Source organism: Falco peregrinus, chromosome 19, assembly GCF_023634155.1.
Source record: "Falco peregrinus isolate bFalPer1 chromosome 19, bFalPer1.pri, whole genome shotgun sequence".
Taxonomy (NCBI): Eukaryota; Metazoa; Chordata; class Aves; order Falconiformes; family Falconidae; genus Falco; species Falco peregrinus.
Genome location: NC_073740.1, coordinates 4598327 through 4665964, shown reverse-complemented (window position 1 = coordinate 4665964; position 67638 = coordinate 4598327). Strand labels below are relative to the sequence as shown.

Sequence of the window (67638 nt, the reverse complement as noted above, 5' to 3'; positions counted from 1 at the left end):
TGTCATAGAGGTCCCTGTAGAAGGTCATCGTTCGTTGATGCAGGTAAACCTGAAACACACACCCAGAAGCAAGGTGAGTTTATGGGCTGCTGACAGCAGGAGGGAAGGCTCAGAGCTTGGGCAGAGCTGAGGAAATGTAGCTTGGTCCCTCCTGCAGGTCTCTTTCATCCTCTTAACCATCTTGTTTATTTTTCTAATCTTCTGAATCCCAAACAACTTTTCTGGTTTTTTTCCCCCTTAACTTTTGGAAATGGCTGACTATACATGAAAATATGCTTTTTACCAACGGAGAACTAGAACTTTCCAACCCAAGAAGTTCGAGAAATTGGAACAAATTAAAGAAAAATATACTAGTTCAGGTACTGATGCTTATTCAGATGAGACCAACAGCCCACCACATGCATCCCCTCGTCTCCCGTAGTACCGCATGCTACTCAGCATGGGATAAACTCAAAGAATGCGATGAAATGGAGGAATGTCCTTCCAGGTTGTCTACTTAAAGTAATAAATGTTTCATAAAGTTTTTATCTAGGGATCTGAATTCCCAACACCTAATGAAAATAATCTGGAACTGGAAATTACTTATGACTTCAAAATTGTGGCAGTAAATTTCAAATTTTCAGTGCTTTAAACCCTACTATTAAATTAGCTCAGGAAGAGTAAAAAGTTTCAGTGAAGGAATTCCATGATGTTGCAGAGAATTTTGTTTGGGATTAGCTCCAAAATGACAAGAAATTGCCTACAGAAAATCTTTACACATACATAGACACCTGTTATGTATGTCATATATATATGTACACACCTGTACCTTTCTTATAGATATGTCCATGTGCATAAACACACATATTTATACAAAAATATAGATATATACAGGAAAATATTTGTATATCGGAAAGAGAATAGAGCCAGTATTGACTTACGTGGTTCACCGAGGGGAGAAGCTCAAGCGAAGTGGATAAAACTTCGGAGGTGTAGGTCCGTATATATACCTTCTTAAACTTAGGTGTTAGTTATACAACGTATCTTGTTGTGTGCATTATTCCTTAAATTGATGTAATTGGAGCCAGTGATTTTCATATTTTCAAAGTTCGAAGTTATGACACATATGTAATACCTTTAGAATTTCTTTCATCTTAAAACAAGAAGAAAGGGGCTCAGCACATTTCTAGTAAAATTGCATGGAATTCTTTGTAGTTGGGTGGATAGGAATAATTTTGGGAGATGTTTAGACCATTACTGGTTGCGCAATCTCCTTGTAGGTATTCTGTTCACTTGGCTTTTGCATCTTATGGTGCAACACGCAGGGGAGAAAAGGAGTAGGCTTTTCTTTGGTGTGCCGAAATGTAGTAGAGCTTCTATTCAACATCATCATGACCTGTACATACTGCCCAGTGGTCCTGTGGGGATTTCTTGCCAGCAGTTTTGCTTGATTTTTCTCTCAGGTTCTACAACAGTGATTTTGAAGAAATGTTTCAACTGCCTTATGAATGTTCCCAAATATTTCTTCTGATTTTAGAAGATTTTTTTAATGTTTTTTTTACTGTCATAAAACATATAATGCATCAACTTATTAGGACCTAGAAGCAAGACACCTTGATGTGTCTTATAAGTGACCATATTATTAAATCTGGGGTGTTTTTCGGTAACAAACTATTAATATTTAAATACACAAACTATTAATATTTAAATACTGCAACACTTTGCAAATTGAAAACATTAATGAGTGTTTATGAAGTGCTTTGGTATTCAAAATTCTGAGGAAGCCTCAACATCCTGCTTGCTCATTGTTACCCTTATTTTATATTCAAATTAATGCCAGAAATTAGGTGAAGGTCATACAAGGAGCTTTGCAGTAAACTCCAGCATTCCTCACTATTGTACCATATTTGATATTTGTGGGTGATTCTTTGCAAAAAAAAATATTAACATGGTTCCTTGGAAAATAACATTTAGTACACCTCACAAAATCCTTATCATCTATTATTTTCCAGACCAGGTTCATACTTGTATTCTTCACTTTGTTCTACTGAACTCACGGTCAAGCCCTCTAGTGAGCTAAACTGTGAACAATGCTGTAGTCATATTTCTGTGGAAAACATTCTTTCTGCTCATGCAGCAGCATGAATTTTATGCACCATTAACATTTTAGAAGAATGCAATTAAGATTTATTCGGAAGTTACTATGTAGCTTAATATAAAATACCTAAATATGTGCTTGCATTTCCTTTAAACAGGAAGCCTGGTGCCGTGGCGCATCAGAGTTTCTAGTGAACAATGGATATTTTCTAACATGTGGGAAGGTTTTTCCTTTTTTACTGAAAATTTTACTTTTTTATTCTCTCTCCAATGGCATTGGGAACTTATAAATGCTTTTATATCATATAAAAATAAACTTCAGTTTTGACAGGGAAGACAATAAAATAGTATCAGGAATGTAGTTGGCCCAGAACATTTTAAGATGAAAGAAACCTGTAATACATGTGACATACAGGAGGCTGGGAACACACTAATAATCCCAAACAATGGAGAAAATTATATTAATTGAAGATATGACGTGTACAGGCAAATTTGGTTTCCAACCAATAAGGCTACAAATCTTTTGAATACACAGGGCGTCTTAGATAAGCCAGGCAGGCAAGGAAACAGTATAAAAAGGACTCGGAGCTCCAGACTCCTCACCAGCTCTCTTTCTTGCCTTTCTCCTCCCGGTGAACTCGGTAAGCCTTTTCTTCATCCAGTCTTTTCGTAAGGACTAGAAATTTCAGGTTAATAATTTATGTTAGGATTGGGGCTTCTCTGAAATTTAGGATTTCTCTGTTCCTTCTAGCTGTGCTTTCTGCAGAACAGGAGCTGGCAGGTTCAAGTTTTAGAGCTGGGGCTGAATCTTTCCTGGTCCTGCTGGTACCTGGGGTATGCGGCTCCCTGTGAAGGATTCCTGGCTGTGGGGTCTGCAGAGCTGCCTCCAGCAGATGGGGAGAAAGGTCTCCCCACCGTGGCCCTCAGAGGGTTCTTCCATAAATCGATTTTATTTTGAGGGAAGGCTTCAGGTCTGTTTGGCAGGACAGCAGATGTTCTTGTGTGTGCCAATGCTCCGTAGTTTCTTGCGTCTGCTGTCAGCCTTTCCAGACGCTCATCAGAATTAGTGTAAATTACTGAAATGAGACTTGGAGCAATGGACCGAAGAGCTGAAGTGTATTACCATGGCAAGCATGAGCTGCTTTAAGCTTTCTTGAAGGATCTGGCAATGTAGAGTTCTATGCAAAGCTGATATCCTAAAATAAATTTAGGATTGTTAACTCCTAACAATATTCTCTAAGAAAAATGCTGAAACAGCAGCAGGGAGGGTTTGATCTGTAGCAGGTATATTCCACTGTCAATGCTTTCACCAATCTCAGTAAGCAAGAAAAGAAATAGAATAGTTTACAATCGGTGGGTAAAAGAGAAAATGATATAAATCTGTCTAATAGAAATCTGCCTGATAGAAATTACATCCTATCTGAAATGGGATGTAGGAAGGAGCTGAGGAATTTGGTCATAATTTTACTTCTGTCCTTGGTGTCATGGGGCCAGTGGGGAAGTCTGTGGGCTCTAAGACTGTTACTGCCACTGGAAGTATTTATTACTTTTGCTTTCCTCCCCGATGTTGCATTTCAGGTTTGCCTCAGTCGCAGAAAGATGACTTTCCTCCAAGGCCAGTGTGACGATGACTGCTATTCTCCCTGCAATTACGGGAGCCTGTACAGCTACCGGAGCTACGACTGTGGGAGCCCTTGTGGCTACCGGGGCTACGGGGGCCTCTATGGCTCCCGGAGCCTCTACGGCTTTGGGGACCGGTATGGCTATGGCAGTCTCTACGGCTACCGGGGCATTTATGGCTCTGGGGACTGCTATGGCTCTGGGGGTCTGTATGGTGGCTATAGGGGCTTCTATGGCTCTGGGGACTGCTACAACTACCCAGGCTTTTATTCTGGCCGCTACGGCTCCCCCTTCGGTTATCGATATGGCCAAAGGTTCGGCTACGGGAGCTGCTACCCCTGCTAAACCCAGCGGGAACATCCCTGAAGTGAAGATCAACCCAGGCCTGGCAAGCACAGATGGACGGTGAATCTTGGCAGCAGTGGTCCCCGACACGCAGAGCCCTGGTGACAGCAGCCACCCTCCACCGCGGCTTTGAGGGCTCTGCGCTGCTGTTGAAGTGCTTGTGATGATTCATCTTTACACTGCTCAGTGTCTGCTTGATCTTTCTCCACTCAGACTCTGCTCTTGATCAAAAGCTTGCTTCTCTTCGATACCGCAGTTTTTTGTAAACTGTCTTTATGTTTGTTGCAGTAATGTACAAAACATTAACTCAGAATGAATGGTTATAGGCAGGGTGTAATGTGTCTTCGGGAATGTAGTCTCTCAGTTCTGTATGCCTTTAAAGGTGTATCTGCCTTTCACTCATATTAAAACTTCTGCTGCATCAATACTGCATTTCTGGTTTTATTTTTCACTTGCATTTCTTAAGTATCTTGAAAACAATAGCATCACACAGGTTGGGTGGCAAAGTTTTAAACTTTGTGTACTCAAGGGTTTGCATGTAGAGACTTGCCCTCCTCAAGGTGAGAAACACAGACTTTTACAGCTGCAAGAAACTTCAGCTGTATCTCTGGTTATGCATGTTTCTACAGCTCTGGGCTTTCGCTTGGTGTATTCTAAATAATTTATTCATTTAAAATACTTCAGTGCTGCTGTTGGGCTAATGTGATGTGATCAGGACACGATCCATCACTGGCTGTGATCTGATATTGAAGAGGTCCTAGGTAACTGAAAATGTGTGGACTCATCGGGTGTTTTAATTTTGAAATAAGTTTGTGTTTTACATATTAGCATAGAATCATTAAACAGCCCAGGTTGGAAGGGACCTGGAAAGATCAGGGTTGAAAGATTAGGGGTTCCCTGATGGAGAAGTGGGAGGAATTTGCTCTTTGCAGTGTAGATAGCTTGGTAGGAGAAATGGATATCCACTGGCTGGCACCTCTGAGGCATGGCTGTGGGGTGTTTTTGTCTGTCAGTTTAGGGAAGTGTACTCAGAGGCTGTATTTTGGAAGAAAGCCGTCATGACTGATCTTACTGACCTTTTTTTTCTCTCCCATTGAATGTTATGGCTCTCTACAACTACCTGAAAGGAGGCTGTAGTGAGGTGGGGATCAGTCTCCTCTCCCAGATAACAAGCAATAGGACAAGAGGAACCAGCCTCTAGTTGCACCAGGCGAGGTTTAGATTGAATGTAAGGAAAAATTTCTTCACAAAAAGGGTTGTCAGGCATTGGAACAGGCTGCCCAGGGAGGTGGTGGAGTCACCATTCATCCCTGGAGGTGTTTAAAAAATGTGTAAATGTGGTGCTCTAAGGCATGGTTTAGTGGTGGGCTTGGCAGTTTGGACCTGATTGTCTTAAAGGTCTTTCACAACCTAAATGATTCTGTGATTCCACAACTGAGAGACTGTGGCTGCATGAGGAGGAAGATGATGGCACTTTCTCATTGCTTCCCTGGCCAGGGGTGGCTAGCAGACAAGAGCTACCAAAATACCATGGGGAGACTGAGAACTGCTTCATATGGTTTTTTTTGTTTGTTTTTAAGGACTATTTGCCCCTCTTTTCCCCCCCCACTTTTCTTTCTGTTGTCTAGTTTTTAGTCCCTGGATTTAGCAAATTGCTGTAACTGCACCTGCAGAAATGGATTTTCTTCTACCCAGTGTCTGTGTGGAAGATCAAGGCAGTGTTTTGAGTTTTTAAGGTCAGCATCAAGACAGGAAAAGCCACCGCTTCCTCCTTGACTCTTTTCCCATTGCTTTTAGTATGGGGTTTTATTTTTCCCTACATTCCACTGGCTCATAATGGAATTTGTCTGTTAAATTGGAGTGCGATGGGAAGTTGTAACTCCAGAACAAGGACATTTGAATTTGGTTTCCAGGAAAAGGGCAATATTCTGCTCACTTGAACATTTTCATATACTCCTTACAGAGGCCTGAGACTAATTCTTTTCAATTTTGAAACATCATTATAAAGACTATTACAGCCCTATTATCATAGAATCATAAAGTCATTTAGATTGGAAAAGAGCTTTGAGACTGTCAAGTCCAACCGCTACCTCAACACTGCCAAGCCCACCACTAAACCATGTCCCCAAGTGCTACATCTACATTTTTTGGACACCCCCAGGGATGGTGACTGCACCACCTCCCTGGGCAGCCTGCTCCAATGCTTGATAACCCTTTCTGTGAAGAATTTTTTCCTAACATCCAATCTAAACCTCCCCCCGTGCAACTTGAGGCTGTTTCCTCTTGTCGCTTGGGAGAAGAGACCGACCCCACCTCGCTCCAGCCACCGTTCAGGTGGTTGTGGAGAGCCATCAGGTCCCGCCTGAGCCCCCTCCTCTCCAGGCTGACCCCCCCCAGCTCCCTCAGCCGCTGCTCATCAGTCTGGTGCTCCAGCCCCCTCCCCAGCCCCGTTCCCGTCTCCGGACACGCTCCAGCCCCTCAGCATCCCTCCTGCAGCGAGTGGTACAAAACTGAACACAGCATTCGAGGTGCAGCCCCACCAGTTATGCTGAAATATGTTAATCTTAAATCTGGTAATTAAGTAAGGAAAAGGGAGAAATTGTGGCATTTCTCAAATTTCTGAGGGGTAGAGGAGAAGAAAAGAGTATTTACTGGGGCCAGCTGCTCTGAACATAGAGGCATATGAAGCAGAAAGTCCCTCGAAAATGCCACCACTCAGCATATTCATGTAAACCAGGGACAGAGGAAAGACAACTGGGACTCCAATTATTTTTTTTCATGCAGAAAAAATTTAATGCAGTAAGAAAAGGAGTTGGCACAGATACAGAAAGATTACAGTTTTGGGATACTGGAAAGAGCTATAGAAGATGAGTCATTGCACGGTGCTGTACAGAACATTCCTCTTTGTTGAAGCTGGGTTGTTCATCCTTTAAGTACTTGTAAATCCAGATCAAAGGAGAGACAGCTGTAATACTTTTCCATTACACAGTACTGCGGCACCTTACTGGAAGTAGTTATTGAAAATGCAGATGACACGAAAGTTAGTTTTGCAGAAGTCCTTTAGCACCACTGCAGCAACTGTGAGAAGCGTCAGATGAACTGCAGATCATTGCTCCCATGGCTGAAGGGGTGTAAAAGGGTTTCAATGCAGGAGAGGATCAACAAACAAGTCATAGTTAAGAAAAAAAGGAAGCAGCAGAAAGAACAGCAAAAATATAAATGTCAAGAAATAGTAGAGATCAACCAAGCTCCCCGCTCTCAGGAACTTTGGTTGCTGTCACAGGGGCTCTGCACTTCTACAGACATTGCCTCTGAGTTTAGCCATTCGTCTTTGCTCGCCGGGTCAGGATTCTTGTTGCAGGGATATTGCCAGTGGGTTTAACAACAAGGGTAGCAGCACCTATAGATGTAATTGCAGCAGGAAGGGTAGCAGTATCGGGTTGTGCATGTGGTTCCGTAGCTACAGCAGTCTCTGCGGCTATACCTGCTCCGGTAGTTGCACAGGGTCCGGTAGATGCAGGGGTTGCAGCAGCTGTAGCTGCGGGGACAGCACACAGTCCTGTAGCAGGGTGAGCAGCACATGGTGTAGCATGGGTAGCTGCAGCAGTAAGACATCTTGGGGTGGTAGAGGGAGGCAGGCAAACCTGAAACAAAGCAGCAGGTCAATGGCAGGCTCAGCTTGCAGGGAGCGGCAGCAGTGGTGGCTTAGTGGCATGAGTATGGTGGATTTAGAAAGAAATATTAAACAAATCCCTCAGCCTTTGGATGTGATTCTATTTTATCCAGCCCCTTTCTGTGCTCCCTGCTTGTTAGATTTGATCATGAGACACAGTTTGTATTCTTTAGCTTCTCCTCTTAAAAGTGAACATAACACTCTATTTCTGGACTTTGGATCCAGAAGGTTCAGCTTGCAGACACACATCCCAAGGGATGTGTTCGTGTCATTTGGTGTCCAAGCACCCAGAACAGGCAGCTGAGATCAATCCTGGCAGCTTGTCTGCAGCTCAGGATATGCACGTGGAGGTGTCCTAATGCCTGACCTGAATCCTGCACAGCATTTTCCAATGTTCCCAGAAGCATTCATACACAACATGACGAGTTCATTAAAGTCAGTCTCCTTGTCTAGTTTTAATCTCATCCTGTAAACTATTCCCTTTCCCATGGAACATCAGTTTTCATACTTTGTTAGTGCCAGTTCTAGCAAGGACACTGAAAATGGTCTGCTAAGTAAAGAAAGGCAATTTCTGTTCCATTTAAAAAGCCAAAGAAGTAAAGATGTTGGCTTCTTATATGTGAAGACAAAACTTCTTACTAGGCTTCACATCTTAACCAGTGATATCCAAAGGTTCATTCATCAATATCCCACTTTTGTTTTTTACTATACAGATTAAAAGGATAAGATACTTCTACCATCGCTATGGATCAGAGAATGTTAGTAAAGGACTCATTCCCAAGTTAGATGAATATCTATAAGAGCAGGATCTGAACTTACCAAGTTCACAGAGGAGAGTAAACCAAGAGGAGCGGTGTGAGGAGTGTGGGGTTGTGAGCACTTTTATACAGTTCCTTAGACCTGTGGAAGCTAGTGCAATTCTCCGTGTGCTTCCATTGCCTGTTACTCACAGCACAAATTTCGGAAGTACATCCCTAGTCCAATTGCTGTAATTGTTTTCCTCCACATTTATGACAATTTTCAAATTCCTCTGGTACCACACTGTGATTACACGCTGTGAGATTCTGTCATCTTAAAACTTTCTAGGACAAATGGGTTTCTGGGAATTCATCTAAAGGACAACTGGGAATGGAACTGGAGGATACACAGAACAGTTGTTCCAGTGACACTGAGTGCCTTGCTGGGGAGTCCATAGGCTGTTTCTTTATGTTATGTCCTGGCCAGGCAGGTGGATACTGGCACATTGTGGGGTGATGTAAAATCCCTGAGGAGGAAAGAAGCAATACACTATGTGCTTAGGGCTTTTACCAACCATTTTGATTCATTTCCGTTGCAATTAATGACAGGCGTTCCATTGATTCCTTTAGGTTCTTCTACTGTCTTTAATTTGGCATGCGCTCTATGAGAAGTTCAGACCAAGGCACGGGATCAATTAAATGAGCATCTGAGCAATGTGTCTAAGACTTATGGTCTGTTTTTCAATTTTTTTCTCTCTTTTCCTAGTGCAATTATTAGAAAATTTTGCTTGAATCAATGTCTTGTGATATTGCACATGTATTTATGTGGGATCTATGCATATATGAGATACATATATTACACTGGGGCAAGTATTGCTGCAGGAGCTGGTAATGCCAAACAAATCTGGGTTTCCTGTTGGTCCACCACCACAGGGACTGTGGTGGAGGAAAGGGGGAGCGAGGTCTTTCAGGAAGGCTGTGGAAGCCAGCAGAATGGAGTCCACATCTTCCTGACTGGTGTGAAGCATTTGCTGGGGAGGATGGCTGGAGACTGCTGGCAGTGGGGGGTTCTTTGAAGCCCCTTGCTTTGCAATGGGTTTTAATGGCATTAAAAAGGTTGGCAAAGTGCTAAAAGTCACCCACTGCCAAAGGTATTTTTCTAAATTGGGAAATGAGAAATCACTTCTCTGATTTTTTGTGGTGGTGTTGCCCAGTGAGATATGATTGTCTCTCTGCCCGTCTACACCAGGTGAGGATGGCGACTGTAATGCCTTAGTTTCAATAAAGAGAAACATTGCTTAGCCCAGGGGTTCCCTTCCACATTTTCCTGCTTATTATACAACATTGAGCCACCTTTCAGTAACAAACCACTAATATTTAAATAATACAAACATTGCTGAAGTAAGTTTTAATGACTGTTTTGGAAAAGCATTGATACCATAAATTCTGATGAGGTTCAGCATTTCTAGAATGTCTGTTATTATCTTCATTTAATATGCAAATGAGGGATGACTTACTGCAGTGAAGGTCATATAAGGAGGTATTTGTTGAGGGGAAAAAAAAAAAGAAGTCTCCTGACTCTATATGTTGCGCTCTGCTTCCTTTGGGAAGCCAGTGTTAGATGAAGTTGAAACCCAGCGTCAATAAGATTTGCTGTAAAACAATATTTATAGTTTTAACTTCTAAATATGCTGCTAACATTGCTGTTATAGATCTTAATTGACATTTGCTTTTGTGGTATTCTGAAAGAGTTTTTTTGTGGTATGAGCAGGTGCAATGGTGAAGCATAGACTGATTCTTTTTTCTCCCTCCTTTGTGTATATGAATGTAGTATTAACCCAAATGAATGCTGAACTGCAATAAATTTCCTGGTTTTCGTTAGTGAACCAGACTGAAAGGAAATATTAAAGGTATAAAATAAAATTATTTTGGAAAAAGAGAAGAAAATACCTATTTTTTTCTCAAATACAAAACTCAGTTTTGCAGGCACAGATAGATGGCAAGGATAAGTGGCACAAAATATTTTTGCCTCCTCTGCTACTCCAACAGTAGGTATTCTGTGAGGAAGAGAGGTGCACTACGATTTATTTTTAAATGTATATTAGGTATATGTAAGTGTACAGAACTTTTTTTTTCCCTCTAGGAAATGCTGACACTATTCAGGCTACATAGACGTTTAGTATGTTAAAAATATCCCAAATATATTAATTTTGATTCTCAGTCATCTCGTCTGACTATCTGTCATTCTCTTATCCATTCTGGTACCCCAATTTGATAATTAAAACTGAGGATGACCTAAAAAGGTTTAAGATGAAAGAAGACCTTAACTTTTGCATTGTCAACTCAAGATGAGAATAGACTAATGATCCTTGACATTGAAGAAACCAATTATATTAATTGAAGTTGTGACGTATGCAAATAAATTTAGTTTTGCTGCTGTTAGTGCAGGTCAGAAGACTAATTTCTGAGTGACAAAGCAACCTGTTGCGTGGCATCAGATGCCAGGTCCCTCACAAATAGATGAGGAGCACTGAAATGGCCATTCATTGCCCCAGAAAGTTAGACATGTGTATGAGATTTTGCAAAGTTACCTAGCTGCTCAAAATTAATAGGATGTTTTGATGTCCCAAATATTGGCTATCAGAGATTGTGCTTGGGAAGTGTGAATTCACTGATGCCGACACTTCTGTACCTACAAACTAAAGTAATACAGGGCAGTGTCCTAAATGGACTTCGAGACACACAGCAGAGTTCAGTCAGTAACTGGAAATACAATTCATAAAAAAATTTATTAGTTATAGAAAGATGGAGTCAAATTCACAGAGGAAAATATATTAAGACATTAAGAGCCCTGACTCATGAGAACACTGCAGGTTTAAGCATGTTAATCCCTATAAAATGTCAATTGCTTTCTGTCATCTTCATTAGTCAAATGACTTTTCCTATGTTATTCCTTCATTTATTGTATTTTTCCAGCTGTACTGTGGTAGAGTTACTATCAGAGCTGAGATAAATATTTAAAAGTCTTTATTAAAAAGAACTTCTGAAAAAGTTATTGAAAAATGCTGCTATTTTCTCTTAAGGTAATGTTTTTATTTTCTCTTTAACTTTTATTTTATCAAGTGCATGATTATTTCATCATCAGTAATAAGATCATATAGAATTAATACATGTCATTCTAAATACATACGAATAGGGTGTATTTGTATGTGTTCGTGTGTGTACATAAAATCCCCCATCATTTCTTGAGGTGTGATCCACATTTCCCTATTTCTTTTGACAACACACAATGAGTGACAATACTTACTGAAAAAATACTAGTAATTTCATTTTTTTTAAATAATGTTATTTATATATAATGGAATTTAATATAAGTTCAAATATTTTTATTTTTTTCTGAATTATATACGAAATTTAAATCTGAACATTTTTGAACAAGTGACAATATAGACTGTGCTAATTGAAATACAAACCATTTCCAATTTGTGTTACTCTGAAATAGGAAAGTCTATGATATACTGCATCAACTAATAACTTAAAATAAATAAATTTGACTAAACCAGTGCTGCTTTTAAATGAAAAATTAATACCTTCAGATGCTGAATTTGCACTTCATGACCATTTGAGGGAAACATTGTTTGCATTTTTAGACTGCTATGCCAGAGGAGAACATTTTCAGCAAAAGGAAATTAATATAACAATTAAGCGCAGTGAGTGTGTAAAGCCTTTGTTAGTAGGTAATTTGTCCAAAATAGTTTTCCAGAAGTACCCAGTGTGTTACTGTAGACCAGAATGGTGAATTTTCAAAGCAGGGTTCGATGGATGTTTCTGGCAGCTCACCCAGGGACTCATGGGCTTGTCTTCTTCAGGTTTCTCCTTTCCCGTCTCCTCTGTCAACCTCTTGAATAACCTGTTGAATAGGTTTCTAGGTTCTGCTTAATTTCTGTGCTCTGCTTTCAAATTGGGTGCAAATTCACATGAACCTCACTTCTGCTGGGAATTGGTTGCACCTGGCACTTAGGGGATGAGGCAAGAAACCCTGCAGCAATGCCTTCCCTGATGGTCTACCCACCAGGGAAACACCAGCACCAAAGTCCATAATTCTGCCTCCTGCATGCAGATAGACATGGTGTTTGCTGGAGAGCTGGAGCTCCTGCAGACTGGGAGGAGAAACATTTCCTGTTGGAAATAACTCCCCAAACTCAATCTTCTTGTGGGTCCAGATGGCTCCAGCCTGGGAACTGTCCCAGTAGGTTCATCTCTTCATCATCAAGCTGGCAGTCACTCCTACTTTAAGCAACTCTTCTCCCTCCTTGTCATGTGCCCTCTTGTTAATTATGGGGAAGAAGATTCCCCTGGAAGTCTCACCTTATCTGGAATCTGCATGCTTCTAATTTTCCTTTGTAGAACAGTTTTTGCTGATGGCGGCAGCTGGCAGATGCTTGCAGGATGCGTGCCCAAAAGCCAGCCCAGCCAGGGCGGTGATGGCAAGGACAAAGCTCAGAGCTCACACACGCCAGCCACGCAAAGCGACCTCTGGTGGAGAGATGGCAGTATTTAAACGTTGATACGCATTGGGAAGAGGTGGGTGTGAGCTCCTGTGTGTTCTCACATCGGGTATCTATTTCAGAGCTGCAGAAACCTTAGGAAGACTGGCATTTTGTGTCTCAGGGCGTTTTGGATCCTCAAATGTAGCATAGCTTAGGCTGGAACGTAATCAGCAAGTACTGATTTAATTTTCTTAAATCTTCACATTTCTAAGCTAGTATTTTGGAAATGAGCTGTGTTTTGGTGTGTTTGGTGGAAGAGGGGCAGAGTTAAGATGTGGCAAATGTGAGTTTTCGGGACTGCCTTGGAGGAGACAGAAAGTGAGGTGTTCAAAATGTCCTCGGTCATCTCAGATTCTACAGGACGCTTGAAACTGCAGATCTGAAAAGCTAGGGCCTCCTTCTTTCGTATCGGTAAATAAACAGTAAAGTCAAATATAAAAGAAAAAAACCCAACATTAAAATATAACAGAAAGCAGTACTGTGATGCAAGTTTTTTTAATGAGAGCAAGAAGCACTGTAAACAGCAGCTACAGCTTGTTGTAGGACAGAATAGGAATAGCCAGAGATTTACACATGTTTTAAGGAAAGAGTCACTACATTTCACAGCAGATGGTTTTGGGGTGATGGTGGTGCTTGGTGAAGAGCAGTGCTGTCAGCACAGCACACAGCAATACGAGGCATCTGCTCCAGTTGCATCTCCTGTTGCAAAGCCATGCATCAAAACACACAATATATCCACCAACAAATGCTAGGAAGGAAGTGCTGACCCTACACACAGGTTATTCGGGATAACTGCAGACGTTGAAGAGAGATGCTAAGCACTCAGGACCATTCTTGACCATAGTCGCTGTCACGGGAGCTTAGCGAACATAAAATTCGTACAGGAGCCGTAAACAACTTTTTGCCTTTTGTTTCCTGTGCGGTCGTTGTATGGCTGGGTTTAGCAGGGGTAGCAGGGGTAGCAGCTCCCGTAGCTGTATCTACGGATGTAGCGAGAAGAGTAGGGGTAGCAGTAGCGGGCGCTGTAGGAGGGGTAGCAGTCACGATAACCGCGCAGATCCCCGTAGCTCCGGTAGCTGCAAGGGCTTCCGCAGTCATAGGTCCGGCAGCTGTACACGGTCCCGTAGTTGCAGGGAGAGTAGCAGGTATCCTCACACTGGTTCTGGTAGTAGAAGGTCATCTTGGTGTGGTGGAGGGGGGCACGTCTGAAACACAGCAGAAGAGAAGAAAGTAAGGTCTGCCCCAGAGATGAAGCAGGAGCTTGCTGCTTCTAGCAAATGCAGTGTGAGCATGGGAAGGAGGGAGAGGAGAGAGGAGGAGAGGGGAGGAGAGGAGAGGAGAGGAGAGGAGAGGAGAGGAGAGGAGAGGAGAGGAGAGGAGAGGAGAGGAGAGGAGAGGAGAGGAGAGGAGAGGAGAGGAGAGGAGAGGAGAGGAGAGGAGAGGAGAGGAGAGGAGAGGAGAGGAGAGGAGAGGAGAGGATCCAGCCAAACATGTCCACTCAAGGTTATACTCTGGCTCCTTCTTGCCCAGCTCACTCCTTTCTGGTTTCCCCCTTTCTTTTCTCCTTAAAAATATGTAATGTTGCTTTTCTTGTTGCCATTGCTTAGAATTGGCAGTATGGATTCAGATTGTGTTTTAGACAGGATATTTTTAGGATTGGGTTGTCTGTATCAGTGCCTGAAGTTGTTCGAAAAACCACAAATGGACAGACACTGGTTCAGGAATTAATTTTGCCAGTTTTTGCTATCGAGACAAGATGCTACAGAAGAAATCCTCCCCTTATGCAAGTCAGCAGTGCTCTGCTGAAAAAATCAGCTTGTTTGTATGGACCTGTGTCTCTGCCTTAGTAGCCAGTTGAGTATATATTTGCTTTTTGTTCGAAATAATTGAAAAAAAATGTAATGCACTGTCTGCTTCAAAATGCAGCAGCCTGAAATGCTTCAGTATATCATAAAATAATGTAATTTCTCATAATTCATAGCTAGATGAGGCAGTCTTGGAAACTTACATGACCATCTTAATATCACATTTTTACAAAAAAGAATTGTACTTGCGTGGCTGTGAAGGCACAGCCTGTGCTTTTAAAGCATCACTTCCACCTGTAGAGCAATACAGCAAACCCAAAACATCTACACAGCAATAAAGACATCGTAGTAAGCCTGACTTACCAAGTGCAATGAGAATGTAAGTCTGGAGGTGCAAGTGGAGAACCTTGGATTTCCCTCCCTTTTATATATTTGTCAGACCAAACCTGCTATGCATTAAACTCATATTCATCACAAAACAAATTTACTTATGCACGTCATTCCTTCAGTTGATGTAATTGTTTTTCTTCATTTGTGATTATTAGTCAGTTCTTGGCTCCCAAAAGCATGACATTGCACTGCAGTTTTCTTTCATGTTCAGACTTCCTGGGTCAATTATATTTGTAGAATTAGTGTGGTGAAATCTGTGTTCTAACAGGAAAGGAAAGGAAAGATATTGAGAGCAGAACTGATCGATGTTCACAATGTCGGTTTTGGAGGAATGGACAAATTTCTGTATATGAAGTCTGCAATGACTCTAGATTGGTTTGAGGAAGAAAGAATTTCAGATGTTTTTTTTAAGAAATAAGAATCCTTAGAAAGCATTTCTTGTTTGTTTTTGTTTTGAAATTCCATTTTTAAGTCAGAATATTTGCATTATTTGTATTTATAATTTTGTTTGTCTCATTTCCAGCTTAAAAGCGGAATTACAAGAAAGGTTTGGATTAGAGGACAAGTCTCGTCTGTACCTTGCTGCAATCAAATATGCATGGATATGTTAATTCTGTACTGGGATCTGCCACAGGAAAGAAATTCTGTAGAAAATCTGATTTACTTGCTTGTTATGCTCTATGAATTATTTTTACCACAGTTCAGCAGCCACCTCCTAAATCTATATAGAAGGAAACTGGGGTCCTTTTTGGTGTAAGAACAGTGGGAATATTTTTGAATAAGTTAAGGAGTCAATGGGGTCCTTTTTGGTGTAAGAACAGTGGGAATATTTTTGAATAAGTTAAGGAGTCAATGACAAGACTATGAGAACAGTAAAGCAGGTTGCAATCAATAATAAATCTAAATCTAATCTGCTTTCAAGCAGAAATAATGATATTTGAAATGTGCAGGCTTTGCATGCTATATGAAATAAAATTACAAACTCAGTCTTCTGGAAAGCCAGCCCAAACAAGGCAAATTTAATTGGATCTGAAAATATCTGCTTAGTGATTATTTACACTTAGATCAGAAAATGATTCACTCAGGAGTTCTTTACCAGGAACAAGATTAAAACAAACAGGAACGTGTCTCTGTAATAACTGCATCTTTCCTGAGAAGTCCCCCGAATGCTGAATATGCTTTAATGTGACATCTTCTTAATGTTGTGAGGTGTGTAACTTAATGTTGTTAATGATGGTGAATAACACTGGGCCCTGTGAATGTGACCTGGTAAGCAGCAGCATCCCGGTCTTCCCTGGTGACCTTCACCTCAAAACACTGCTGTTTACTCGCATCCGAGGGAAGGATAATAACAGGCATGTCATATGTTCTGGCCATTTCTCTAAATTTTGAATATCAAAGCCTTCATTAATACTTATTAAAGATCTACCTGTACAAAGAGATTTATTATTTAAATATTAATAGTACGTTACCGGAAAATGCCTCAGTGTTAAGTAACACAGTTTTTCAAAATGTATATCAGGTTTTCCTGTTTCTATGCTTTATTTAGGTTGTAATTTATAGCTTCAGAATTGAGTCTTTGAAAGGTTTTTCTCTAAAAATACATCATATACATACCATTTTAATGCCTATAGGCCAATTTTCTAGCTGAATCAATCAGCACAACAATATCCTATTGCATGACGACATCAAATCAAAGACACAGTCTTTCCCCCTTTGCTAGTCACAGGAAATGTTGGAAGGGATGGGTAAGAACGTGCTGTTTCATATGTCATTAAAGTTATGAAATGCATGGAAAGGAGGGGCTAGCCCTTCCACAAGTATTTCAGAAAAAAAAAGCAAGACAAAGTACAAGGGCCAACATGCACGGTGAGGCTGGTCTTCCAGAAATGGCATTTCGTGATGCGTCTGTCTTTGTATATTCTGTTGACTTGTTGCTGTACTGAAGAAGTGAATTCAGTGCGATGATACCAAGGCTTAATTGCCCTGTGTAGTTTTGAGATGAAAGAAACCTGGAGGGTGTAGCCCGCATGTCACAGTGCCAGAGCAATAATCAGAAACCCTGGGGAGAACCGGTATATCAATAAGGAAGAGTCACGAGGGCAGCAAAATATGTTTGGTAATTGGAGGCAACCTGGGGTGCAGACATGCCTTTCACGCGCTGGGCGGGACTGGGCGCTGTATAAAAACCCCACACCGCTGGGAGCAATGCATTGGTTTCTCCTGCCTTATCCTCCTTCAGAAGTGGGTAAGTCAGAATAGATTTAGAAAACCTAGTGAATAATGAAGAGATGTTATTTGATACTATTTGCCCTCCTCTTTCTGCTGGCTCCCAGACACTAATCTACAAGTGCTGTAGATTAATGCATTGGGAATTAAGGTTGTGATTTGATGAGAATTATATAGATGTAAAATATTCATTCCTCACTGGATTTTCATTAATACTTGAGTGTTTGAAACTGTGTCAGTCCTGCCTGTATCCTTCTTTTCCCTTAAAGTCTTTATCTCAGTACAGCCACGAAGGATTTTCCAGTTTATTTCTGGATGGCTCCCTTTTGACACAGGCATCATGGTTCCCAATTCCACCTCCCGTCATGATCTATGGGTGAAGACAGTGGGGCTGTGCAGGAAAGCTCAGAAAGGCTGGTCAGGATATAGGATTACGGGGATGATCCAGCACTAAAAGTCAGAATAGAACAATAGATGAGCACAGAGGGTGTCAGGCAGCATGCCTGGCTTTGCTGGCTCCATGCTTGCAGCATTTATCTGAGATGTACTTGCTGTTGGGAGCATTGCTTTACAGGCTTTTTCTTCCCCTGTGGTGTTTCAGACGTGCCCCCCTCCACCACACCAAGATGACCTTCTACTACCAGAACCAGTGTGAGGATACCTGCTACTCTCCCTGCAACTACGGGACCGTGTACAGCTGCCGGACCTATGACTGCGGAAGCCCTTGCAGCTACCGGAGCTACGGGGATCTGTGCGGTTATCGTGACTGCTACCCCTCCTACAGCGCCCGCTACTGCTACCCCTACTCTTCTCGCTACATCCGTAGATACAGCTACGGGAGCTGCTACCCCTGCTACCCCTGCTAAACCCAGAAGGATTTAATGGAAACAAGGACTGAGAATTAGTTACTGAATTCGCGGCTGCTGTTAGGGGAGGGTTTGCAGAAGCTCTGAGTCCAGGACTGCGACTGAATGTCGTAGTATTTTGGAAAGCTCAGTGTTTCTGTAAAACTTCTTCAATGTTCTTCCAAAATGTTTTGTCTTGCTTTTTTCCTACTGACTTCTTATCCCTACCATGGATTTGATGTGTAAAGGAATCTGGGCTTAACATGGGTTAACATGGGCAAACAATTCCTTAACTCATTTACAGCTCTTTCCCAGCTAACATGCATGAAATCTAGAATGTACCTGTAGTAGCCTTCCTAAGGATATGCTTCTGGCTTAACTGCTTTTGAAGCTATACCAGAGAAACAGTAAATCAGCTGCTCTGATTTATTAAATTGGACTTAAAGCAAGTGGAAACATTTGAAAATGGAAATTAATAGTCAAATGCTACAGCTGTAGCAGCAAAACTGGTACCAATGAGACAGGGAGATTTTCTGCAGATATAGATTGATCTCTGCACGCGTTCTTTCCACTTCTGTTTTCTATATTACTTTAGATTGTGATGATGAGCTTTAGTCTTATTAAAACTGTTATAGCATCATTACAGATCTCTGGTCTTCTTTTTCTGACTTGGATGTACACAGAATTTTGTCCCCTGCTTGATATGTTTTGTGGAGACATACTGCACCCTGTAGTTTTTACAAATGTCATCTGAACCTGGGCACACATTTTACAAATGAATAACCCAGCAGTATCTCAGAAAATGAACTCACTCATTCTGGAATTTCCTAGGAAGGATTTGGAAATATTCTTTTAAATTTGCCTTAGCATCACAGTGCATGTGCAGACATTGGACGTAACAGCACTACATCTTAGTGATTTGTAAATGCACAGACTGCCTGCAGGCAAACCCAATTTAACTGGGAAGTAAGCCAAGAGGCTTAGAGAAAATCACCCCTGTTTCTCAAGCACTTTTGTCCTGGCAGTTTCTGGGTGCTTTCTGGATTTAGAGGTCTGATCTGTTATAGGGCAGAAAATGGCACGCTTTCTGTTTCAGCTTATTAAGTGGTGCTAAGAACAAGTGTTTGCAAAGGTTGCTGTAAGGCTCCATTTGAATGACAATGAAATGGTGTGAAGGTCCCAGGCTGCACAATCATACAGTGTTTATTAGGATGAGATGCCTTGAAGTGACTCTATTATTCATGACTGAAGTACCTAAGTGGCAGCAGTAGTAACCTCTTAATGGTACGATGCTGTAACAGAGTCTAGGTGTAAAACAGCCAGTGAAGTGCTTTGAAAGCCCTATTAAACCCCAGAACCCTTATGGTGAATGCAGTTGTTGTCCTTTGAACACACGCACACAGACAGGTACTTTGAGGGCAGTCTCACAAGAGGAACAGAGCTCAATTGTGCTACAATACAAAACGTGAGTACAAAATTAATTGAACGCCTTTGCAAGTAAAGCTGTGGGTTACACTTCCAGAAGCTTTCAGGATGGAGCTTTCTCATGGCTTCTGAGGAGCTTTGCTCCTAGGAAAGCACTCACCAGCTTGGTGCCTGACACGTTACCCACAAAAGCACAACACAAGTTGCTGTTGAACTGTGTCTTGACATGAAGGTCTAGAAATTTAGCCAGAACTGGTCATAATTTCAATTTTTCATTAGTTAAACCTATTTAATAAAACCTGTAATGTTATGAGTAAGTTGCTAAGTAAAAACTGGAAAGTATTAAGTGTCTCAGAGTGCACAAGTAGAGACAATGGTAGCTTAAAATAATTGCTAATATCTCTGTAGTTCTACAGACTATTTATGGACTTAGCTGCTTTAACAAGAGACGTAGTTAAAAAAGGAGTTAGAAATTCATGGAATGCCACACACATATATGTTTCTTCCACTCCAGTAAATCCTAGGATAAGACTAGAAAGAAACCCAAATACCTGGGATGAGAAGGCAAAGTACATAATTGTAGGATCTCATATGTTTCATTGGACAGAACCACACTTGAGTGAAAAGTGTGAAGTCTATAAAATCACATTCTGACCAAAGCATGTATTAAAATGTCTCAACACGTACTTTTGAAGTGACTATTATTCAATAATGAAGCACATGACAAGAGACAAAAACCAGCTTTTAATATAGTAATAAAACACTACAAATGTATAAAATAGTTATGAGCGTCTGAGAAGTGCTTTGAACTTCTCAGACTATCTGGCATGGAAAAATGTGAAGACATTATATATTTCTGCTTGAGAAAAGGACCACAAAGCAGCAAATAAATTCACTGGTATTTTTTCCTTCAAAAGCTGTCCCTTACAATTGGGCTAATAGCTTATTTGTATCTCTTGTGTGCTACAACACAAGGCAGTCTATCAAAAGCTGTTGAACCTCTCACAAACCCTGCTCACTAAGGCGTGTGACACGTGATATTTAACTCTGTGACTCGAGCTTCATTATCAACATTTCAATGGTCAATGTGGCAAATCAGAAGAGCAAACTCAAACAAAGGAAGCAAAAGCCAGGTTATTGATGCAATGCAGATTCTTTAATGTGGATGCAAAATGCAATAAACAGTGTCAGCAAGAAACAAAACAACAAGGAAAAACTGAATTTGGAGCGGGAAAATCATAAGGCTGCAGCAAGACACAACCCAGGGCTCCACCAAAAAGATCCCCTCCCGCCCTCTTGTGTTTCAGGCTGGGAGTCTTACAGCCTGGCAGAACCGGGGAGACTCTCATCCGAGGAAGACTACAGCTTTGTTGTGTTGCAGGTAGGAGGGGAGACTTGGAAGCCCTAAAGTTGCCAGCATAAGATCTGCAAGGTTACTCTGTGCAAATAAGCAAAGACCATACAGACCCAGTAGCTGCTTTGCCACAGCCTAAAGAGGGGCTGCAAGCTCTGCTCTGCATCTGGTGGTAGAAGACGAGAGGTGCGATGTGTGGAGACCCAGGGCAGATGTGGCACTGAACTCTGTGGATATTTGGGGCTTAGCAGGGTCCACAGTTCCCATTGAGGTACCTATGGCCTCGGCCCCAACCACCATATCCACAACCGCCATAGCCACCATAGCCCCCATAACCCCCATAGCCCCCATAGCCCCCGTAGCCCCCATAGCCTCCATAGCCTCCAAAACCACCACGGCCTCCAAAAGTGCCGCCGTAGCCTCCGCCAACACCGGGAGCTCCCGCTGAGCCAACAACACTCTGCTGCGGGAAGGAGCTGAGGATGGGCCCGGGGAAGGTGATCACCGCAGGTGGCGGCTGGATCACCACCGTGGAGTCAGGGCACTGCCGCACGCAGGGCTCGTTGCAGGTGTCAGCCAGCGGGGCCGGGGCGGCCACCCCACAGGAGGTGTTGCACAGGCTGGTGCAGGACATCTTTCAGGCAGGCAAGGAGTCCTGGCAAAGACACCAGGGATTAGGCACAGGTGCGGGGAAGGGGCTGTATCGAGGGAGGGAGGGAGGCAGGGAGAGATCCCCAAGGGGCTTCCAGGAGCTGGACTTACCCTGTTGATCAGGAGAGTCAAGCAAAGCCGAGTGGATAGAGGGCTGTGAAGCCCTCAGCTCTTTTATACACGTCCCAGGCTGCCCGGGGCATTGGCCACGGGGGTTGGTGGTTGAAACCCCACGTAATCATGAGACGTAGCACACAGCTTCATGACACAGAAAGTGATGTGAGAGAATTATATGCCGCCTCACGGGGGGCACTGGCATGCAAGCGTGCCCTGGAGAGGACAGGGGTGATGGGAGGGACACACTATGATACATCAGTACATGAAAGACAAGGAGCTGCTATAGCTGAATGTGTGACACCAATAAACTCCAATCAGTCCCTAATCCCCCGCATTGCTTACGTGTCAGAGTCCTGGGCACAGTCGTCACGCCTGTCATTACCTCCCTTTACAAGCTGGTGAACAGAGGCTTTGGAAGATTGGCCAAGTCAGCAGCCATCTGACCTGCTTGAGGTGGCTTGTAAGTGCCCACCATCTCCCAGTGCTGGCCCCTTACAGCGGCTAGGGTCATCCCTAAGCCTTGGACATCTCTGGACCCTTCGGGGTGTTTGGGGGATCATGTGTGCCCTTTATCAAAAAGCAAAGAATAGGCTGCCTGATGTGGGCGTGCTAGTGGAGAATCGGGCACATACAGCCCGGCTGAGTGACTGAGGTCCTCTAGGAGGGCTTGGGGAAAACCCCATGGTGCCGTACCTCACGCTACTTCACTGAGGGTAGTGGCTGCTTCATGGCACCCAGCAGGGGCTGGCATTGGTAATCCCAAGCTGTGAGGCATGCTGGTGGTGCAGAGGACGCCAAGCATCACCCTGCACCCTCAGGGCAGATTTTTCTGCAAAGGTTCCTGCGCCAGGGCTGTGGCAAGACATAAAAGCTGCTGCGGCCCCAGGCTTCCCTCACTTCACATCCCAGCTGCCTTGACTTGTGATCCTCGGTGAGCTCCAGCGTGTTCCTGGCGCCAGCCCACAGAGCGCACAGCCCAGGCAGGACCCAGCCTGGGTGCTGTTGGTGCTACTGAGCTGGGGATGAGAAAGGTCCTTGCTGCTGCCTGGCTGAGACGTGCAGTCTGGCCAGGATGACAAGGCAACGCTTATGACCACCTTGTGGGACACATGGGTGGCCCTAGTGCCAGAGTGCTGTAGGATGGGTGACTTTGTCTGGGCCAGGTGCAAGTGGTGGTGGAGAGTGAATGAGTGCGATGCTTGCTTGTGGGAGCAAGCTGGAGGCATCATGAAGATGGTGCTGGAGGGATGTGTACCAGGGCCCGAGCCCGCCTGGGAGCACATTAGAGCCCTGTCCATGCCAGCATGTAAATGTTAAGACAAGCTCTGCCTGTCTTGCAGCATCGCCTGCTGAACACAAGGATGTCCTGCACCAGCCTGTGCAACACCTCCTGTGGGGTGGCCGCCCCGGCCCCGCTGGCTGACACCTGCAACGAGCCCTGCGTGCGGCAGTGCCCTGACTCCACGGTGGTGATCCAGCCGCCACCTGCGGTGATCACATACCCTGGACCCATCCTCAGCTCCTTCCCGCAGCACAGTGTTGTTGGCTCAGCGGGAGCTCCCGGTGTTGGCGGAGGCTACGGCGGCACTTTTGGAGGCCGTGGTGGTTTTGGAGGCTATGGGGGCTATGGGGGCTATGGGGGCTATGGGGGCTATGGATACGGTGGTTGGGGCCGAGGCTGCGGATACCTCAGGGGCAGCTGTGGACCCTGCTAAGCTCCACAACACTTGATCCTGCCACAGAAGTAGACGAGGACCTGAAAAGGCCGTGGCACATCCCAACACAACGCTGGAAGGAAGGACATTGCTTTGGCACAGCTGGGCCCCAGAGCTTGGACGCCTTGTGCGTGCTTGTGGCCTTACTCTGCCTTTCTTGCTGCCCTGCTTGAGCATCCCTTCACGTCTTGTTGCACCCTGATGACAGTGACCCGCGCTGGGTGCCTGCTCCTGGGGCACGGCTGACGCTCGTTGTTGCTCTGCCCACTGCCAGGAGACAGGGGAAGGCCCTGGCCAGGACTCTGCTCTTGTCCCAGCTCCCTCCTCCCCTGGAACTGCAATAAAAGCTCTGTTGCATCACAATGTCGACCCATGATGCTTTTTCTTCACCCTTCCTTCCGCCTTCCCACTTCCCCCAGACCTCGTGGCACGTGGGCTGCTTGAATCTCCCACGGTAATGCCCTGGACCGTTTGGGCAGTTTGCTCCGGGTGCTACAGCTGAGGATGACAGTCCCACCTGGGTCTTGTGCAGCACATTGCACTGAGCTTCCTCTGCTCTCCCACCGGCCGTAAGCACAGCACGTTCCCAGAGCTCCCTTTGAATACGTGCAAGTGCCACAGGTGACTGGCAGAAGCTCTTCCCAATGCTCTGCAAAACCAGCACGCCAGGCCTTACCTCCTTTCATTGGCTTGTTGTTGGTCACCTCTGGAGGTCCAGGGAAGTGGAGGCACAAACACTGCATGGACGGGGCTGCTGCCCGATGCTGACCATGCGCCTGTGCCCAGCTAGAGGTGAGGGCACTGGCATGAGGGAAGACACACACAGCAACTTTTCCCAAGTTTCTCCTCAGAGCCATGAAGAGGCCGCGAGCATGCAGTCACGTGAAGCATAAAGCTCTTTGTGGAGGAGGTTGGGCTGCCTGCCTTCCTGAGGTCCCTCTCTGCCCCAGCTGTCTCCTCATGGTGTGATCCCTGCACTGCAAGGTGCTCTTGGGCAGAGACGGTTCTGGCCACAGCCATTGTGGAGGGCAGTGGGACACCTCTTGGGTCCCTGATGCTGACCTCCAAGAAAGATGTGTCATCCGCAATTGTCAACACAGGGGATGGGAAAGAAGGCAGCAAAATGGCATTTTTTTCTTTTTTCCCAGGCATTCTCTTTTCTCACTGCCTGGAGAGAAGCTTGCACATCTCATCTTGCCTTTGAGGATTTGTCTGCACGTGCACATCCTCCCATGTGGCAAGGTCAGCCTGCACTGAGTCTCAGCCATCTGCCCATTCCTGGCTGAGGAGGTGTCCCCTGTGTGTCTGCTGAGGGAACAGTGCTGGGAGTGGGGTTTGGTGACCCCGTTTACAGCGGCTGAGGCTGGGGGCTTTGGCGGGCTGTGGCAGCGTGGGCTGCTTTGTGGGCTCATGTGTGAGGAAGAGCAGGGATGGGCCAGCAAATTTGTAGCACAACAGGGGGTGGTGGGAAGCTCTGCTGTCATTCCTGGGCACAGCGTGTCCACAGGTAGCAGGTGGGTGACACAGGGAATCCCGAGAAGAGCTTCTACTCCACCAGTGGTGGCAAGGTGAGGCCAACATGGGTCCAACCAGCAGTGGAAGATGGAGGAAAAATAAGAAAAGGAGGTGGTGGAGGTTTGCAGTGCTGCAGAGTACAGGAGCCCAAAGTGTGGAGAAGAGAGGGAGGGCAGAGAGGGAGAAGCTGTTGTTGAACAAGACACGTACGGCCCCGGCTGCAGGTGACCATCTGGCAGAGGGACATGCTGCCAAGGGCCGGCAGGAGGAAGCGAGGCAGCTCCCGCAGGTCACGCTGCAGAGTCACTGACAGGAAAGCCCAGGGAGCCAAGGATGCCGCTAAATGCATTGCTTCTAGAATACGGAAGTAGAAAAACAACCATGGGTCAAGATTGTGATGCAACAGAGCTTTTATTGCAGTTCCAGGGGAGGAGGGAGTTGGGACAAGAGCAAAGCACTGGTGGGGGCTTTCCCCTGTCTCCTGGCAGTGGGCAGAGCAACAACGAGCGTCAGCCGTGCCCCAGGAGCAGGCACCCAGCGCGGGTCACTGTCATCAGGGTGCAACAAGACGTGAAGGGATGCTCAAGCAGGGCAGCAAGAAAGGCAGAGTAAGGCCACAAGCACGCACAAGGCGTCCAAGCTCTGGGGCCCAGCTGTGCCAAAGCAATGTCCTTCCTTCAGGTGTTGTGTTGGGATGTGCCATGGTCTTTTCAGGTCCTCGTCTTCTTCTGTGGCCGGGTCAAGTGTTGTGGAGCTTAGCAGGGTCCACAGTTGCCATTGAGGTACCTGTGGCCTCGGCCCCAGCTCCCATATCCACAACCGCCAAATCCTCCATAGCCCCCATAACCTCCATAGCCCCCACAGCTCCCATAGCCTCCATAGCCCCCGTAGCCCCAAAGGCCTCCATAGCCCCCATAGCCCCCATAGCCCCCGTAGCCCCCATAGCCTCCATAGCCTCCAAAACCACCACGGCCTCCAAAAGTGCCGCCGTAGCCTCCGCCAACACCGGGAGCTCCCGCTGAGCCAACAACACTCTGCTGCGGGAAGGAGCTGAGGATGGGCCCGGGGAAGGTGATCACCGCAGGTGGCGGCTGGATCACCACCGTGGAGTCAGGGCACTGCCGCACGCAGGGCTCGTTGCAGGTGTCAGCCAGCGGGGCCGGGGCGGCCACCCCACAGGAGGTGTTGCACAGGCTGGTGCAGGACATCTTTCAGGCAGGCAAGGAGTCCTGGCAAAGACACCAGGGATTAGGCACAGGTGCGGGGAAGGGGCTGTATCGAGGGAGGGAGGGAGGCAGGGAGAGATCCCCAAGGGGCTTCCAGGAGCTGGACTTACCCTGTTGATCAGGAGAGTCAAGCAAAGCCGAGTGGATAGAGGGCTGTGAAGCCCTCAGCTCTTTTATACACGTCCCAGGCTGCCCGGGGCAGTGGTCACGGGGTGGTGGTTGAAACCCCACATAATCATGAGGTCAACCACACAATCTTCATCGTAAAGATAATGATGCTGGGAGTGTTATATGCCGCCTCGCTAGGGACATTTGTGTACAAACGTGCCTTGCAAAGCATACGTGTGATGGGAGGGATTTGTCGTGAGACATCATTACATGAAAGAGTACGCGCTGCTGTAGCCGAACTCGCATCACAATAAGCCTCAATCTCTCCCTAATCCTCAAGCTCCCTGTGTAGATAAGTCGTAAGCATCTTGCAGAAGTGCTTTGCAATCCTGGGCATAGCAGTCACGTCTGTCATTACCTTTCTCTTACAGACTGGTAAACAGAGGAACCGGGACGCTGGGCACATGGAGAAGCCCTTCCACACGCTTGAAGTGACTTCCAAATTTCCACCATCTCTGAATGCCAGCAACAGCATCTCATTGTCATGGGGTCCACAGATATCGCTGTTAATTGCCCACCTCTAAGGCTGTAGAGGTATTAAGGTCCTGGATTCACTTGACAGCCATGCAAAGAGTAGAGGGGACCGGTCCCACGCATAGCAAAACCTCAAGCGCACAGAGGCTGGTTGAGATGCAGTGGGCATGGCAGTAGGATAGAGCATGGAGACCTCTGAATGTGGGGGGCATATACGGAGGAGAAGAAGGGCATCAAAGGGACCATGTCAGTGTCAGCTCCTTCAGCCTCATGCCTGTGAGCACGGTTCTCGCCAAGCCCTCTCTGGAGGAGCTCAATTACTCAGCGGGACATTGAGGGCTGTGCCAGGAGAGGCTGGCCGAGCGCCCACCCAGAGCCAGGCTGCACGTGGCCGTGCTCCCCACAGGCACAGGCAGAGGCACGCTGGGCACTGCCGGCCATGGGCGCCTGGCTCTGCTGTGCTGAGTGTGGCGTGGTTGGGAACAGCAATCTTCTGCAAGATGCCCAGAATTCTTCTGTGCAAGCAAAGTGGAGGATTAGGGACAGATTGGGGTTTATTGGTGCCGCGAGTTCAGCTACAGTAACGCCTTGTCTTTGATGTAATGATGTGTCATGTCCTGTCCCTCCCATTACCTCTTTTTTCTCCGGGGCACATTTGTGTTCCAGTGTCCCCAATGAGGAGGCACTTAATTATCTCATATCGCTATTTATGTCATGAATTTTGTCCGCTTGATCTCATGATTACATGGGGTTATTACCACCACGCCTTGGGCGATTCCTCAGTCAGTCGGTGACATGTATATAAGAGCTGAGGGCTTCACAGCTGGCTATCCATCTTCTCCCACTTGCCTCTCTGATCACTGTGGTAAGTGCAAGTCTTACCTCCCTCTTTCCTTCCTCAGCAGTGGCTTTCCTGAGGCATCGTTTGCTTGGGGCTCCACCACGCTTTCATCGGGCATAGTAAGGATGGGATCGTGCTGTTTCAGAGCTATGGAAAGGATGGGAATTTAACCTTGTGGGTACAATGCTCTGAGTACACCAAGAGACTCAAATCCTTTGGGAGATGTTTATTTTCCATTTGCTTTGGTTGAGGGAGATTTTCTGTTCCCTTTGGTCAAGCCAGGCCCAGGGCGCACCATGGCAAACACTGGTTTATACCAGCATTTGAACTGTGGAGCCTCTTCTTGCTGTGACTGCCGGAGAGGATCCAGAGCCTGTCCTGGGACACAGGTTCCAAGTGTGAGAGAGACAGGAGGGTTTCGGGATTGGGCCTGACACTGACCCGGAGCTCTGTCCTTTCTTGCAGCATCACCTGCTGAACACAAGGATGTCCTGCACCAGCCTGTGCAACACCTCCTGTGGGGTGGCCGCCCCGGCCCCGCTGGCTGACACCTGCAACGAGCCCTGTGTGCGGCAGTGCCCTGACTCCACGGTGGTGATCCAGCCGCCACCCTCGGTGATCACCTTCCCCGGGCCCATCCTCAGCTCCTTCCCGCAGCAGAGTGTTGTTGGCTCAGCGGGAGCTCCCGGTGTTGGCGGAGGCTACGGCGGCACTTTTGGAGGCCGTGGTGGTTTTGGAGGCTATGGAGGCTATGGGGGCTACGGGGGCTATGGAGGCTATGGGGGCTATGGAGGCCTTTGGGGCTACGGGGGCTATGGAGGCTATGGGAGCTGTGGGGGCTATGGAGGTTATGGGGGCTATGGAGGATTTGGCGGTTGTGGATATGGGAGCTGGGGCCGAGGCCACAGGTACCTCAATGGCAACTGTGGACCCTGCTAAGCTCCACAACACTTGACCCGGCCACAGAAGAAGACGAGGACCTGAAAAGACCATGGCACATCCCAACACAACACCTGAAGGAAGGACATTGCTTTGGCACAGCTGGGCCCCAGAGCTTGGATGCCTCGTGCATGTGTGGGGCCCACTCTGCCTTTCTTGCTGCCCTGCTTGAGCATCCCTTCAAGACTTGCTGCTCTTGGACAACGCAGCATCATGCTGGGTGCCTGCTCCTGTGGCACGGCTGATGCTCGTTGTTGCTCTGCCCACTGCCAGGAGACAGGGGAAAGCCCCCACCAGTGCTTTGCTCTTGTCCCAACTCCCTCCTCCCCTGGAACTGCAATAAAATCTCTGTTGCATCGCAGTGTTGTCCCATGGTTGTTTTCTTCAACCTTCCTCTGTAGGCAACGCTCCCAGCAGCAGCCTTGGCTCCCCGGGCTGTCCTAGCCAGCTGCCACCCAGGGCCTCTGCAGGGTGACCTGCGGGAGCTGCCTCGCTTCCTCCTGCCGGCCCTTGGCAGCATGTCCCTCTGCCAGATGGTCACCTGCAGCCGGGGCCGTACGTGTCTTGTTCAACAACAGCTTCTCCCTCTCTGCCCTCCCTCTCTTCTCCACACTTTGGGCTCCTGTACTCTGCAGCACTGCAAACCTCCACCACCTCCTTTTCTTATTTTTCCTCCATCTTCCACTGCTGGTTGGACCCATGTTGGCCTCACCTTGCCACCACTGGTGGAGTAGAAGCTCTTCTCGGGATTCCCTGTGTCACCCACCTGCTACCTGTGGACACGCTGTGCCCAGGAATGACAGCAGAGCTTCCCACCACCCCCTGTTGTGCTACAAATTTGCTGGCCCATCCCTGCTCTTCCTCACACATGAGCCCACAAAGCAGCCCACGCTGCCACAGCCCGCCAAAGCCCCCAGCCTCAGCCGCTGTAAACGGGGTCACCAAACCCCACTCCCAGCACTGTTCCTCAGCAGACACACAGGGGACACCTCCTCAGCCAGGAATGGGCAGATGGCTGAGACTCAGTGCAGGCTGACCTTGCCACATGGGAGGATGTGCACGTGCAGACAAATCCTCAAAGGCAAGATGAGATGTGCAAGCTTCTCTCCAGGCAGTGAGAAAAGAGAATGCCTGGGAAAAAAGAAAAAAATGCCATTTTGCTGCCTTCTTTCCCATCCCCTGTGTTGACAATTGCGGATGACACATCTTTCTTGGAGGTCAGCATCAGGGACCCAAGAGGTGTCCCACTGCCCTCCACAATGGCTGTGGCCAGAACCGTCTCTGCCCAAGAGCACCTTGCAGTGCAGGGATCACACCATGAGGAGACAGCTGGGGCAGAGAGGGACCTCAGGAAGGCAGGCAGCCCAACCTCCTCCACAAAGAGCTTTATGCTTCACGTGACTGCATGCTCGCGGCCTCTTCATGGCTCTGAGGAGAAACTTGGGAAAAGTTGCTGTGTGTGTCTTCCCTCATGCCAGTGCCCTCACCTCTAGCTGGGCACAGGCGCATGGTCAGCATCGGGCAGCAGCCCCGTCCATGCAGTGTTTGTGCCTCCACTTCCCTGGACCTCCAGAGGTGACCAACAACAAGCCAATGAAAGGAGGTAAGGCCTGGCGTGCTGGTTTTGCAGAGCATTGGGAAGAGCTTCTGCCAGTCACCTGTGGCACTTGCACGTATTCAAAGGGAGCTCTGGGAACGTGCTGTGCTTACGGCCGGTGGGAGAGCAGAGGAAGCTCAGTGCAATGTGCTGCACAAGACCCAGGTGGGACTGTCATCCTCAGCTGTAGCACCCGGAGCAAACTGCCCAAACGGTCCAGGGCATTACCGTGGGAGATTCAAGCAGCCCACGTGCCACGAGGTCTGGGGGAAGTGGGAAGGCGGAAGGAAGGGTGAAGAAAAAGCATCATGGGTCGACATTGTGATGCAACAGAGCTTTTATTGCAGTTCCAGGGGAGGAGGGAGCTGGGACAAGAGCAGAGTCCTGGCCAGGGCCTTCCCCTGTCTCCTGGCAGTGGGCAGAGCAACAACGAGCGTCAGCCGTGCCCCAGGAGCAGGCACCCAGCGCGGGTCACTGTCATCAGGGTGCAACAAGACGTGAAGGGATGCTCAAGCAGGGCAGCAAGAAAGGCAGAGTAAGGCCACAAGCACGCACAAGGCGTCCAAGCTCTGGGGCCCAGCTGTGCCAAAGCAATGTCCTTCCTTCCAGCGTTGTGTTGGGATGTGCCACGGCCTTTTCAGGTCCTCGTCTACTTCTGTGGCAGGATCAAGTGTTGTGGAGCTTAGCAGGGTCCACAGCTGCCCCTGAGGTATCCGCAGCCTCGGCCCCAACCACCGTATCCATAGCCCCCATAGCCCCCATAGCCCCCATAGCCCCCATAGCCTCCAAAACCACCACGGCCTCCAAAAGTGCCACCGTAGCCTCCGCCAACACCGGGAGCACCCGCTGAGCCAACAACACTCTGCTGCGGGAAGGAGCTGAGGATGGGCCCGGGGAAGGTGATCACCGAGGGTGGCGGCTGGATCACCACCGTGGAGTCAGGGCACTGCCGCACGCAGGGCTCGTTGCAGGTGTCAGCCAGCGGGGCCGGGGCGGCCACCCCACAGGAGGTGTTGCACAGGCTGGTGCAGGACATCTTTCAGGCAGGCAAGGAGTCCTGGCAAAGACACCAGGGATTAGGCACAGGTGCGGGGAAGGGGCTGTATCGAGGGAGGGAGGGAGGCAGGGAGAGATCCCCAAGGGGCTTCCAGGAGCTGGACTTACCCTGTTGATCAGGAGAGTCAAGCAAAGCCGAGTGGATAGAGGGCTGTGAAGCCCTCAGCTCTTTTATACACGTCCCAGGCTGCCCGGGGCATTGGCCACGGGGGTTGGTGGTTGAAACCCCACGTAATCGTGAGACGCAGCACACAGCTTCATGACACAGAAAGTGATGCGAGAGAATTATATGCCGCCTCACTGGGGGCACTGGCATGCAAGCGTGCCCTGGAGAGGACAGGGGTGATGGGAGGGACAAACGATGACACGCCATTACATGAAAGACACGGCACGGCTGTTGTAGCTGAACCGGCGGGTACCAATAAACCCCGATCTATCCCTAATCCCCCGCATTGCTTACGTGGCAATGTGCTGAACCTTGCAGAATATTGCTGTGTCCAACGCTAGCACACCAGGCTGCTGCTCCTGCAGACAACGCGCTCAGCAGCAGCCCAGCCAGGCACCCATGGCCACGAGTCCCCAGTGTGCCTGGGCCTGTGGGGAACTTTGCCACGTGCAGCCTGGCTCTCAGTGGCTGCTCGGCCCAAATCTCCTGGCCCAGCCCCCAACACCCAGCTGAGCAATCGAGTCCCTCCAGAGAGGCCTTGAGGAGGACCACGCTTACAAAGACATGGCCAAGGAAGCTGAGAGTGTCCTGGTCCCCTCCTGCCCTGCACCTCCCCTGTGCATGTCCCCTGTCACACAGGACCTTGCCGCCTGATCACATTGCCCCCCACCCACCTTTGTTTTGAGGCCCCACACGAATGGGTCTTTGAGCCGCTCAGCAAAGAGTGCCCCCCACCCTCTGCATGGCCGTTCATCGGTGAGCACCACATAGACCCTCTGGAGCCGGGGCATGGAGGTGGCTGAGGCTTCAGGGAGCTCCTGACCTGTTGCCCCAGAAGGCGCCCAGCGCTCATGGGCACTGGGAGATGGTGGGCATTTGCGAGTCACTCCGAGTGTCTGGAATGGCTTCTCCCTTTGCCCAGCGTCCCCATGCCTCTGCTTACCGCCTTGTAAAAGGGAGGTAATGACAGGCATGATGGTGCGCACAGGATTGCAAAGCACATCTGCGAAACGCTCAGGACTCTGGCACGTAAGCAATGCGGGGGATTAGGGATAGATCGGGGTTTATTGGTGCCGCTGGTTCAGCTACAACAGCCGTGCCGTGTCTTTCATGTACTGATGTATCATAGTGTGTCCCTCCCATCACCCCTGTCCTCTCCAGGGCACGCTTGCATGCCAGTGCCCCCAGTGAGGCGGCATATAATTCTCTCGCATCACTTTCTGTGTCATGAAGCTGTGTGCTGCGTCTCATGATTACGTGGGGTTTCAACCACCAACCCCCCGTGGCCAATGCCCCGGGCAGCCTGGGACGTGTATAAAAGAGCTGAGGGCTTCACAGCCCTCTATCCACTCGGCTTTGCTTGACTCTCCTGATCAACAGGGTAAGTCCAGCTCCTGGAAGCCCCTTGGGGATCTCTCCCTGCCTCCCTCCCTCCCTCGATACAGCCCCTTCCCCGCACCTGTGCCTAATCCCTGGTGTCTTTGCCAGGACTCCTTGCCTGCCTGAAAGATGTCCTGCACCAGCCTGTGCAACACCTCCTGTGGGGTGGCCGCCCCGGCCCCGCTGGCTGACACCTGCAACGAGCCCTGCGTGCGGCAGTGCCCTGACTCCACGGTGGTGATCCAGCCGCCACCTGCGGTGATCACCTTCCCCGGGCCCATCCTCAGCTCCTTCCCGCAGCACAGTGTTGTTGGCTCAGCGGGTGCTCCCGGTGTTGGCGGAGGCTACGGCGGCACTTTTGGAGGCCGTGGTGGTTTTGGAGGCTATGGGGGCTATGGGGGCTATGGGGGCTATGGGGGCTATGGATACGGTGGTTGGGGCCGAGGCTGCGGATACCTCAGGGGCAGCTGTGGACCCTGCTAAGCTCCACAACACTTGATCCTGCCACAGAAGTAGACGAGGACCTGAAAAGGCCGTGGCACATCCCAACACAACGCTGGAAGGAAGGACATTGCTTTGGCACAGCTGGGCCCCAGAGCTTGGACGCCTTGTGCGTGCTTGTGGCCTTACTCTGCCTTTCTTGCTGCCCTGCTTGAGCATCCCTTCACGTCTTGTTGCACCCTGATGACAGTGACCCGCGCTGGGTGCCTGCTCCTGGGGCACGGCTGACGCTCGTTGTTGCTCTGCCCACTGCCAGGAGACAGGGGAAGGCCCTGGCCAGGACTCTGCTCTTGTCCCAGCTCCCTCCTCCCCTGGAACTGCAATAAAAGCTCTGTTGCATCACAATGTCGACCCATGATGCTTTTTCTTCACCCTTCCTTCCGCCTTCCCACTTCCCCCAGACCTCGTGGCACGTGGGCTGCTTGAATCTCCCACGGTAATGCCCTGGACCGTTTGGGCAGTTTGCTCCGGGTGCTACAGCTGAGGATGACAGTCCCACCTGGGTCTTGTGCAGCACATTGCACTGAGCTTCCTCTGCTCTCCCACCGGCCGTAAGCACAGCACGTTCCCAGAGCTCCCTTTGAATACGTGCAAGTGCCACAGGTGACTGGCAGAAGCTCTTCCCAATGCTCTGCAAAACCAGCACGCCAGGCCTTACCTCCTTTCATTGGCTTGTTGTTGGTCACCTCTGGAGGTCCAGGGAAGTGGAGGCACAAACACTGCATGGACGGGGCTGCTGCCCGATGCTGACCATGCGCCTGTGCCCAGCTAGAGGTGAGGGCACTGGCATGAGGGAAGACACACACAGCAACTTTTCCCAAGTTTCTCCTCAGAGCCATGAAGAGGCCGCGAGCATGCAGTCACGTGAAGCATAAAGCTCTTTGTGGAGGAGGTTGGGCTGCCTGCCTTCCTGAGGTCCCTCTCTGCCCCAGCTGTCTCCTCATGGTGTGATCCCTGCACTGCAAGGTGCTCTTGGGCAGAGACGGTTCTGGCCACAGCCATTGTGGAGGGCAGTGGGACACCTCTTGGGTCCCTGATGCTGACCTCCAAGAAAGATGTGTCATCCGCAATTGTCAACACAGGGGATGGGAAAGAAGGCAGCAAAATGGCATTTTTTTCTTTTTTCCCAGGCATTCTTTTTTCTCACTGCCTGGAGAGAAGCTCGCACATCTCATCTTGCCTTTGAGGATTTGTCTGCACGTGCACATCCTCCCATGTGGCAAGGTCAGCCTGCACTGAGTCTCAGCCATCTGCCCATTCCTGGCTGAGGAGGTGTCCCCTGTGTGTCTGCTGAGGGAACAGTGCTGGGAGTGGGGTTTGGTGACCCCGTTTACAGCGGCTGAGGCTGGGGGCTTTGGCGGGCTGTGGCAGCGTGGGCTGCTTTGTGGGCTCATGTGTGAGGAAGAGCAGGGATGGGCCAGCAAATTTGTAGCACAACAGGGGGTGGTGGGAAGCTCTGCTGTCATTCCTGGGCACAGCGTGTCCACAGGTAGCAGGTGGGTGACACAGGGAATCCCGAGAAGAGCTTCTACTCCACCAGTGGTGGCAAGGTGAGGCCAACATGGGTCCAACCAGCAGTGGAAGATGAAGGAAAAATAAGAAAAGGAGGTGGTGGAGGTTTGCAGTGCTGCAGAGTACAGGAGCCCAAAGTGTGGAGAAGAGAGGGAGGGCAGAGAGGGAGAAGCTGTTGTTGAACAAGACACGTACGGCCCCGGCTGCAGGTGACCATCTGGCAGAGGGACATGCTGCCAAGGGCCGGCAGGAGGAAGCGAGGCAGCTCCCGCAGGTCACCCTGCAGAGGCCCTGGGTGGCAGCTGGCTAGGACAGCCCGGGGAGCCAAGGCTGCTGCTGGGAGCGTTGCCTACAGAGGAAGGTTGAAGAAAACAACCATGGGACAACACTGCGATGCAACAGAGATTTTATTGCAGTTCCAGGGGAGGAGGGAGTTGGGACAAGAGCAAAGCACTGGTGGGGGCTTTCCCCTGTCTCCTGGCAGTGGGCAGAGCAGCAACGAGCATCAGCCGTGCCACAGGAGCAGGCACCCAGCATGATGCTGCGTTGTCCAAGAGCAGCAAGTCTTGAAGGGATGCTCAAGCAGGGCAGCAAGAAAGGCAGAGTGGGCCCCACACATGCACGAGGCATCCAAGCTCTGGGGCCCAGCTGTGCCAAAGCAATGTCCTTCCTTCAGGTGTTGTGTTGGGATGTGCCATGGTCTTTTCAGGTCCTCGTCTTCCTCTGTGGCCGGGTCAAGTGTTGTGGAGCTTAGCAGGGTCCACAGTTGCCATTGAGGTACCTGTGGCCTCGGCGCCAGCCACCATATCCACAACTGCCAAATCCTCCATAGCCCCCATAGCCCCAAAGGCCTCCATAACCCCCATAACCACCATGGCCCCAAAGGCCTCCATAGCCCCCATAGCCTCCATAGCCCCCATAGCCTCCAAAACCACCACGGCCTCCAAAAGTGCCGCCGTAGCCTCCGCCAACACCGGGAGCTCCCGCTGAGCCAACAACACTGTGCTGCGGGAAGGAGCTGAGGATGGGCCCAGGGAAGGTGATCACCGAGGGTGGCGGCTGGATCACCACCGTGGAGTCAGGGCACTGCCGCACGCAGGGCTCGTTGCAGGTGTCAGCCAGCGGGGCCGGGGCGGCCACCCCACAGGAGGTGTTGCACAGGCTGGTGCAGGACATCTTTCAGGCAGGCAAGGAGTCCTGGCAAAGACACCAGGGATTAGGCACAGGTGCGGGGAAGGGGCTGTATCGAGGGAGGGAGGGAGGCAGGGAGAGATCCCCAAGGGGCTTCCAGGAGCTGGACTTACCCTGTTGATCAGGAGAGTCAAGCAAAGCCGAGTGGATAGAGGGCTGTGAAGCCCTCAGCTCTTTTATACACGTCCCAGGCTGCCCGGGGCAGTGGTCACGGGGTGGTGGTTGAAACCCCACGTAATCATGAGGTCAACCACACAATCTTCATCGTAAAGATAATGATGCTGGGAGTGTTATATGCCGCCTCGCTAGGGACATTTGTGTACAAACGTGCCTTGCAAAGCATACGTGTGATGGGAGGGATTTGTCGTGAGACATCATTACATGAAAGAGTACGCGCTGCTGTAGCCGAACTCGCATCACAATAAGCCTCAATCTCTCCCTAATCCTCAAGCTCCCTGTGTAGATAAGTCGTAAGCATCTTGCAGAAGTGCTTTGCAATCCTGGGCATAGCAGTCACGTCTGTCATTACCTTTCTCTTACAGACTGGTAAACAGAGGAACCGGGACGCTGGGCACATGGAGAAGCCCTTCCACACGCTTGAAGTGACTTCCAAATTTCCACCATCTCTGAATGCCAGCAACAGCATCTCATTGTCATGGGGTCCACAGATATCGCTGTTAATTGCCCACCTCTAAGGCTGTAGAGGTATTAAGGTCCTGGATTCACTTGACAGCCATGCAAAGAGTAGAGGGGACCGGTCCCACGCATAGCAAAACCTCAAGCGCACAGAGGCTGGTTGAGATGCAGTGGGCATGGCAGTAGGATAGAGCATGGAGACCTCTGAATGTGGGGGGCATATACGGAGGAGAAGAAGGGCATCAAAGGGACCATGTCAGTGTCAGCTCCTTCAGCCTCATGCCTGTGAGCACGGTTCTCGCCAAGCCCTCTCTGGAGGAGCTCAATTACTCAGCGGGACATTGAGGGCTGTGCCAGGAGAGGCTGGCCGAGCGCCCACCCAGAGCCAGGCTGCACGTGGCCGTGCTCCCCACAGGCACAGGCAGAGGCACGCTGGGCACTGCCGGCCATGGGCGCCTGGCTCTGCTGTGCTGAGTGTGGCGTGGTTGGGAACAGCAATCTTCTGCAAGATGCCCAGAATTCTTCTGTGCAAGCAAAGTGGAGGATTAGGGACAGATTGGGGTTTATTGGTGCCGCGAGTTCAGCTACAGTAACGCCTTGTCTTTGATGTAATGATGTGTCATGTCCTGTCCCTCCCATTACCTCTTTTTTCTCCGGGGCACATTTGTGTTCCAGTGTCCCCAATGAGGAGGCACTTAATTATCTCATATCGCTATTTATGTCATGAATTTTGTCCGCTTGATCTCATGATTACATGGGGTTATTACCACCACGCCTTGGGCGATTCCTCAGTCAGTCGGCGACATGTATATAAGAGCTGAGGGCTTCACAGCTGGCTATCCATCTTCTCCCACTTGCCTCTCTGATCACTGTGGTAAGTGCAAGTCTTACCTCCCTCTTTCCTTCCTCAGCAGTGGCTTTCCTGAGGCATCGTTTGCTTGGGGCTCCACCACGCTTTCATCGGGCATAGTAAGGATGGGATCGTGCTGTTTCAGAGCTATGGAAAGGATGGGAATTTAACCTTGTGGGTACAATGCTCTGAGTACACCAAGAGACTCAAATCCTTTGGGAGATGTTTATTTTCCATTTGCTTTGGTTGAGGGAGATTTTCTGTTCCCTTTGGTCAAGCCAGGCCCAGGGCGCACCATGGCAAACACTGGTTTATACCAGCATTTGAACTGTGGAGCCTCTTCTTGCTGTGACTGCCGGAGAGGATCCAGAGCCTGTCCTGGGACACAGGTTCCAAGTGTGAGAGAGACAGGAGGGTTTCGGGATTGGGCCTGACACTGACCCGGAGCTCTGTCCTTTCTTGCAGCATCACCTGCTGAACACAAGGATGTCCTGCACCAGCCTGTGCAACACCTCCTGTGGGGTGGCCGCCCCGGCCCCCGCTGGCTGACACCTGCAACGAGCCCTGTGTGCGGCAGTGCCCTGACTCCACGGTGGTGATCCAGCCGCCACCCTCGGTGATCACCTTCCCCGGGCCCATCCTCAGCTCCTTCCCGCAGCAGAGTGTTGTTGGCTCAGCGGGAGCTCCCGGTGTTGGCGGAGGCTACGGCGGCACTTTTGGAGGCCGTGGTGGTTTTGGAGGCTATGGAGGCTATGGGGGCTACGGGGGCTATGGAGGCTATGGGGGCTATGGAGGCCTTTGGGGCTACGGGGGCTATGGAGGCTATGGGAGCTGTGGGGGCTATGGAGGTTATGGGGGCTATGGAGGATTTGGCGGTTGTGGATATGGGAGCTGGGGCCGAGGCCACAGGTACCTCAATGGCAACTGTGGACCCTGCTAAGCTCCACAACACTTGACCCGGCCACAGAAGAAGACGAGGACCTGAAAAGACCATGGCACATCCCAACACAACACCTGAAGGAAGGACATTGCTTTGGCACAGCTGGGCCCCAGAGCTTGGACGCCTTGTGCGTGCTTGTGGCCTTACTCTGCCTTTCTTGCTGCCCTGCTTGAGCATCCCTTCACGTCTTGTTGCACCCTGATGACAGTGACCCGCGCTGGGTGCCTGCTCCTGGGGCACGGCTGACGCTCGTTGTTGCTCTGCCCACTGCCAGGAGACAGGGGAAAGCCCCCACCAGTGCTTTGCTCTTGTCCCAACTCCCTCCTCCCCTGGAACTGCAATAAAAGCTCTGTTGCATCGCAGTGTTGTCCCATGGTTGTTTTCTTCAACCTTCCTCTGTAGGCAACGCTCCCAGCAGCAGCCTTGGCTCCCCGGGCTGTCCTAGCCAGCTGCCACCCAGGGCCTCTGCAGGGTGACCTGCGGGAGCTGCCTCGCTTCCTCCTGCCGGCCCTTGGCAGCATGTCCCTCTGCCAGATGGTCACCTGCAGCCGGGGCCGTACGTGTCTTGTTCAACAACAGCTTCTCCCTCTCTGCCCTCCCTCTCTTCTCCACACTTTGGGCTCCTGTACTCTGCAGCACTGCAAACCTCCACCACCTCCTTTTCTTATTTTTCCTCCATCTTCCACTGCTGGTTGGACCCATGTTGGCCTCACCTTGCCACCACTGGTGGAGTAGAAGCTCTTCTCGGGATTCCCTGTGTCACCCACCTGCTACCTGTGGACACGCTGTGCCCAGGAATGACAGCAGAGCTTCCCACCACCCCCTGTTGTGCTACAAATTTGCTGGCCCATCCCTGCTCTTCCTCACACATGAGCCCACAAAGCAGCCCACGCTGCCACAGCCCGCCAAAGCCCCCAGCCTCAGCCGCTGTAAACGGGGTCACCAAACCCCACTCCCAGCACTGTTCCCTCAGCAGACACACAGGGGACACCTCCTCAGCCAGGAATGGGCAGATGGCTGAGACTCAGTGCAGGCTGACCTTGCCACATGGGAGGATGTGCACGTGCAGACAAATCCTCAAAGGCAAGATGAGATGTGCGAGCTTCTCTCCAGGCAGTGAGAAAAAAGAATGCCTGGGAAAAAAGAAAAAAATGCCATTTTGCTGCCTTCTTTCCCATCCCCTGTGTTGACAATTGCGGATGACACATCTTTCTTGGAGGTCAGCATCAGGGACCCAAGAGGTGTCCCACTGCCCTCCACAATGGCTGTGGCCAGAACCGTCTCTGCCCAAGAGCACCTTGCAGTGCAGGGATCACACCATGAGGAGACAGCTGGGGCAGAGAGGGACCTCAGGAAGGCAGGCAGCCCAACCTCCTCCACAAAGAGCTTTATGCTTCACGTGACTGCATGCTCGCGGCCTCTTCATGGCTCTGAGGAGAAACTTGGGAAAAGTTGCTGTGTGTGTCTTCCCTCATGCCAGTGCCCTCACCTCTAGCTGGGCACAGGCGCATGGTCAGCATCGGGCAGCAGCCCCGTCCATGCAGTGTTTGTGCCTCCACTTCCCTGGACCTCCAGAGGTGACCAACAACAAGCCAATGAAAGGAGGTAAGGCCTGGCGTGCTGGTTTTGCAGAGCATTGGGAAGAGCTTCTGCCAGTCACCTGTGGCACTTGCACGTATTCAAAGGGAGCTCTGGGAACGTGCTGTGCTTACGGCCGGTGGGAGAGCAGAGGAAGCTCAGTGCAATGTGCTGCACAAGACCCAGGTGGGACTGTCATCCTCAGCTGTAGCACCCGGAGCAAACTGCCCAAACGGTCCAGGGCATTACCGTGGGAGATTCAAGCAGCCCACGTGCCACGAGGTCTGGGGGAAGTGGGAAGGCGGAAGGAAGGGTGAAGAAAAAGCATCATGGGTCGACATTGTGATGCAACAGAGCTTTTATTGCAGTTCCAGGGGAGGAGGGAGCTGGGACAAGAGCAGAGTCCTGGCCAGGGCCTTCCCCTGTCTCCTGGCAGTGGGCAGAGCAACAACGAGCGTCAGCCGTGCCCCAGGAGCAGGCACCCAGCGCGGGTCACTGTCATCAGGGTGCAACAAGACGTGAAGGGATGCTCAAGCAGGGCAGCAAGAAAGGCAGAGTAAGGCCACAAGCACGCACAAGGCGTCCAAGCTCTGGGGCCCAGCTGTGCCAAAGCAATGTCCTTCCTTCCAGCGTTGTGTTGGGATGTGCCACGGCCTTTTCAGGTCCTCGTCTACTTCTGTGGCAGGATCAAGTGTTGTGGAGCTTAGCAGGGTCCACAGCTGCCCCTGAGGTATCCGCAGCCTCGGCCCCAACCACCGTATCCATAGCCCCCATAGCCCCCATAGCCCCCATAGCCCCCATAGCCTCCAAAACCACCACGGCCTCCAAAAGTGCCGCCGTAGCCTCCGCCAACACCGGGAGCACCCGCTGAGCCAACAACACTGTGCTGCGGGAAGGAGCTGAGGATGGGCCCGGGGAAGGTGATCACCGCAGGTGGCGGCTGGATCACCACCGTGGAGTCAGGGCACTGCCGCACGCAGGGCTCGTTGCAGGTGTCAGCCAGCGGGGGCCGGGGCGGCCACCCCACAGGAGGTGTTGCACAGGCTGGTGCAGGACATCTTTCAGGCAGGCAAGGAGTCCTGGCAAAGACACCAGGGATTAGGCACAGGTGCGGGGAAGGGGCTGTATCGAGGGAGGGAGGGAGGCAGGGAGAGATCCCCAAGGGGCTTCCAGGAGCTGGACTTACCCTGTTGATCAGGAGAGTCAAGCAAAGCCGAGTGGATAGAGGGCTGTGAAGCCCTCAGCTCTTTTATACACGTCCCAGGCTGCCCGGGGCATTGGCCACGGGGGTTGGTGGTTGAAACCCCACGTAATCGTGAGACGTAGCACACAGCTTCATGACACAGAAAGTGATGCGAGAGAATTATATGCCGCCTCACTGGGGGCACTGGCATGCAAGCGTGCCCTGGAGAGGACAGGGGTGATGGGAGGGACACACTATGATACATCAGTACATGAAAGACACGGCACGGCTGTTGTAGCTGAACCGGCGGCACCAATAAACCCCGATCTATCCCTAATCCCCCGCATTGCTTACGTGCCAGAGTCCTGAGCGTTTCGCAGATGTGCTTTGCAATCCTGTGCGCACCATCATGCCTGTCATTACCTCCCTTTTACAAGGCGGTAAGCAGAGGCATGGGGACGCTGGGCAAAGGGAGAAGCCATTCCAGACACTCGGAGTGACTCGCAAATGCCCACCATCTCCCAGTGCCCATGAGCGCTGGGCGCCTTCTGGGGCAACAGGTCAGGAGCTCCCTGAAGCCTCAGCCACCTCCATGCCCCGGCTCCAGAGGGTCTATGTGGTGCTCACCGATGAACGGCCATGCAGAGGGTGGGGGGCACTCTTTGCTGAGCGGCTCAAAGACCCATTCGTGTGGGGCCTCAAAACAAAGGTGGGTGGGGGGGCAATGTGATCAGGCGGCAAGGTCCTGTGTGACAGGGGACATGCACAGGGGAGGTGCAGGGCAGGAGGGGACCAGGACACTCTCAGCTTCCTTGGCCATGTCTTTGTAAGCGTGGTCCTCCTCAAGGCCTCTCTGGAGGGACTCGATTGCTCAGCTGGGTGTTGGGGGCTGGGCCAGGAGATTTGGGCCGAGCAGCCACTGAGAGCCAGGCTGCACGTGGCAAAGTTCCCCACAGGCCCAGGCACACTGGGGACTCGTGGCCATGGGTGCCTGGCTGGGCTGCTGCTGAGCGCGTTGTCTGCAGGAGCAGCAGCCTGGTGTGCTAGCGTTGGACACAGCAATATTCTGCAAGGTTCAGCACATTGCCACGTAAGCAATGCGGGGGATTAGGGATAGATCGGGGTTTATTGGTGCCGCCGGTTCAGCTACAACAGCCGTGCCGTGTCTTTCATGTAATGGCGTGTCATCGTCTGTCCCTCCCATCACCCCTGTCCTCTCCAGGGCACGCTTGCATGCCAGTGCCCCCAGTGAGGCGGCATATAATTCTCTCGCATCACTTTCTGTGTCATGAAGCTGTGTGCTACGTCTCACGATTACGTGGGGTTTCAACCACCAACCCCCGTGGCCAATGCCCCGGGCAGCCTGGGACGTGTATAAAAGAGCTGAGGGCTTCACAGCCCTCTATCCACTCGGCTTTGCTTGACTCTCCTGATCAACAGGGTAAGTCCAGCTCCTGGAAGCCCCTTGGGGATCTCTCCCTGCCTCCCTCCCTCCCTCGATACAGCCCCTTCCCCGCACCTGTGCCTAATCCCTGGTGTCTTTGCCAGGACTCCTTGCCTGCCTGAAAGATGTCCTGCACCAGCCTGTGCAACACCTCCTGTGGGGTGGCCGCCCCGGCCCCGCTGGCTGACACCTGCAACGAGCCCTGCGTGCGGCAGTGCCCTGACTCCACGGTGGTGATCCAGCCGCCACCTGCGGTGATCACATACCCTGGACCCATCCTCAGCTCCTTCCCGCAGCACAGTGTTGTTGGCTCAGCGGGTGCTCCCGGTGTTGGCGGAGGCTACGGCGGCACTTTTGGAGGCCGTGGTGGTTTTGGAGGCTATGGGGGCTATGGGGGCTATGGGGGCTATGGGGGCTATGGGGGCTATGGATACGGTGGTTGGGGCCGAGGCTGCGGATACCTCAGGGGCAGCTGTGGACCCTGCTAAGCTCCACAACACTTGATCCTGCCACAGAAGTAGACGAGGACCTGAAAAGGCCGTGGCACATCCCAACACAACGCTGGAAGGAAGGACATTGCTTTGGCACAGCTGGGCCCCAGAGCTTGGACGCCTTGTGCGTGCTTGTGGCCTTACTCTGCCTTTCTTGCTGCCCTGCTTGAGCATCCCTTCACGTCTTGTTGCACCCTGATGACAGTGACCCGCGCTGGGTGCCTGCTCCTGGGGCACGGCTGACGCTCGTTGTTGCTCTGCCCACTGCCAGGAGACAGGGGAAGGCCCTGGCCAGGACTCTGCTCTTGTCCCAGCTCCCTCCTCCCCTGGAACTGCAATAAAAGCTCTGTTGCATCACAATGTCGACCCATGATGCTTTTTCTTCACCCTTCCTTCCGCCTTCCCACTTCCCCCAGACCTCGTGGCACGTGGGCTGCTTGAATCTCCCACGGTAATGCCCTGGACCGTTTGGGCAGTTTGCTCCGGGTGCTACAGCTGAGGATGACAGTCCCACCTGGGTCTTGTGCAGCACATTGCACTGAGCTTCCTCTGCTCTCCCACCGGCCGTAAGCACAGCACGTTCCCAGAGCTCCCTTTGAATACGTGCAAGTGCCACAGGTGACTGGCAGAAGCTCTTCCCAATGCTCTGCAAAACCAGCACGCCAGGCCTTACCTCCTTTCATTGGCTTGTTGTTGGTCACCTCTGGAGGTCCAGGGAAGTGGAGGCACAAACACTGCATGGACGGGGCTGCTGCCCGATGCTGACCATGCGCCTGTGCCCAGCTAGAGGTGAGGGCACTGGCATGAGGGAAGACACACACAGCAACTTTTCCCAAGTTTCTCCTCAGAGCCATGAAGAGGCCGCGAGCATGCAGTCACGTGAAGCATAAAGCTCTTTGTGGAGGAGGTTGGGCTGCCTGCCTTCCTGAGGTCCCTCTCTGCCCCAGCTGTCTCCTCATGGTGTGATCCCTGCACTGCAAGGTGCTCTTGGGCAGAGACGGTTCTGGCCACAGCCATTGTGGAGGGCAGTGGGACACCTCTTGGGTCCCTGATGCTGACCTCCAAGAAAGATGTGTCATCCGCAATTGTCAACACAGGGGATGGGAAAGAAGGCAGCAAAATGGCATTTTTTTTCTTTTTTCCCAGGCATTCTTTTTTCTCACTGCCTGGAGAGAAGCTCGCACATCTCATCTTGCCTTTGAGGATTTGTCTGCACGTGCACATCCTCCCATGTGGCAAGGTCAGCCTGCACTGAGTCTCAGCCATCTGCCCATTCCTGGCTGAGGAGGTGTCCCCTGTGTGTCTGCTGAGGGAACAGTGCTGGGAGTGGGGTTTGGTGACCCCGTTTACAGCGGCTGAGGCTGGGGGCTTTGGCGGGCTGTGGCAGCGTGGGCTGCTTTGTGGGCTCATGTGTGAGGAAGAGCAGGGATGGGCCAGCAAATTTGTAGCACAACAGGGGGTGGTGGGAAGCTCTGCTGTCATTCCTGGGCACAGCGTGTCCACAGGTAGCAGGTGGGTGACACAGGGAATCCCGAGAAGAGCTTCTACTCCACCAGTGGTGGCAAGGTGAGGCCAACATGGGTCCAACCAGCAGTGGAAGATGAAGGAAAAATAAGAAAAGGAGGTGGTGGAGGTTTGCAGTGCTGCAGAGTACAGGAGCCCAAAGTGTGGAGAAGAGAGGGAGGGCAGAGAGGGAGAAGCTGTTGTTGAACAAGACACGTACGGCCCCGGCTGCAGGTGACCATCTGGCAGAGGGACATGCTGCCAAGGGCCGGCAGGAGGAAGCGAGGCAGCTCCCGCAGGTCACCCTGCAGAGGCCCTGGGTGGCAGCTGGCTAGGACAGCCCGGGGAGCCAAGGCTGCTGCTGGGAGCGTTGCCTACAGAGGAAGGTTGAAGAAAACAACCATGGGACAACACTGCGATGCAACAGAGATTTTATTGCAGTTCCAGGGGAGGAGGGAGTTGGGACAAGAGCAAAGCACTGGTGGGGGCTTTCCCCTGTCTCCTGGCAGTGGGCAGAGCAGCAACGAGCATCAGCCGTGCCACAGGAGCAGGCACCCAGCATGATGCTGCGTTGTCCAAGAGCAGCAAGTCTTGAAGGGATGCTCAAGCAGGGCAGCAAGAAAGGCAGAGTGGGCCCCACACATGCACGAGGCATCCAAGCTCTGGGGCCCAGCTGTGCCAAAGCAATGTCCTTCCTTCAGGTGTTGTGTTGGGATGTGCCATGGTCTTTTCAGGTCCTCGTCTTCCTCTGTGGCCGGGTCAAGTGTTGTGGAGCTTAGCAGGGTCCACAGTTGCCATTGAGGTACCTGTGGCCTCGGCCCCAGCTCCCATATCCACAACCGCCAAATCCTCCATAGCCCCCATAACCTCCATAGCCCCCACAGCTCCCATAGCCTCCATAGCCCCCGTAGCCCCAAAGGCCTCCATAGCCCCCATAGCCCCCATAGCCCCCGTAGGCCCCATAGCCTCCATAGCCTCCAAAACCACCACGGCCTCCAAAAGTGCCGCCGTAGCCTCCGCCAACACCGGGAGCTCCCGCTGAGCCAACAACACTCTGCTGCGGGAAGGAGCTGAGGATGGGCCCGGGGAAGGTGATCACCGCAGGTGGCGGCTGGATCACCACCGTGGAGTCAGGGCACTGCCGCACGCAGGGCTCGTTGCAGGTGTCAGCCAGCGGGGCCGGGGCGGCCACCCCACAGGAGGTGTTGCACAGGCTGGTGCAGGACATCTTTCAGGCAGGCAAGGAGTCCTGGCAAAGACACCAGGGATTAGGCACAGGTGCGGGGAAGGGGCTGTATCGAGGGAGGGAGGGAGGCAGGGAGAGATCCCCAAGGGGCTTCCAGGAGCTGGACTTACCCTGTTGATCAGGAGAGTCAAGCAAAGCCGAGTGGATAGAGGGCTGTGAAGCCCTCAGCTCTTTTATACACGTCCCAGGCTGCCCGGGGCAGTGGTCACGGGGGTTGGTGGTTGAAACCCCACATAATCATGAGGTCAACCACACAATCTTCATCGTAAAGATAATGATGCTGGGAGTGTTATATGCCGCCTCGCTAGGGACATTTGTGTACAAACGTGCCTTGCAAAGCATACGTGTGATGGGAGGGATTTGTCGTGAGACATCATTACATGAAAGAGTACGCGCTGCTGTAGCCGAACTCGCATCACAATAAGCCTCAATCTCTCCCTAATCCTCAAGCTCCCTGTGTAGATAAGTCGTAAGCATCTTGCAGAAGTGCTTTGCAATCCTGGGCATAGCAGTCACGTCTGTCATTACCTTTCTCTTACAGACTGGTAAACAGAGGAACCGGGACGCTGGGCACATGGAGAAGCCCTTCCACACGCTTGAAGTGACTTCCAAATTTCCACCATCTCTGAATGCCAGCAACAGCATCTCATTGTCATGGGGTCCACAGATATCTCTGTTAATTGCCCACCTCTAAGGCTGTAGAGGTATTAAGGTCCTGGATTCACTTGACAGCCATGCAAAGAGTAGAGGGGACCGGTCCCACGCATAGCAAAACCTCAAGCGCACAGAGGCTGGTTGAGATGCAGTGGGCATGGCAGTAGGATAGAGCATGGAGACCTCTGAATGTGGGGGGCATATACGGAGGAGAAGAAGGGCATCAAAGGGACCATGTCAGTGTCAGCTCCTTCAGCCTCATGCCTGTGAGCACGGTTCTCGCCAAGCCCTCTCTGGAGGAGCTCAATTACTCAGCGGGACATTGAGGGCTGTGCCAGGAGAGGCTGGCCGAGCGCCCACCCAGAGCCAGGCTGCACGTGGCCGTGCTCCCCACAGGCACAGGCAGAGGCACGCTGGGCACTGCCGGCCATGGGCGCCTGGCTCTGCTGTGCTGAGTGTGGCGTGGTTGGGAACAGCAATCTTCTGCAAGATGCCCAGAATTCTTCTGTGCAAGCAAAGTGGAGGATTAGGGACAGATTGGGGTTTATTGGTGCCGCGAGTTCAGCTACAGTAACGCCTTGTCTTTGATGTAATGATGTGTCATGTCCTGTCCCTCCCATTACCTCTTTTTTCTCCGGGGCACATTTGTGTTCCAGTGTCCCCAATGAGGAGGCACTTAATTATCTCATATCGCTATTTATGTCATGAATTTTGTCCGCTTGATCTCATGATTACATGGGGTTATTACCACCACGCCTTGGGCGATTCCTCAGTCAGTCGGTGACATGTATATAAGAGCTGAGGGCTTCACAGCTGGCTATCCATCTTCTCCCACTTGCCTCTCTGATCACTGTGGTAAGTGCAAGTCTTACCTCCCTCTTTCCTTCCTCAGCAGTGGCTTTCCTGAGGCATCGTTTGCTTGGGGCTCCACCACGCTTTCATCGGGCATAGTAAGGATGGGATCGTGCTGTTTCAGAGCTATGGAAAGGATGGGAATTTAACCTTGTGGGTACAATGCTCTGAGTACACCAAGAGACTCAAATCCTTTGGGAGATGTTTATTTTCCATTTGCTTTGGTTGAGGGAGATTTTCTGTTCCCTTTGGTCAAGCCAGGCCCAGGGCGCACCATGGCAAACACTGGTTTATACCAGCATTTGAACTGTGGAGCCTCTTCTTGCTGTGACTGCCGGAGAGGATCCAGAGCCTGTCCTGGGACACAGGTTCCAAGTGTGAGAGAGACAGGAGGGTTTCGGGATTGGGCCTGACACTGACCCGGAGCTCTGTCCTTTCTTGCAGCATCACCTGCTGAACACAAGGATGTCCTGCACCAGCCTGTGCAACACCTCCTGTGGGGTGGCCGCCCCGGCCCCGCTGGCTGACACCTGCAACGAGCCCTGCGTGCGGCAGTGCCCTGACTCCACGGTGGTGATCCAGCCACCACCCTCGGTGATCACCTTCCCCGGGCCCATCCTCAGCTCCTTCCCGCAGCAGAGTGTTGTTGGCTCAGCGGGAGCTCCCGGTGTTGGCGGAGGCTACGGCGGCACTTTTGGAGGCCGTGGTGGTTTTGGAGGCTATGGAGGCTATGGGGGCTACGGGGGCTATGGGGGTTATGGAGGTTATGGGGGCTATGGGGGTTATGGGGGCTATGGAGGATTTGGCGGTTGTGGATATGGTGGTTGGGGCCGAGGCCACAGGTACCTCAATGGGAACTGTGGACCCTGCTAAGCCCCAAATATTCACAGAGTTCAGTGCCACATCTGCCCTGGGTCTCCACACATCGCACCTCTCGTCTTCTACCACCAGATGCAGAGCAGAGCTTGCAGCCCCTCCTTAGACTGTGGCAAAGCAGCTACTGGGTCTGTATGGTCTTTGCTTATTTGCACAGAGTAACCTTGCCGACCTTCTGCTGGCAGCTTTAGGGCTTCCAAGTCTCCCCTCTTACCTGCAACACAACGAAGCTGTAGTCTTCCTCGGATGAGAGTTTCCCTGGTTCTGCCAGGCTGTAAGACTCCCTGCCTGAAATAGGAGGGGGGAATTTTTCTGGTGGAGCCCTGGGTTGTGCCTTGCTGCAGCCTTATGATTTTCCTGTTTCCAATTCATTTTTTCCTTGTTGTTTTTTTTCTTGCTGACACTGTTTATTGCATTTTGCATCCAAAATAAAGAATCTGCATTGTATGAATGATTTTTTTTTTTGGTCTGAATTTGTTTTTTACTGTGACTGCAATTATGTCTATAACTGAGAGATGATGTGAAATGTTAGATGGTAATCTATCCACTAAAAACATTTGTGGAAGCTCTGAATAGTTCTCTGAGAAAAGTTTTTTGAACTGCTAGGTAGGGAAGTTATGAGAAAATTATTAGCTTAATCACAAAAGGCAGATTTGAAAGGTGAAGTTCTACTGCTTGTTTTATGAGGTCTATAGATGAGTGAGAGAGCAACCAGTGGTGTATTTCTTTCCTATTCATACTTTGCACCCTGTTCCCACCAGTCAGTCATGATGCTCTGGGTGATGCATTGAGCATGCACCCTGCAATGTGGCTAGTGCATTCATGAGTGATGTCATCTGTGGGCAGCCCAAGGGCATCCTTCCCCCTGTGACCTCAGGGAAGTTCTGCAGAGTGTGTCAGAGGGCTGTGCGTGGGCTGTGCATTTCTCCACCCTGTCTGCTGCACCCAGATTCATGTTTTGCTTTGGGGCTTGGGGCAAAGTAGGGAAAGTTGATCTGTCCTGAGATGTACGTGACAAATTAGGAGCTGATCATTACTTGAGCCTTTGCAGGGACTGCTGTTGCAAGCAGCAGCTCCCAGGGACTCAGGCTGGTCCTGGGGAGTGTCACACATTCAGCACATGTTTAATGACATTGTGTAGAAAAGTGTTACTGGGATTTTGTGACATTTGTACTCAAAAAAGAAACATGGAATGCCAATGACCAAGGATCAATATGCTCTGAATTCAATTGATAAGTAAAAGAAGAAGGAAATTGTTATGTGGTAATGAAAACGAGAAGACATACTTTGGTACAGAAAATTTATTTGGAAAGAGACAGCTTTTCTACAATTCTGGAACAAAATTGTACAGAATAGAGACCATCTTTCCAGCATTTCAGTGAGGCTTTGGTTAATCACCAATGTCAAAGTGATGCAGTCTATAAAAAATATTTTTTCTCCTTTGGCGCAGTTGCTGTGTGCAATTTCTAGCATCCTAAGTCACCTCTCTAAGTTCAGTGTCAACAATAAAACTGAAATAAGACAAAGCACAACATAAACAGATGACTAAAATGGAAAGCCAGAGGTTAACAGATCTAAACTAAAGGCAAAATGAGAAAATGCACACATGAACCTGCTTTTCACAGATGCTGAGCATTTCCAGCTCTCATTCTTTTCAGCTGGAACCAGGCAACACCCAGCATTGGGGTTGGTGCCTGTCAGCTCCACCCTCAATTTGCATCTCAAGTTTCCTTTGCTGTTTCTTTAAATTACTCTGTGCACACAACAGCTGAGCTTAGTATGTCCACCGTTTCCCAGAGCGGTATGAATTGCATGGATGTGTCCATTGGGAAGAATAGGTGTAGGAGTATTTTGGGGCACACCGTGGCTCAGGTCGGGCAATGACCTGGGGGGCAAGTTTCTCAGCTGCTGCCTCCAGCCTCCCTGTCGCCTCTGCTGGCAGAGGTGCTGTGGTGGGGGGCTCTGCCAGGGCCACCTCAGAGGGCTCTGAGGCTCCCACGACGGTTTGCTGTGGGTAGGTGGTGAGGATGGGTCCTGGGAAGGTGACGACAACAGGTGGTGGGTATATAATCACCCGGGAGTCACCGCAGGCCACGACGCAAGGCTCATTGCTGCTGGTGGCCAGGGGCTGGGGACACTTTGCCTCGCAGGGGTTGGTGCATGCCAGCTGGTCGGAAGCCATCTCCTGGCCGTGGTAGGGGAGTGCCTGCGATTTATTTGCAGAATTAGAAGAAAAACGAAACCCTTGTGCTTGTTTATTGACACTTCTAAGCTTGCCTCTATGAGATCTTGGACAGAGATAAATTGGATAAAGACAGCAGTTGAGCTTCTTGCCTTTGCATCTGCTGCCTTTTACCTAGCCTGCATCTGTCTGTCCTTTTAACTTTGCTGCTTTAAGCTTGCTCTCTCTAGTTCCCTTCCTCCAGGAGCAAAAATCCTCCCCCTCCTTTGTGCACTGCCTCCAAAATAGTAATCTACTCTAAAACCTCCCAGTCCTTTGTAATATTTCCTGGATACAAGTTTGAACTTGCTCCCACAGCATCTCTTTTCCTCCCACACACAGCTTCTCAGGGCAGTGCCTACAGTCTGCATTGTACAGATGGAATGCAAGGGAGTGAGGGGGAAAAAAAATATCTGATTTTCAATAGATTTGAGTGTTGAGTAATCTGTTTAGCAGCCTGCTTAATTTCCTATTTTATTTTCCTTGCTGATTCCTGTACTTTTCAGGTACTAAAACACAGACAAATGAAAGGCTAAGAGTAAACGGGGAGTTGAAAATACTGGTTTAATAAGTAAGACACATAACGTAAAGTATTTATGTTGCAGTGATACTGTCAACCCAAATAAGCAAATTGCAGCTTCAGCTATGGTACACACATTTAATAGTGTTTATTACTTTCTTCAGATTAATTCTTCACATAAAAGCTAGTTCTCCGTGGTATAGCATCACGCTATTTTTTCTTTAACCTTGTAAATCAAAGATAGTTTATAGTGATGAATAAGGCAAAAGTATTGTTTTATTCTCAGTTAAGTCCTGTGTGCTGCAGTATATTAGAACTGCTGTCCCTGATAACATTTGAAAGATAAGGACTAGGGGACATGGCAGCTTTTGCTGCTTACAATAAGTAACAGAAAATGCAGAATATTTCTAAGGCAGATAGTGGGTAATTTGGAGCTAAATTCTGAAATACATAAGCCTTACCTATGGAGAAGTGCTATACAGGATCCTAGAATATGTAGCCAGCAACACTTTGTAATAAATAAGTATTACACTGCCAAGTAAGTTTCCTGAAAGTAAAATTTTCTAAAAGCTACTCCAGAAGCTCAGTGCTACTTTGCATCAGGTGTTAGCAGCATGCAGGCACAGAAATATGGACAGGTCAACGAGCTCTTTCATCTATTTATTTGTCTCAACTACATTCAGAGGAAAGACAAAGTATCCTCAAATGCATCATTCTGGGGAAAAAAAAAAAAAAAAAGCAATAGACAAGTATAGTACTTTCCCCAAAATACCCTTAGGTTAGAATGTAGCTTTGATCTAAAAAAAATTAAATACTTAACTCTGCAAACCTCTCTGTGAAAACACATTAAAATACTAGCAAAGTTTTAATAGTTAGAAATGAAAGCTTATTTCCACAGTTACGTTTAGTAGTATCTAATTATTACTTGGTTAGCTAGTTGGGACTCACACTAGCTAAGGATGGGCAGATTACAAATGGCAGCAATGCTGCGCGTCTAAAGCTACACAGAACTAACTTCGAGCAAGGGTTTTGTTTCAATAGTTATCTATGAAATCCCCCCACCGACAATTGCTGAATTGCCCAATCATGCCACGTAAGCAAAACCAATGCTAAAGCCTATTCTCAGAGCTTTTCTGAAAATTTTTCAGAACCAAGAGATTGAAATTCTTAATTCTCCCATAAAATTAACTGCCCAAAGCAGTCTTGAAAAGCCTTTGCTTTTATTTTTATGTCCTTTATCCTGCATAGAAAACATCTGTAGAAAGATGCTTAGTAATGCCTCTGAGAGTCAGAATAGTTATGCAGAATTTAGTCCCATTTTTTTTTTTTTTAAAATCATGCTAAAGCAAAATAAAACTCAAGGTTTTTATAGTTGTCAAATAAGACTTACTCAGTGTACCGGAGAGAACAAGTCAAGAGAAGCAGTTAGAAAAACTTTGCACAGAGAGAGTTTTTATACCCTTTCTCAGATTGCCTGGAGGAGCTGAGACACCCTTTGTGTAAAGGGCCTTAATTACTTATGAAGCAAACTTTGTTGCATGTATTACTCCTGTAGTTGCAATAATTGTTTTGCTCACTGTTTATGATTATCTAAAGCTGGCTGAAGTAATAATGCAAAATGCAGATGGTAACTTGCAAGTTCTTTTCATCTTGAAATTTCCTGGTTTTACCCTACTGATTTCATTAAGAATCAAAAATACACTAACAATTAATAGACTTCTGGCGACTTATCTTTGCTAGAAACATGACTGCAGAGGGAGTCTGAGATGTCAGTGGCACAGTATGTCAGCACACACAGGATTTATTTCCTTATTGGAAATACAAGCTAACATCTAGTATTTGTCTCCATGCCTAGAAAATCTCTGAACGACCAGACTTGTTTTTCATCTGATATAATGTTAATGAGGTTTAGAGATGTATTTTTAAGCCAGAGGAAGTATCTGGTGCAAAAACTTTAAAGAGCAAGACTATCACAGAGTTATCTTCTAAATAAAAATGAAGCCCTCTCCAATTAGCAAGCTTAAAATGAGGAGTTGATTAAATAAATGTTTTACATGCTTCGTTCTGCATGAGGTCAGAGCAGTCTGAATCCACTAGGATATTATTACTATTAACATAAAATAATTTCTGTGAATGACATACTAATAGATGTTTGTGAACTTCTTTGAAATCTTGTTTTCTGATGTCTCCAGAATATTCCTGATAAGCTCCGCAGCCCAGGGGATCTTCAAGGGTGCCTCATAAAATAAGATAAATTAATGTCATAAAGGCGCCATGTCATAAACACCATGATGGTGGTGGTTTTAATTCATTTAAATGTGCTTGACTTTTTTATGTGCGATGCTTCCCTCCAGAAGGAAAACTGAGAGTGGTAAACTGTTTTTTGGGAAAATGGGTGCTTTGCAGTGGTGCTTTGGGGAGGTCCTACCACCTCCGCCACTGGAGGGAGCCGCTGCGCGTGGGAGCATCCCATTGCTCCCAGTGCCTCCGTGCACGTGGGGGCAGCGTTGCTTCCATCGGTACTGGCGGGGGTAGTGGGCAGCCTGGTGGAATGTGCCATGACAGTGGTAGCCTCAGGTTCTTGTGATCTGATCCTAACAAGGTAGGATGAAAGGCATATATGTCAGAGGAACTCACAGTTCAGTTGAAAACATAGCATAGAGATTTTTTTCTACTCCTCCCTAAGTTTTCAAGGTCTTTTGGTTCTCACTCTTTGCTAATTTCTAGCTGGAAGACCTCTCCCCTCCAAGCATGCACCCCAACATTGCTTTTTCAGAACATGAATATTAAAGGACGTATAGCAATTATGAAATTCAGCCCTACAATGGGATTCTAGCTAAGCACTCTGGATTCTCCTCTCAGTCGATCTCTGTGGTATTTGGGAGATCCTTGACAGAACTAGGAACTGAATCCTGGCTGTCATATTAAGATGCAGTCCCTTAACTACAAAGTAATTAACTCTTTTCAAATTTCTCCCATAAAGTAGCAATACTATACAAAATTTTATTCCCCCCCTCCTTCTTGTGTTGTGCTCTACAGTGACTAACAAAGGTAATAAAGGCAATAAAGGGCAAAAAGTAATTCAGGCTGCATACGCCACAATATAGAATCTTAATATTGTCAGTACCTATTAATTTTAAATTGTTTTAGAAAATTATATCCTTGTGTAAGGCAGGGACAGCAGTAATAATGGCTCTTGCCTAGCTAAGATATGGTTTGTGTGGTCAAACCAGTTCTGTTTAACTTCAGAGCACAGAAGTTTTGTTTGTAAAGCTGAGTCAGAAGCACTTGCTAATGAAGAAATAATCAAAGGAAAATGCTTGAGGCTGGGTGCTCTGCTGATGTAGGTCTGCAGCATTCATTCTCCTCACTTCAAAGAGGCTCCACTTGCTTACATCATCTGAACAAACATTATATCAGCAATAATTCTGCACATTAGGCAAGTATGTACTGAAATATGGGTCCAGATTGATGACAAGAGTTAATTATGTAGTAGAGTATAGATTCACTGTTTCTTACACTATCAGAAACTCTGGCTTTCTGATTTTAGACAAACTGCAAGTGAAAGTTGAATAAGCCAAAACTCGAGGTAGTGAATCACAGTTTAATTAGGACAATGCCAGAAACGACCTTGATATATCTCGTTTAAAGGTGATACTATTGCCCAACGCTAGGCGTCACCTAAAGCTATTATCATAATACAACTATTTGCATAGGCAACATATTAATAAGTGTTTGTGAAACATTTTCAGTCCTCAGAACATTCCCATGGTGTTTAATTATGCGGGTGGTTCCGAAAACACCTCAAATCCAAATTTATGGCAGAATGAGCACAATTTAACAAAACTACAGCTACTGGAAAAATAAAAAATGCAGGGACTGGGTATACAACAGGGTGAAGGATGGTCTTTCCCATGAAGCTCAAAAGAACAAAGCCTTTCCTGAAGGTCTTTTGATAATATTTGGTGGGTAAAGGGAATTTTTTTTGTATGATGACCTCATGATGTGTGCAATTGTTGGTTGGCATCTTGCTTTCCAGCCTCATCAGGACCCCCACATGTGTGGGGGGCTGGGGTTCACTGGCTTTTCTTTGCCTTTACCGACACATTTCCAGGGCTTAGAAGACCAGTGGAAAAAAACCCTAAATGCAGTAGGAGAACCCAGAACCCTTGTACTTTGTTCACTTCTAGCTGCAATGAAACTAGATTTTGAATACTGAAAAAAGACAAAGGACTGTCAACAAATTATCAGTTGGCGTGATAAACTCAGAAGAAATAAATGTTGGAGGAGCACAGAAGGAAAGGGAATGAAGGGAGTAGGCAGAAGAAAGGCATCTCCCTCACCATGATCTGACCGGAACCATAATGAAGTGTACTGTAATAAATGCTGGCTTGTTCAGAGCAGGAAAACAAATATATTTATTTAAATGATGTAAAATCTGCTTGGAGTATACCTGTGTTGCATACCCTCCCTGATCCCAACATGTTTTGATTTATTTTTTAACTTATTATTTTTTTATTAATGCTGTTTCTTGGTGTATAGGTGGAAACCAGAGTCATGCAGATAGCTTCACAAGATGCGGAGTTAATTCTGTAATATTTTGTCTCCACAGCTCCCTCTGGCTGCCCCACATGATATCACACAACCTGCCTCACTTTCCCTTAAAGTTTTGAGCTTTTCTCACCCACTTCCCAACCACTCACCCCAACTTTCGTTGTACGGCATTAGGCAGCAGCACACAGGTAGCAAAGAGTTTTCCTTCTGTCATGTGTAAGCCCGTGCCTTAAGAGAATTGTTATCTTTCTTCAATATGCATATAAATCATGGATGCTGAAGATGCTGGCTTGCTTCCTAGAGGCAGATAAGGAGCAGACCAGACTGGGTTATAATTGTGTACATCAGCTTTTTATTACCTGCAACGTCCCAATGAAGATGAAGGCTACATTGTGTTGGCTATGAAATAGCAGCATAAGGGATGGTCCACAAATGGGATCATATCTAGGATAATCAGTCTGACCTGCCAAAGGGTAAAGAAGGAGTTATTGTCATAATTTATAGATCAGGAAACGGATGCACAAAAGTAAAAGGCTGAACTGTCATTCCAGGTGAGCACAAGTAAAGGAGAAGATGGAGCTGGGCCACTTGTGGATGTGTATGGCAAGGGAATGAAAGGTGATGGGTGTAAACTGAGGTGAGAGAGGTTCAGGTTGACATAAAGTGGAGAAAGAAAAGAAAAAGAAACAATTGCTGATGGAGAGTATTCTCAGCATCATGGTCAGAATTCAGAGTTGATCCTGCTTTGAGCAAGGGGTTGGATGAGACACCTAAGAAAATGTTGGAAATGCAGATTTAGATCCTCAGCTGGTGCAGGCTGGCTTAATCAGGCTTTAACATCTCTCTTATCATATTCAGTCATGTTATCCAAAACGCAGTGTGCAGATCTGACACATTGCTTTAAAGCACAGTTTTTTCTTAATGAGTAGTGAACGTACAGGATCAGTCTTGGCGTATAAAAAGGAAAGGTAACTTTCAGTTGTTTGGCATCCGAGCTTGCTGAAACCCTGACGGTTTGTAATAATGTAGTGTGGTGCCTGTAGAATGTGTTGTGCAGCCTTCACAAAGTTCTTTGAAAGTATTTGCACTCAGCCTTCAACAGGATATATTCAACAAGTGAATTTCCCCCCCAGGGGAATCCCACACATCCATCTTGAATTTTAAGGTCAATTTATAGCATGGAAACCTGAAGTTATTTAATCAGGAACAAACCACAGGAATGTAAACAAATTGTGCAGGAGAATGAATTAAGTATTTTTAGCAATATGTGGGTGGTAGCAGCTAAATCTGATGTGAGTCATCCTGTGTCCTCCCTGGCAGACCTCAGACTTGGCATGGTTACAGGGTGAGAAATACTGTCCAGCACTCAGACCTCTGCTCCCACATACCTACCCTGGGGGGGAGCTGACTTTTAATGGGTATTTAAGTACTCAAAGCTCAAGGGCTAGAACTAACGATGGCTATATTAACAAAGTATCATGAGTGAAGCTTTTATGCGTAATTTAAAGTGCTGTTATTACATGATATTTGAATGTAAGGAATCTGATAAAATGTGGTTTTATTCATCCCATTCGTTTATTCCAATGTTTTGTGCAGGAAAAGCAAGAACATGTTTGAGATGAGGACTTAAGAACTTGTTTCTTCTAAATAGGTGTAGGCAGGTGTCGTTGCTTGGAAGTTCCTTGAGAGGGCAGACTGAAAACTTGGTATGAACAATGTAAAAGAAGTCACAAATATAGGAAAAGAGCAAAGTACAAAGAAGTTAATAGTGAGAGCCATCTGTCGTAGTCCTGTGCGTAGGAGAAGCTCTCTGAAAATGGAGAGGGAAAGAGAAGGATGTTAAGGGGGAATCTGGAACAGAGAGTCTGCTGCATGGGAAAGTTTTTGAAGTGATGAACTTCTGCACATTCTGTGTTTATTATCAGATGTACCTGATCTAGATGAATAGCTACTTGATAGCAAAGAACTGATTCCAGGATATCTAAATTGAATTACGTGATATTAACTTTATAATAGGCACTTTGCCTATGTAAATCAATAGAAAGCACTTAGGAAGTATTTCAAAACTCTTTCCTTGAGGACGCTTGAAGGTTTCCCAGTGAATGATTTTGCCCTGGCTGACCCTCAGAGAGGCACTTCCCATGCTAGAGGTGGCTGGGAGTATAAATCTCATTAAATCAAACCCCAGGCTGTATGGAAACTGTGTGAGGGAATAAACCTGGATGTTTAGTGTACAATCTGGGCCCGAGTGATCCTTCCCCTTCCTGCAGACTGAAGCTATGCCGAGCTTCTCAGCGCTGAGACTAATGCTGCACGCGCCTGCCCTCCTTTATACCATGGCTATTGCCCATGGGCCACGTAGCAGCTGAGCATATTCACAGCAAAATTATATGTGGCATATACATGCCAGATCATTTATGGTTATGTTGGCCAATACAGGTTTGGCACAGGTCCTTGGGGAAGGAGAAAGAAAGAACATCCCTTTGTTGCAGGCTTTGGTCCAAATGAGCAAGGATCCTCCATCACAAGCACTAGGACAAGCATCATGGCTAAATCTGTAGGACGGGTGTGGTGGTGGTGAAGAGTGGTGTGACTTTGGTGGTGGATGGCTGCTTTCGTCTTGCTGATCTGCTATTAAATAGACCACTACTGGAGAAACGTTCATGGGGCTAGACTGTTACGGGGTACCGATATTCAAAATACATGAATATTATGTATTCATGCATAATGCAAACTATGCATAATGCATACCGGATTGCTGAAGGGAAGAGAGATGTCTGGCTTCCACTGTCTTGGGATGTGTCTCATGCACTTTAAAAAACATTGGGGTACGCGTGGAGCAAATGGTTTAAAATTAGAAAAAGCTTTTTACAAAAAACAGCAAAATAATGATCACACTTGAAAAATGATGCTTGCAATACTCATACACATATTTCTAAAGTGTTGGTGTTGCTCAACATTTGGATGTCTAAATCTGAAGGCAGAGGCTTAGTTTTGCAACACTGCATACACTGTGTACAAATATAATTAATGTTTATGAAGCATTCTCAAAACTGTATTTGTTATTACTGAAAGGATCATACAGGAGCCATCTGAAGTCGGGCTTGATTTATGGAGAAAGAAGTTGCAGGTTTAATTTGCAGACTCCAGGAATCTGAGTAGATTAGTATGGAGAAAATGTCCCGGGGGACAGGGAAGACTGTTGGAAACACAGTCCCCTGAACATGGAATGGGGAAAAGGTCTCTGTTTTAAAATCTTGGGAGCCAGCAGCTTTTGTCTCTGACTTAAGGACGTGAACTTGGATGTAATTTTTCATGGATTTACTGCTACAAGCCCAGACAAAAAGTATCCAATTATGTTTGTGTGTGTGTCTGTCTCTCGGTGTTTTTTTTTTTTTTTTTTTTTTAGTAACATTTTGAAAGCCCAGAATAATGAAGGAGGGCAGAAAAGTGATTGATCCTCCTGAGTCACAGAGCACAGATAGTTAAGAGCAGGATCATTCCTCTGCTGCTACCTTTTGGGGGGAATGTGAGCACATTAACGCTCAACCGAAGAACTCATTAGTCCTGGCTATTGCCCTATGTTGACCAAGATATATATATATATATATATATATATATATATATATATATATATATTTGCTCTGTGCTTTAAGTTGCATATATCCACATTACATATTCTTCTTGCGCAAGTTGTCCCAACCAAGTGACTGAGAGAGGGTTACAGTGCCCTGCTGCTGCCTGTATGTGCTTGGTCAATGATTTTCATCCTGGCTTTGGGGAATAGCCTTGTCTTTGTACTAGTACCTCATTCTAGGACTTCAATTAATTAAAAAAACTGTATCTGCTGTGTGGGCACCTGCAGTCCTGCCATTCTGGGAAGGAGTGTGGAGGAGGTTTCACGGTGCTTCATGTTGTTGCAGCCAGACAGCTTTCTGCGAACCACTTCAGAGGTGGACTGGCACTGCACTGCACAGGGTACAGCACCATCCAGAGACAGCACCATCTTTCTTCCATGCAGAAATGCAGTCTGGATGAATTCTTGAAAAATGCAAAAGCTTGAGTATTAAGTGGTAATTTACTTAATGCCAGCATGGGTGTTGAACCTCAGGAAGGTGACTATGCCACTTGTAGTGGGAATCACAGGAATCAAAAATAAAGTGTAGAGAAAAAAGGAAAACCAAAAAGTGCATGCTGCATGACAGTGTTTAATGGGAATGAGAAGCTGAATATACATGTGCAAAATTAGATGGATAGGATATAATCAGAAGAGTTCCAGGACTTCACGAGGTTCTACAATGAATCTCCAGTTCCATCATATTGCATAGATTGTTCTTCTTTGATCAGAAACATTTTACAAAGACGTCTCCTACTACAGTTGCTTGAAGGTGTTTCCTTTTTGCCCTGGCTTGCATCAGATAAGACATAGGAAGAAAGATAAGCTGGGAAACCATTACATCATGGGTCTAAGCAGAAATAAAGCACAAGAAAGATTTACAAATGCCTAATTTTAAGAAATGCCAAGTAGAGCTGGTGTTTGTTTTTTTTTTTAATAGTGAATACTGGTTCAGCAAAATATACAAGTGAATATGAATTTTGCTAAAATTTCATTTTGGAACTCAAGATTTTTAGTCATTTAATTTTGAAATATTTTGTGCTTTTTATTTCAAGAGAGATTGATACTAACAAGTCAATGTTGGCATAAAAACTTGAATTTATTGATATATATTTTTCATCAAACCAAAAATATATTTTTGAAAATCTTGTTTCTTGGAAATCTATTTTTTATTATTATTATTCCATCTTAATTTTGAATAAGATCAATAATGAAATTTCAGTTTCTTGTAGTTTGGAAATTCTAGTCCTCGTGCAGGTCTAGCGCCAGGAAGCCATGCTCTTATGGACTCCACTGGGAACTGTGGGAGCTCAGCACTTCTATAATCCATTATCCATAAACTTAGTCGTGATCTGTCTTACTGTTCAGTTCTGCTTTTCACTTAATCCACAGATATCCATGTTGAATTTAGGTTGGCCTGCAAGTTCTATAACAAAATGATTTGGAGAAGTGAGAAAAAGGATTAAAGTTTCCTGTATCATAAAATGATAATCCTGAGTTACACGCTGTCCCAGAGCAACACATACCCCTAAACCCATGAGATCCCCTGGAACCGAGTAAGTTTCTGCTATCGAACAACGCAGTAGATCCCACTATGGTTTGCTGAGGGAAAGTGGTGAGAGTTGGGCCAGGATATATCACAGAATATGGTGGCAAGTCAGGGTCCACTATGTCCACTACTGTATCGGGGTATTTTATGACACAGGTCTCATTGGAGGTGAGGGCAAATGGCTCAGGGCATAAGACCCCCGGCGGCAGGCAGCACTCGTAGGGAGACATGTGACAGATCGAGACCTGAAACACAGGAGGAGAGGAGAGGAAAAAAGACTGTCGTTAGTACAGCAAGAAGTATACATATCAGATATCAAGATTTTGGGAAGATGGGGTTGCATGCTAGTTGCCGTGTTTGCTGACAAAAGGGGGAATTACAGAGTGCAAATAGTCCAGGTGACAGTTGTATGTTTGTCCAGTTTACTTCTACCATCCAGTAACTCTTCTCCTTCATAAGTAACACTTTTAGACTTCCCTGTTTCAGTATCTGATGGTATTTTCTAGATCGCCACTGCTTTCATCCTAAAAACCTCGTCCTACTGCTTTTCTCTTCTTCCCAAGACTTCAATGTGTTGTGCTGCTCTGTCTCACTCCTCCTATTGCCCATTTGAATGGTATCATAGAATACCCTGCTAAAAATCACAAAATACCCTGCTAAAAGCCACAACCCCAACCCAACTCCACATATCAAACTTACTGCACTGCCAAAACCAAAACATGGGGGTGAAGTTACCTCATTTCACCTGGTACAAGTGGGACAGTGTAATACGGGATGGAGATCCACCCATCTTTTATTAGTCTCATTATGTATCACCTGGATTATGGTATCTTATATTTGAAATCACACAGCTCTTTAAAACTGTACCTGATATCGAGGCCAGATTTTCCCGGGCATTGTATAATTATAGATTAACAGGGTGTCCTTGCCCTGAATGGTGCCCACACTAATTAGGCAAGGCAGAGTGGGGGAGAAGTGTTAATTTTCTTCACTTTATCTTTGTGAAACGGTTGTGGAATGGATTAGGAGCTGGCATAGGAGATGGGCCTGAACTGATTTCCCCACATTTACCCCAGGAGTCTGTGGGAGAGACAAAATTCAGGGGACGTTTCTTTCATCCCCATCTAATCATCTCGTTTAGCCACATGCCATCGTTGCCTTCTCTAATCCTCAGGGTGCATCTTCAGCTTCTTCCAATTGACCCTATGCCTTTGACTTGAAGGTAAGAAAAAGGCAACAACAGAATATTGTACCAGCTAAAGAGGTGGATTTGAAAGGGCTAGTTTTTCCTTTGGGAAAAGAATTGCAGCCACAGATCAGTTTAAGCATAGGGATCCTACAGTGATCCAATGCAGGCAAAGAATTTGTCAAAGCTCGTCCTAGTACTCATGAGAAGAGGTGAAGGAGTACTTGTACATTCCTATTAGGCTTGGAATTCAACACTGTAAATATATTTTAAACAAGACCAGCAGTAAAGTGGCTTTTTTGATAAAGAGAAGAAAAATCTGAGTTCCAATCTCCGTAGGATTTTGAAAATATTTAGGACAAGTTCTTCAACTGTTAAAAAACACTTTAGCTTCCTTGAAGACAGCTGAGGGTGAGAACATCATAAATGTTTTTTTCTAATGATAATTCATTTAATGAAGCCTAGTCTTTATAATATAAAAAGAATACTTGACAGCATTAAATTACTGAGACTTCTTAAGAGTTCTGAGGGAGATTCATATGCCATCCCTGGTTTGAATGAACTGCTGTCCTGAGCACTAATGTAGCTTGCAAATGCAATCTTTCACCTCTGCAATGTAAAACTTAAAACTAAAGGACAATAGAAAGGATATTTCTGGAAAAATACCCCCTTGCCATTTCCGAAGTTTAACCTATCATTTGATAATATTTAGATAGCAATAAGTAATTGATTCAAAATTGACTTACCCCGATCACCAAGGAGAAGAGTTTAAGAAAAGTGATTAGAAGAGTTCTACGTAGCAAATGCTTTTATACACTTAGTCAAATTGCCTGGAGGATGTGACACCCTTTTTGCATGAAGTCTTAATTAGTTGCAAAACAAACTTTGCTGCATGCATAACTCCTGCAAGTAATGAAACTGTTTTGCTCTCTGTGTTTGTTAGCTATTGGACCTTCACATAGCGTGCTAAATACATACTACACCCTGCAGGCAGGATTCACTTTAACATTTCATGGGTCAGAAAAACTTGATATACTTCATTAGCCACGTTTCAGTTATATCATGAGTTGATCAAGCATTTCTTTTAGTTGTAGTTTTTTCCACCCTTAAATTCAGACTGTGAAAGCGATTCAAGAGAGCATCAGTAGCACCTTTTGCTCCCAGGGAACATAATTTTATTTTCGTTTCCCAAATCTGACATGTCCAGCATGGAAGAGAAGAGCATTTTCCTCTGAAATGCTTTACAGGGCATTAAACTTAACAGGATACAGCTGTTATCCTTCTCAGTGAATATTCAGGGATGAGAACAACTCAATAAATTCGTAGACATTTTCCCAAGAAGACTGATCATCTCTGAATAGGGCTGATTCCTAGGAAGAGAGCTCTCTGTTATCAAGCACCCACTTTAGTCTTTACAAACAGCACTTGCATAGGACTGAGGTGGATCATATGGATTTGTTTCAGGTCTCTTTGCAGGGTTTGACCATGTTGCAATTAAAGGCAGGCAGATGCCACCCACGTTTTTTTGCTACTGACTCAAAGTGAAGTCAGAGAGCATCACAGAGCTGGGTTGCTGGATTTTATTCCCAGCTGTTTTATTGGACAGCAAAAGGACAATATTATAGGAAAGGGAAGGTTGCAGTGGCCTCTACTCTGAAACTGGTGTTTCCATCCAGGCTGTGTTTTTTCTGTGACACTACTAAGGTGAAGACTGGGGGGTGGAAAAACAAGTGCACAGTAAATAGCTCTATCCGGATAAGAACTTAATTTAACACAAAGATTAATATAAGACTACCAAAAAATCAGAGAAAATGGAGGCTGTCAGTTAATCAGGATTCTTATGAATGAGCCAGATGTGGATTTAAAGATTTCTCAAAAAGCCACCAGTTAGTACAGCTAGGAGTTTTTTTGGCATAACACTTACCTGACACGCTAGCTCATAAATCAGAAGCAGTTGTTTTTAAATGCATAAAAGGTATTCTTAATTAAATTTCTATTGTAATACCAGGGGTAGGGATCACTTATGTATTTGAGGACACGCTTAACAAGTGCAATACAGCTCACTGTGTTGCATACCTGATGCACAATGCTTTATCTGCATAAATGACTGGGAATCAGCTTGAAATCTTTTGTTCTCTTCACAAGTTCCCATAAATGCTTTTGCCTTAGGACCCCTGCTAACATCCTCCCAAGCTACAGATAATTTGTTACATGAAGGAAGATTTTAAGTGAATGGTAATAAGGAACAAAGGAATCCTTCCTCCCAGTTTGCAAGGTGAGGAAGGGAGGCATGTTGTCTTCCAAGCACCACAGAATGGCTGCTCTTTACTTTGAATCTAAATCTTCTCAAGGAGAAATAATAGTTTTGACAGTCTTTGACATGATGTTGCAAGGCCTGATGGTTGCTTGTGTGGACTGAAAAGCTTTCTGGGACTGGATTAACTATGAAAAGGTGAGAGTACTCCAGTGAGGGCTTCCCTGTTCAGGATGGAAGGTGGTGTTGCCACTTTGCCCAGACACACAGGGGTCTCCAAAGTCTCCTCCTTTAAGGGACAGACCTGTACCAACTGCCCTGAAGAAGAAAAAATCTGAAATACATATTTATTTTTTAACATTTCACAGCCCTGCAGAGTGACTAGCATCAAGGCTGGTGTCAGTTTGCATAATGCAATGTATTTATTTGTAGCAGACTTTTCCATGTTTGGTCCCTTTTTACTACTTTTTTCTCCCTCCTGGTTAGGAAACTTTGTGCTCAGACTGAGTCTCTGTGAGATACGTTGTGCTCACGCCTGTGCATCAGCATGCCTTCAGCCCCTGTGGGGATTACAGAGCATTTACGCTTTGTCTGAAATATTTCAAAATCAAATCTGGCTGCTTGGAGCTATGGGAAAAAAAAAAAAATCCCTATCCCTTCTGCATTAATATACCTAAAATAAAGCCTTTCCTATTTGCTGAAGGCAGCTGTTATTCAGGGGGAGAAAAGGGTTTTTTTTTTTGGTACAAATTAAGAGGTCTGTCTCTTGTCTCTCATATTGATTTTGACCATGTGAATCTTTGAGGGAACACCACTGAGTGAAGCGGGTGCTTCACTTTTTGCCAAAAGGTGGCCAAAACCCAACAATAACAACAAAAATATCTGGAGTACAAAGGTGGATTTGCTTTCACCCTTAGCGCAGTTTGGACTTTTTTTTTTTACCCCCGGTTTTTTTTTTGTTGTTGTTGTTGTTTTTTTGAGTAAAATGTTACTACATCTTAGATAAGTTGTTTTTCAGGACCATAATCAGAAATGGGGAAAGATGAGTATAGTTTTCTGATTAAAGGAGGCTTTTGGAGGGCGCTCCAGGCAAAAGGGGAGTAAAGGCAGGTGGGAATGTCCTAAGATTTACCTCTAATTAATCTGCCTAAGCACTTCTCTGCCACTGAGGAGCTGTGTAACATTAAAGCTGTGCAGCAGGATTCATTTGGCTGAAAAGTCATATACACACATATATATAGGGAGATTAGTATATATTTATTTATATATGTTCATTTTCATTCACAATTCATTTAGTAAGATTTGGTTCTTGCAATTTAACCACAGACAAAGAAAACAATTGGTTGCATCAATATAAAATCTACACAACATGCTGCTCATAAGCCAAGTGAAGATAAACCTTAAAAACTTGTAGGTTAAAAAAAATTACCCAGTTTTTAACTGAGTGTAAACTACCGCAGGCACTGCTCTTAGGGAGGAAAGCTATGGCATGCAGTAGATCCCTTAATCACTGGAAATGCCCCAGTAGCTCAGTTTTATAGCCAAAGCAGCAAGACACCCTGTGATGGTCCAGGAATGCAGCAGAGCCCATGGGGCTGGTGAGAGTGATGGAGGCTGTGGGGTGGCAGCTCCTTCCCCATGTCTGGGGGAGGTGAGTGGCCCTGGACATCACCTGAACCAGGTCAATGCCCCAAGGAGGCTTTTCGACAAGTGGTTGGGATAAATCAGATAGGATCTTTAATAAACATTACAGGAAGGCAGCTGGAAATGACTGGCAAGAAAAACCTTAGCTGCCAACTACGCTCATCTTCGGTAGCTGAAGCATTTTATGGCGTTAATCCAGGCTTAGTGTAAGCCATGCTCCTCTTATGGGATTTCCCTTTTCTAAATACTGTCCCAGAGACTGATCAGTGCTTTGTGTTCATTGCATCCTCTTTTTACAACCCCTGTACCTTAGTACGTTGTGGGATCCCTCGAGACTTTTACTCTCTTTGCAGTTTGGGTACTATATAAAATGCTACCTCGTGCTTCCCTTGCAGCTTAATTTTTCATTGCCTTTGGCGCATTTTAATTCTAGTTATTATCTAGGTTTAATAGTGAAGCGCAGAGGCTAAATGAATTGTCAGAGGTCACTTGGTGAGCAAAGGAAACAGCCTGGAGTAAAACAGGCTTTCCTCATTGGCATTTATCATATTATTTATAATTTGAAATCCAGCAGCTCTTTGAAGTCTTAACTGAGATTGCATTGCATCGGGAAACAAAGGGCAAGTCCCCACACCGAACAACAAGCACTCGAACTGATTAGACCTGAGAAACAAAAGAGAAGGGATTGCTATCTCTTTTACAAATGCAACGTTAATGCAGAGGGATTAAGGGAGGGGCTGCCAGCACAGAAAAGTACAGTGAGTTCTTTTTGCTATGTCCTGAAATGACTTTTCCAGTTTAACATAGGAAATCTGTGGCAGTCAGGAAGTAAACACAGAACTGAGTTTTAATAAATTATTCAGTTTTATAAATGCCCATTATATTCACATTCCCCAAGTGCTGGTTCCACAATAAACTGAGGATTTCTGTAGCAGCTCAGTCTACAGGATGACTAAAGCGTGCACAAGTGCAAGTAGGCCAGCGGTTTGGACACTGGAACATCTCTGGGGTAGCTGTGTTTACAGGAAAGATAAGAGACTTATGTTAAATCTGAAGTGGTAAGTGTCCAGAGCAATTAGAAGTCCTTGTGTAGTGGAGATCCATTTGGTCTGAACAAAACACAGGGCTGGAAATTCTCAGACTGTGCGCTCCCAAAATGAATAACAAACACTGATTTTTATTTTTTTTAAAATTGTTTTTCTCTCTCCAAACAACAGAGAAAAAAGTGCCAAGTTTTTCAAGCTGCTTGAAGTATTTAAGGCACCATCCCTAGTTAAAATCCATGGCTTCATTTATGTATTTTGAAACCTAAGCTGTCACTTAAGAAATCTGCAATTAACAATGCTTGCCAATTACTGACAATGGAGTAATCATCTTTGTTAAAAAAAAATAATACCCTTTTAAATGAAATTCCTGCATCAAAAATCATCCCTTAGGTAATGGTTGGTTACCAAGGAACAATTGTCTCACCATGGATTTATCTGCTTTTCTGAAGAGAATAGTTAAAGAGGGAAAAATAAGGAAAACAAAGAATAAGAAGAGAAATAGGAAGCCTATGTTGTGAGAACTTTCTTAAGTTAATTGAAAGATTAAAGAAGCCTTTTGTGTGTGAGTTCCTCATCAGCTACCCAGATTATTATTTTTTTTTTCAATAGTAAAGTTATTCATACTGTCTGTGTGTGTCAGACTAGCCTGGTTTGCACATTTTCTGACCTTCACATTCTGCTCACATTCTTTCCTCAG

At 47.8% G+C, this 67638-nt stretch overlaps 13 protein-coding genes and 2 pseudogenes across 14 annotated transcripts in view; 7 read left to right on the top strand and 8 right to left on the bottom strand.

Moving 5' to 3' along the window:
* LOC106112444 (scale keratin-like) overlaps positions 1 to 28 on the bottom strand; it is a 282-nt gene extending 254 nt beyond the window's left edge. Inside the window, exon 1 of the mRNA XM_013298222.1 lies at positions 1 to 28. This exon is cut by the window's left edge and continues 254 nt beyond it. Coding sequence (XP_013153676.1) covers positions 1 to 28 — 28 coding nt within the window.
* A 3647-nt stretch (positions 29 to 3675) lies between these two features.
* On the top strand, positions 3676 to 4041 carry LOC101911046 (keratin-associated protein 21-1-like). Its single transcript, XM_027784906.2, has one exon. It carries the CDS (start codon positions 3676 to 3678, stop codon positions 4039 to 4041), a length of 366 nt encoding a protein of 121 aa, XP_027640707.2.
* A 17252-nt stretch (positions 4042 to 21293) lies between these two features.
* Positions 21294 to 21896, bottom strand: LOC129782837 (claw keratin-like). The gene is made up of 2 exons (XM_055791806.1): positions 21812 to 21896; positions 21294 to 21704 (listed from the first exon to the last, which is right to left on the bottom strand). Exon 2 carries the CDS (start codon positions 21681 to 21683, stop codon positions 21294 to 21296), a length of 390 nt encoding a protein of 129 aa, XP_055647781.1. The 5' UTR covers positions 21684 to 21704; positions 21812 to 21896.
* Positions 21897 to 23178: 1282 nt separating this feature from the next.
* On the top strand, positions 23179 to 23872 carry LOC129782842 (claw keratin-like). The gene has a single exon (XM_055791814.1). The coding sequence runs from the start codon at positions 23179 to 23181 to the stop codon at positions 23530 to 23532; it is 354 nt and encodes a 117-aa protein (XP_055647789.1). The 3' UTR covers positions 23533 to 23872.
* A 1930-nt stretch (positions 23873 to 25802) lies between these two features.
* On the bottom strand, positions 25803 to 26468 carry LOC129782828 (claw keratin-like). The gene is made up of 2 exons (XM_055791797.1): positions 26384 to 26468; positions 25803 to 26276 (listed from the first exon to the last, which is right to left on the bottom strand). The coding sequence occupies exon 2, from the start codon at positions 26253 to 26255 to the stop codon at positions 25803 to 25805; it is 453 nt and encodes a 150-aa protein (XP_055647772.1). The 5' UTR covers positions 26256 to 26276; positions 26384 to 26468.
* Positions 26469 to 28242: 1774 nt separating this feature from the next.
* Positions 28243 to 28695, top strand: LOC129782830 (claw keratin-like). Of its 2 annotated transcripts, XM_055791800.1 has the most exons (2): positions 28243 to 28567; positions 28604 to 28695. In XM_055791800.1, exons 1-2 carry the CDS (start codon positions 28243 to 28245, stop codon positions 28693 to 28695), a joined length of 417 nt encoding a protein of 138 aa, XP_055647775.1. The 2 variants fall into 2 exon arrangements, with proteins under 2 accessions (XP_055647775.1, XP_055647774.1); XM_055791799.1 differs by having other exon boundaries at positions 28243 to 28695.
* Positions 28696 to 30634: 1939 nt separating this feature from the next.
* On the bottom strand, positions 30635 to 31538 carry LOC129782839 (claw keratin-like). Its single transcript, XM_055791810.1, has 2 exons — positions 31457 to 31538; positions 30635 to 31349 (listed from the first exon to the last, which is right to left on the bottom strand). Exon 2 carries the CDS (start codon positions 31326 to 31328, stop codon positions 30975 to 30977), a length of 354 nt encoding a protein of 117 aa, XP_055647785.1. The 5' UTR covers positions 31329 to 31349; positions 31457 to 31538; the 3' UTR covers positions 30635 to 30974.
* Positions 31539 to 32810: 1272 nt separating this feature from the next.
* LOC129782840 (claw keratin-like) lies at positions 32811 to 33717 on the top strand. The gene is made up of 2 exons (XM_055791811.1): positions 32811 to 32895; positions 33003 to 33717. Exon 2 carries the CDS (start codon positions 33024 to 33026, stop codon positions 33375 to 33377), a length of 354 nt encoding a protein of 117 aa, XP_055647786.1. The 5' UTR covers positions 32811 to 32895; positions 33003 to 33023; the 3' UTR covers positions 33378 to 33717.
* Positions 33718 to 35657: 1940 nt separating this feature from the next.
* Positions 35658 to 36293, bottom strand: LOC129782832 (claw keratin-like). The gene is made up of 2 exons (XM_055791801.1): positions 36212 to 36293; positions 35658 to 36104 (listed from the first exon to the last, which is right to left on the bottom strand). Exon 2 carries the CDS (start codon positions 36081 to 36083, stop codon positions 35658 to 35660), a length of 426 nt encoding a protein of 141 aa, XP_055647776.1. The 5' UTR covers positions 36084 to 36104; positions 36212 to 36293.
* A 1777-nt stretch (positions 36294 to 38070) lies between these two features.
* On the top strand, positions 38071 to 38524 carry LOC129782831 (claw keratin-like; annotated as a pseudogene).
* A 1941-nt stretch (positions 38525 to 40465) lies between these two features.
* Positions 40466 to 41304, bottom strand: LOC129782841 (claw keratin-like; annotated as a pseudogene).
* A 1340-nt stretch (positions 41305 to 42644) lies between these two features.
* Positions 42645 to 43557, top strand: LOC129782838 (claw keratin-like). Its single transcript, XM_055791808.1, has 2 exons — positions 42645 to 42726; positions 42834 to 43557. The coding sequence occupies exon 2, from the start codon at positions 42855 to 42857 to the stop codon at positions 43215 to 43217; it is 363 nt and encodes a 120-aa protein (XP_055647783.1). The 5' UTR covers positions 42645 to 42726; positions 42834 to 42854; the 3' UTR covers positions 43218 to 43557.
* Positions 43558 to 45498: 1941 nt separating this feature from the next.
* On the bottom strand, positions 45499 to 46164 carry LOC129782829 (claw keratin-like). Its single transcript, XM_055791798.1, has 2 exons — positions 46080 to 46164; positions 45499 to 45972 (listed from the first exon to the last, which is right to left on the bottom strand). Exon 2 carries the CDS (start codon positions 45949 to 45951, stop codon positions 45499 to 45501), a length of 453 nt encoding a protein of 150 aa, XP_055647773.1. The 5' UTR covers positions 45952 to 45972; positions 46080 to 46164.
* A 1776-nt stretch (positions 46165 to 47940) lies between these two features.
* LOC101922883 (claw keratin-like) lies at positions 47941 to 48348 on the top strand. The gene has a single exon (XM_005236251.2). The coding sequence runs from the start codon at positions 47941 to 47943 to the stop codon at positions 48346 to 48348; it is 408 nt and encodes a 135-aa protein (XP_005236308.2).
* A 1777-nt stretch (positions 48349 to 50125) lies between these two features.
* LOC114011822 (beta-keratin-related protein-like) lies at positions 50126 to 50533 on the bottom strand. Its single transcript, XM_027784935.2, has one exon. The coding sequence runs from the start codon at positions 50531 to 50533 to the stop codon at positions 50126 to 50128; it is 408 nt and encodes a 135-aa protein (XP_027640736.1).
* Between the last annotated feature and the right edge of the window lie 17105 nt (positions 50534 to 67638).

Excerpts from the sequence above, each read along its gene's own strand:
- LOC101911046 (XM_027784906.2), top strand. The coding sequence starts at position 3,676 with ATGACTTTCCTCCAAGGCCAGTGTGACGATGACTGCTATTCTCCCTGC.
- LOC129782837 (XM_055791806.1), bottom strand. The coding sequence starts at position 21,683 with ATGTCCTGCACCAGCCTGTGCAACACCTCCTGTGGGGTGGCCGCCCCG.
- LOC129782842 (XM_055791814.1), top strand. The coding sequence starts at position 23,179 with ATGTCCTGCACCAGCCTGTGCAACACCTCCTGTGGGGTGGCCGCCCCG.
- LOC129782828 (XM_055791797.1), bottom strand. The coding sequence starts at position 26,255 with ATGTCCTGCACCAGCCTGTGCAACACCTCCTGTGGGGTGGCCGCCCCG.
- LOC129782830 (XM_055791799.1), top strand. The coding sequence starts at position 28,243 with ATGTCCTGCACCAGCCTGTGCAACACCTCCTGTGGGGTGGCCGCCCCG.
- LOC129782839 (XM_055791810.1), bottom strand. The coding sequence starts at position 31,328 with ATGTCCTGCACCAGCCTGTGCAACACCTCCTGTGGGGTGGCCGCCCCG.
- LOC129782840 (XM_055791811.1), top strand. The coding sequence starts at position 33,024 with ATGTCCTGCACCAGCCTGTGCAACACCTCCTGTGGGGTGGCCGCCCCG.
- LOC129782832 (XM_055791801.1), bottom strand. The coding sequence starts at position 36,083 with ATGTCCTGCACCAGCCTGTGCAACACCTCCTGTGGGGTGGCCGCCCCG.
- LOC129782838 (XM_055791808.1), top strand. The coding sequence starts at position 42,855 with ATGTCCTGCACCAGCCTGTGCAACACCTCCTGTGGGGTGGCCGCCCCG.
- LOC129782829 (XM_055791798.1), bottom strand. The coding sequence starts at position 45,951 with ATGTCCTGCACCAGCCTGTGCAACACCTCCTGTGGGGTGGCCGCCCCG.
- LOC101922883 (XM_005236251.2), top strand. The coding sequence starts at position 47,941 with ATGTCCTGCACCAGCCTGTGCAACACCTCCTGTGGGGTGGCCGCCCCG.
- LOC114011822 (XM_027784935.2), bottom strand. The coding sequence starts at position 50,533 with ATGGCTTCCGACCAGCTGGCATGCACCAACCCCTGCGAGGCAAAGTGT.